We start from the raw sequence: 72,089 nt of genomic DNA, 5'->3' as shown, positions 1-72,089 counted from the left end.
TGTACCAATTCGGTTTCCCATTTTTTTACAGCTACATCCACTTCATTTTTAAATTTCGTTACCATTTCCCCAGTGAGGCACTTATTAATTTCATCCTGTATTTTTTTAAGTTCTAAATCCAGTTCCTTTAATTGACTATCATTGGATCTAGACAGGAGTTCCATGAATTTCTTGGAGCACGTGGAGGCCGCATCCTCCCATTGTCTGATAAACTCAGGATCATCCACCACAAACGAAGGGAACACTTGGACCCTTAGTCCTCTAGGGATTAGGCCACATCCCAAATACCGCTCCAAGAAGGCACGATTCCACCATAGGCGAGTACGCCTATTAAGCAGCTCCTTGTATTTAGATGTTAAATTACTAATGTCTCCAGATTTAAAATCAGCAGTGCTCCCAGATCCCTCACTGAATACTCTGTCCAGCTGTGTAAGCCACGCTTTTTCGCGTTCGAGGAAGTCCATTTGCCCCACAATGGTTGCTGTGAAAACACAGAAGCAGATACAATAGACACATCCCACAATGGACAGCAATACAATGGATCTCACACACATACTCAATGGTATAGTGTTAGGGATAATACCCATATTAGAAATCCTTCAAAATAATCAAAGACACTCCAAATCAGCATAGAGACATACTTAGAAAGAAACCATGGAGTACATGTCCCAAAATATAAAAGTACATTTTTATTTATACCAATCTTAAAAACATGAACATAAAGTAATAACATATACAGAGTCATACAGTGGGGGAAACTAAGGATAGCACTGAAAATATAAAAAGGACGGAAGACCCCCATACACCACTAATTCAGGTTTCTAGTATACATGCTCTAAAGTGCAATTCTTAGGGTCAAGACACCACTACATATAGTCCGCAAATGAACATCTCCATCTTCCCAAGTGGGATGCCGCTGACCACAGACCGGCCTATATTACATTCTAAGCGGTTATGATGGCTCTTACCGATATACTCAATCTCCGGTCATAGGGGAGGTCACCGCCGCAGCCCCAACGCGCGTTTCGCGTTGGCTTCGTCAGGGGGCAGTGCGGTGCATAGTCCTGGGCCTGATTTTATACTGCCTAAAAAACATACCGGATCAGGTGCGCCTCATTGCGGCGCATGTCCCTCATTAGTCCCGCCGGGAAGTGCATCGCGGGCCGCATCCGACATGGCGCCGCGGCTCACAGTCGCGTACTAGTGACGCCACTGAACCGCAGACGTCACTACAGGGCGCCGCCCACAATGCCCCAGACGCAGGACATGGAGGACATGCGCACTGGGCACGGAACACCAGGTACAAGTGAAATCAAAATGCAATTGCTCACAAATACAGAATTGCATAGAAACAAAGTGCAAAGTGCAAAATATGCATATAATCTGACAACAGACTATGCAATCATACTTATATATATACTCTTTAAGAAAGTGCAAGTAAAACATAGAATGAACGGGATCTGTACATCGACTGATACTGTAATTCAACTAGCGCATATAAACAATAATATCATAACAATATATCTCACATATGATTACTACAAATATTTCATTTTCGTGCTTAATAAACCATAGACCATATCCAAATTTGTTTCAATGTAATCTAACAATTCCGCCCAATACATAAAGACATAGGTGCAGGAATACAAATTCAATCCTGTTGATGTATATAGACCATACATAATAAATATCAAACATACAAAAAAGTGAAAAATACAACAAAATAAACATGCTAAACATGAAAAAATACATTCACATTCCATTGTCCGCAATTCCATTTCCCAAACTCCGTGAATGTGAAGGGATCGGTGAGAGAACCTGATGCCAGTGCTCCAAATAGGGTTGATGTCATAATGATCAACAAATCTGATCCGGAAAATTCAATACTACAGCACACATATGATGTCGGATGAAACCACTATATCTAAAGACAAAACACTATATTAGACACAGAGACAACAACACAGCACACTAAAAATAAAAACTAAAATAAACAATACTGGAGACAAAATCTATAAAAAAGAACTGAAACTAAGATGTTCATTAAGCCCTAATGGGGACATTGTGTTGAGAAGCGTAATCCACCTACATTCACATTGTGCTAATTTACGCTTCAGGTCCCCTCCCCTAATGCCAGCACGTACTTTATCAATCCCCCATATCCTCAGGTGCTTGGGATCACAACCATGATGTAAACGGAAGTGTCTTGGAATTGGTTTAAGGTTATCCACATCACTCGCGTCTCGGGCTCCCATAATATCGCGTATGTGTTCGCGAACCCGAACACGCAATTCACGTGAGGTTAATCCTACATAAATCAGGTTGCATGTGCACACCGCGTAGTACACCACGAAGGTAGAATTGCACGTAATATGCTCCCTAATCTTGAAAATTCTTCCATCCGATGACGCGAATGATGTGGACCTCACCAAGTTTTTACATGCAAGACAACTCCCGCATGGGAAAAAACCACTTCTCTGCTGTCCCACACCAAACAAACCTGGTGTTTTTGCGACATAGTGGCTATGGACCACCATGTCGCGTATATTCACACTCCTCCGTGCTGTCATGAGGGGGCGATCAGACAGATGTTTGCGCAGAGTACCGTCCGTCAATAAAACACCCCAATGTTTATTCATGATGGATCTCATAAGGTCCCATCTGTGATTGTAGGTGGATATGTATCGTGGTTGGCCATCCCAATTTTTCTTCTTCTTATTCTCCACTATCCTATCAACCAATAGGTCATTTCTTTTGGTTCTTCTAGCCCTAAGGTAACCCTTCTTAATTGAGCGGCCACTATACCCACGTGCCCTAAATCTCTCCCCAAGGTCCACCGCCTGTCCCTCAAACATCGCATCCGAGGTACAAATCCTTCGTGCCCGAAGAAATTGTCCAACGGGGATGGCCCTTATCGTGGAGGGGGGATGTGAGGATGTGGAGTGCAGGAGGGCATTAACAGAGGTCTCCTTGCGGTACATGTCCGTATATATTGACCCATCCTCCTGTACCTTTAGGGTGATGTCCAAAAAAGAAATTTCCCTTTGATGATATACATAAGTGAGTCGAATGTTGGAGCCGTTACGATTAAGGTCAATCATAAAGTCCTGTAATCCAGAGACAGAGCCCTGCCAGATAAACAGCACATCGTCGATATATCTATACCAGACGAGTATTTGGGGGGCGGCCTGTACGCCGTCACAAAAAACCTCTCTCTCCCAATAGCCCAAAAACAGATTTGCGTACGAAGGCGCACAGGCCGCCCCCATTGCAGTGCCCTGTCTCTGGAGAAAAAAACGATCCTTGAATACAAAAAAATTATGCGTCAACACGAAGTCCAAAAGTTCCAACACCAATTCACGCATGTCCGCCTCAAGATTACTTGACTCAAGAAAAAATCTCGTTGCCCTCATGCCATCCACATGCCGAATACTCGTGTACAGAGATTCAATATCTGCTGTTACCAAGAACATATCCCCCTCCACGACAAGGCCATCAACCCGTTTTAGGACGTCCGTAGTGTCCCTGACATAGGAGGGCAGCGTCTCCACCTGTGGTCTTAAATAGTGTTCAATAAATTTACATGTCATATCGCAGAGCCCCCCTATGCCAGAGACAATCGGACGTCCAGGAGGGGAAACAGGATCCTTGTGGACCTTGGGGAGCAGGTAAAAAGTAGGTATAACCGGGTTTTGTGGTAGTAATCCCCCCAAGACCTTTTTAGTTATGAGACCTCTCTCACATGCCAGCTCCAAAATAGCCTGGAGCTGGTTCTGAAATTTTGGGAGTGGATTTTGTGTTAGTTGAGTATACGTATCCCTATTTTTCAACTGCCTGAAGGCCTCCTTTTCGTACCTCTCCACTGGCCAGATGACCACGTTTCCCCCCTTGTCCGCGGGTTTAATCACAACATCATCCCACATTCTGATCTCCTCTAATGCCTGTCTCTGCTCTTTACTGAGATTATCTCTTTTTTTGTAGTTACTTATCCTTTTAAACTCCTCTGTTACCAACTTAGTAAAGATCTCCACCTGTGGGCACAAGGACAAGGAGGGAAAAGTGGTACATCTGGCTGAAATGTTAGGTGGAGAGGTACTCACCTCACTTTGGTTAGACTCTCGTTCCAGTTCTTCAAGGTCTCGTAAGGCCTCCCGTTCAACTGGGTCAATTATCTCGGAAGTCGGGGAGGATCGTAGATGTAATTTTTTCAAAATAATCTTCCGTGCAAACAAATGAAGGTCCTTTAAGGCTATGAAAAAGTCAAAATTATTAGAAGGAGAGAAAGATAACCCAAGCTCCAAAACCTCACGTTGTGGTTTGGAGAGATCATGTGAGGACAAATTTATTACCTCCAAATTGCTGGTTTTAGATTTTTTATCCATTTGGGGGGAAGTCGTCAGTTTTCTTTTATTATTACTAGATTTTCCATTCTTCCAATCATTGTTTCTCACATGATCTCTCTTATTCCAGAACGACCTAGATCCATCCATACTTGATGTTCTATCCTCAGCCGAGGATACTGATGACACTGATGTAGAGCGACTCCTAGAAAATTTCTTATTATATGTTGTACGTTTATGCCACCTATATACCCGGTCTTGTTGTCGATCTCCCAGGTCTCGTTGGTACTTTTTGGTTTTATTTTGTACCAATTCGGTTTCCCATTTTTTTACAGCTACATCCACTTCATTTTTAAATTTCGTTACCATTTCCCCAGTGAGGCACTTATTAATTTCATCCTGTATTTTTTTAAGTTCTAAATCCAGTTCCTTTAATTGACTATCATTGGATCTAGACAGGAGTTCCATGAATTTCTTGGAGCACGTGGAGGCCGCATCCTCCCATTGTCTGATAAACTCAGGATCATCCACCACAAACGAAGGGAACACTTGGACCCTTAGTCCTCTAGGGATTAGGCCACATCCCAAATACCGCTCCAAGAAGGCACGATTCCACCATAGGCGAGTACGCCTATTAAGCAGCTCCTTGTATTTAGATGTTAAATTACTAATGTCTCCAGATTTAAAATCAGCAGTGCTCCCAGATCCCTCACTGAATACTCTGTCCAGCTGTGTAAGCCACGCTTTTTCGCGTTCGAGGAAGTCCATTTGCCCCACAATGGTTGCTGTGAAAACACAGAAGCAGATACAATAGACACATCCCACAATGGACAGCAATACAATGGATCTCACACACATACTCAATGGTATAGTGTTAGGGATAATACCCATATTAGAAATCCTTCAAAATAATCAAAGACACTCCAAATCAGCATAGAGACATACTTAGAAAGAAACCATGGAGTACATGTCCCAAAATATAAAAGTACATTTTTATTTATACCAATCTTAAAAACATGAACATAAAGTAATAACATATACAGAGTCATACAGTGGGGGAAACTAAGGATAGCACTGAAAATATAAAAAGGACGGAAGACCCCCATACACCACTAATTCAGGTTTCTAGTATACATGCTCTAAAGTGCAATTCTTAGGGTCAAGACACCACTACATATAGTCCGCAAATGAACATCTCCATCTTCCCAAGTGGGATGCCGCTGACCACAGACCGGCCTATATTACATTCTAAGCGGTTATGATGGCTCTTACCGATATACTCAATCTCCGGTCATAGGGGAGGTCACCGCCGCAGCCCCAACGCGCGTTTCGCGTTGGCTTCGTCAGGGGGCAGTGCGGTGCATAGTCCTGGGCCTGATTTTATACTGCCTAAAAAACATACCGGATCAGGTGCGCCTCATTGCGGCGCATGTCCCTCATTAGTCCCGCCGGGAAGTGCATCGCGGGCCGCATCCGACATGGCGCCGCGGCTCACAGTCGCGTACTAGTGACGCCACTGAACCGCAGACGTCACTACAGGGCGCCGCCCACAATGCCCCAGACGCAGGACATGGAGGACATGCGCACTGGGCACGGAACACCAGGTACAAGTGAAATCAAAATGCAATTGCTCACAAATACAGAATTGCATAGAAACAAAGTGCAAAGTGCAAAATATGCATATAATCTGACAACAGACTATGCAATCATACTTATATATATACTCTTTAAGAAAGTGCAAGTAAAACATAGAATGAACGGGATCTGTACATCGACTGATACTGTAATTCAACTAGCGCATATAAACAATAATATCATAACAATATATCTCACATATGATTACTACAAATATTTCATTTTCGTGCTTAATAAACCATAGACCATATCCAAATTTGTTTCAATGTAATCTAACAATTCCGCCCAATACATAAAGACATAGGTGCAGGAATACAAATTCAATCCTGTTGATGTATATAGACCATACATAATAAATATCAAACATACAAAAAAGTGAAAAATACAACAAAATAAACATGCTAAACATGATCCGGTATGTTTTTTAGGCAGTATAAAATCAGGCCCAGGACTATGCACCGCACTGCCCCCTGACGAAGCCAACGCGAAACGCGCGTTGGGGCTGCGGCGGTGACCTCCCCTATGACCGGAGATTGAGTATATCGGTAAGAGCCATCATAACCGCTTAGAATGTAATATAGGCCGGTCTGTGGTCAGCGGCATCCCACTTGGGAAGATGGAGATGTTCATTTGCGGACTATATGTAGTGGTGTCTTGACCCTAAGAATTGCACTTTAGAGCATGTATACTAGAAACCTGAATTAGTGGTGTATGGGGGTCTTCCGTCCTTTTTATATTTTCAGTGCTATCCTTAGTTTCCCCCACTGTATGACTCTGTATATGTTATTACTTTATGTTCATGTTTTTAAGATTGGTATAAATAAAAATGTACTTTTATATTTTGGGACATGTACTCCATGGTTTCTTTCTAAGTATGTCTCTATGCTGATTTGGAGTGTCTTTGATTATTTTGAAGGATTTCTAATATGGGTATTATCCCTAACACTATACCATTGAGTATGTGTGTGAGATCCATTGTATTGCTGTCCATTGTGGGATGTGTCTATTATACTACCCCTCCATCATTGGCAGCACTCCCTCCATCATTTACAGCCCTCCTCCTTCATTTACAGCCCTCCTCCATCATTTGCAGCCCTCCTCCATCATTTGCAGCACTCCTTCATCATTTGCAGCACTCCACTCCATAATTTGCAGCACTCCTGCATCATTTGCAGCCCCCTCCATCATTGGCAGCACTCCTCCATCATTTGCAGCACCCCTCCATCATTGGCAGCACTCTCTCCATCATTTACAGCCCTCCTCCTTCATTTACAGCCCTCCTCCATCATTTGCAGCCCTCCTCCATCATTTGCAGCACTCCTTCATCATTTGCAGCACTCCACTCCATAATTTGCAGCACTCCTGCATCATTTGCAGCCCCCTCCATCATTGGCAGCACTCCTCCATCATTTGCAGCACCCCTCCATCATTGGCAGCACTCCCTCCATCATTTACAGCCCTCCTCCATCATTTGCGGCCCCCTCCATCATTTACAGCCCTCCTCCATCATTTACAGCCCTCCTCCATCATTTGCGGTCCCCTCCATCATTTGCAGCACCCCTCCATCATTTACAGCCCTCCTCCATCATTTACAGCCCTCCTCCATCATTTGCGGACCCCTCCATCATTTGCAGCACCCCTCCATCATTTACAACCATCCTCCATCAATTACAGCCCCCCCCCCCTCCATCATTTGCAACCCCCATCCATCTCTGGCAGCACTCCCTCCATCACCGCCCTCTTCCATCATTTGCAGCCCTCCTCCATCATTTACAGCCCTCCTCCATCATTTACAGCCCTCCTCCATCATTTGCAACCCCCATCCATCTCTGGCAGCACTCCCTCCATCACCGCCCTTTTCCATCATTTGCAGCCTCCTCCATCATTTGCAGCCTCCTCCATCATTTGCAGCCCTCCTCCATCATTTGCGGTCCCCTCCATCATTTGCAGCACCCCTCCATCATTTACAGCCCTCCTCCATCATTTACAGCCCTCCTCCATCATTTGCGGACCCCTCCATCATTTGCAGCACCCCTCCATCATTTACAACCATCCTCCATCAATTACAGCCCCCCCCCCCCCTCCATCATTTGCAACCCCCATCCATCTCTGGCAGCACTCCCTCCATCACCGCCCTCTTCCATCATTTGCAGCCCTCCTCCATCATTTACAGCCCTCCTCCATCATTTGCAACCCCCATCCATCTCTGGCAGCACTCCCTCCATCACCGCCCTTTTCCATCATTTGCAGCCTCCTCCATCATTTGCAGCCTCCTCCATCATTTGCAGCCTCCTCCATCATTTACAGCCCTCCTCCATCATTTGCAGCACCCCCCTCAATCATTTACAGCCCCCCTCAATCATTTGCAGCACCCCTCCATCATTTACTGCTCCCCTCCATAATTTGCAGGACCCCTCCATCATTTGCAGCCCCCTCCATCATTTGCAGCCCTCCTCACCCATTTAATTAATTTTATAAAGAAAAAAAAAATGCTCCTCTTCTTGTCACGTAGACGCTGTACCTGGAAGGAGCCCATACATTGCATCATTCTCAGCAGTGAATCAGCTAGACTGTATGGGCTGCTGAGAGGAACTGACATGAGCCCCTACATTCTAGCACATTCACTACTGAGACATCCAGAATGTATGGGCTGTAGTCAGGACCTGCAGGGAGCCCATACATTCTAGCTACAGCCATGTCACCTGACCAGAAGCCCAGGGAGGGTAGAGGGAGTCGAAGACTCAGAGCTGCGCAGCCGTCAAGGTAAGACGGCTGTGCACACAGCTGAGCTCAGAGAAAGCTCCTGGCACCGACGTGTGCGCCTGGGGGAGCGGCCCGGGTGGCATTTGCCTCCCTCCTACCCGGCCCAGCCCGCCCCTGCTCATTCCCTCATTCTTGGTGCACATGGCAGCATGCACTCGACATTGCTGACAGGGTCCGGTAGTTCATGCTCACATCTCGGCTTGTTGAAGACCCAATAAGAGAAGCTCTGTTGAATCATCTCAGCAATGAAGCGCTTATTGGAGATGTGACTATTTGGAAAACGAATCGTTACAGAATCAACATTCGCAATCTGGCTTTGGTACCAATTCTATGGGACTGGACCATCCGCTCTTTGATTCTTCAATTACCCCCAAATTCAGTATTAATTTTACCTCTCGACCTGCTTCTGGAATCTGACAGGACTTCATGTTGACGTGAACTTGAGGCTCTGTGAGAACTTCATGCTCAATGACCTGAGTGAGGTCTCTATTTTAGTGTAAGGCTATGTGCACAAGTTGTGGAATGAGGTGCAGAATGTTCTGCACAAAATTGGCATCTCCTGGCAGAAACCGCAGGTGCAGATTTGCCGCGGATTTTGTGCGGTTTTTATACGGAATTGATGCGGATTTTCTGCGGTTTTTACCACTGCGGATTTCTATAATGGAAGAGTGCAGAAACGCTGCAGATCCGCACAACACAAGTGACATGCACTTCTTTTAAATCCGCAGTGTTTCCGCGCGGATTTTTCCGCACCAACTGCACAGCTTTTTTTTTTTTCCTATTGATTTACATTGTACTGTAAATCACAGTGCGGATCTGCAGCGTTTCTGTGCGGAAAAATCCGCTGCGGATCCGCACTAAATCCGCATCGTGTGCATATAGAGTAAAAGCTCCAGGCATTGCTGCTTTTGGGAGCTCAACAAAGTTTCTGCCACTTTGACATCTTCAACATTGGCTTCGTACTTGGCCAACAAACTAGGAGCTTCGTGAGGCTCCCTATCCTGCCAAGATTTGATTCAGTTGAAATGAACACCTTTCTTTTTCCTAGTCGGTGAATTTTATAGTTGACCTCACCAACCTGCTCCACCACTTCATATGATCCTTGCCAATTGGCATGAAACTTGCTCTCCACTGTGGGCACCAGCAAAATTGCCCGATCCCCAGCGTTGAACTGTTTTACTTGAGCCAGCCTATTATGCACCCTGGATTGTGCCTCATGTGCTTAGAGGAGATGCTCTTTCACAATAGGCATCATGTTGGCAGTCCTCTCTTGCATCTAGGTTACATGCGCTTTCACACAATTGCTGTAGGGTGTGGTCTCAGCTTGCCACATACAGGAGTTCAAATGGACTTTGATGATGGGCCACAGATCTAGGGGACCGTGGAAGTGGGCCACTGGCGATGCTAACTGGTATGTGGGACAACAGTAGCTCAATATTTCTCTGCAGCACACAGGTCAGTAGAATCTCTGAGGGATTTACATGTGGGTCTTGTATGACCACCCAAGACAAGAATGAGCCATGTCTAACACTCTGCATCTGTAGGGCCCTGGCATCAGTCAGTAATAGCTCTATTGCATCACACGTTAGTTTGGTCACTCAATATGACAGATCTGCACTCATTACGAAATGCGGGCACCGGATGTCGGCCCCCGGTTCCTGAGGAACACCATTTAAGACAGTCACATTCTCAAGACCACCTTTCAGAGTTAAGTCCCTGAGTTGGGTGGTTCAAAAGTTTTATCTGGACACCTTCACCTCGGTGACATTGGCTTCCGGGGAAAGTCGGAAAGTCGTCGACCGCAGCATCCTTGCGCTCCCATATGAATGGTCTCAGACATAACAAAAAAATGGGTTTTAACAACAGAACTTTAAATAGGACAGAATCCTGTTGGATACATGCACTTCAAAGTTTATATCCCTACGGACTAAATGATGTGGTTAATCAGTAACATTACGAATGAAGATGAGTGACAAAGCCGAGAGTTAGAAAGATCATCAATAAACCGTCTGAGGTCAGTACAGGCAAAGCAGGAACAGAACAGCCGGGGTAAACTAGACCCAGTATGGTCTATAACTGGTAATTCCTAGCAGTAAGCTGGAGGCTCAGGGCGCTGTCCCATTGGCCAAAGCAGGGAGCTGATTACTGCCAGACTGGGCAGCTCTAAAGGTCCCAGCCACCCTAGTCTCTGTGAATGGATAGAGCTTGCACCTCTCAGAGCTTCGAGTCGTGACGTCTCCTCCATCCCCAGTGCAGCCCACAGCCTGGTGACGGCAGACGAGGCAGGAGCAGGAGGACACGTGATGTGGGACTTTACCACTGGCTGTTAATTAGCGATTTGTGGACATATGAACCGCGCACATCTTATAGAACTTGTATATCATTCAGGCAAAAGAATCTGTTCTTTAGAATTGAGATAATTATTATTCGTGTATCAGGATTGTCTATTTATTTGTAAAAAAAAAAATAATTTTTGTAGTTTTTGTATATTTTCATCTCTATGTAAGTCTGGTATTTGACTGGGCTTAAGCTGAGGCTTGAAAATGATCCAGGAACAATGGACAAGGCTAATGAGATGAATGAGTATTTCAACAGGTTCAGCAGTACATGTGTAATGCAAACTGATAGTGGATGGGAACTGGGTGCAAATTCTGCAACATCGATATTGGAGGATGAGCAGACCTATTTTAGAGTATCCGAAAATGATGTGAGGAGGCAGTTTAAGTCACTTAACATTGGTAAAGCTGCAGGACCTGATGGACTCAGCTCACGTGTCCTTAAAGTGTGTGCAGACCAGCTGTGTACTGTCTTTACGCGCCTATTTAATGGAAGTCTACAAACACAGAGGGTACCGGTGTTATGGAAAACTTCCTGTCTGGTGCCGGTACCCAAGACTTCTTCTCCTGCAACCCTAAATGACTATCGTCCTGTAGCCTTAACATCTCACGCTATGAAGGCCTTGGAAAGATTAGTGCTTGCTCACTTAAGACCGAGGGTCAATGCTTTTATTGATCCCCTTCAGTTTGCCTACCGACATAGATTGGGGGTGGATGATGCTATCCTTTCTCTGTTACATAGGGTACATTCATTTCTGGAGACTGACGGAACCACGGTGCGAGCGATGTTCTTCGATTTCTCGAGTGCATTTAACTCCCTGCAGCCACTTTTACTACACGAAAAGATGACTGATATGAAGGTGGAGGAGGGGATGAGAAATTGGATAACTGACTTCCTATCAGATCGGCCACAGTTTGTACAGATGGGAGCAGTGGTGTCAGGCAGATTACTGAGCAGTGTAGGTGCCCCCCAGGGAACGGTGCTTGCGCCCTTTCTATTCACACTGTATACTTCAGACTTTCAGTATAAATCTGAACTTTGCCATCTTCAAAAATTTTCGGATGACTCTGTGGTTGTGGGATGCATTAGGGGAGATCAGGGGGATGAGGAATATAGAAGGGTGGTGTCGAATTTCGTGGATTGGTGCAATGGTAACTATCTGCAGCTAAATGTTAAGAAAACCAAGGAGTTGGTGGCCAACTATAGCAGGATAAAGTTGGAATGCTTACCGATCACTATTGCTGGTCAGGAGGTAGAGCAGGTGGAGAGTTACAAATATTTGGGGGTCCATTTGGATAGCAAACTGGACTGGAGATGCCACTCAGAGTTTGTCTACAAGAAGGGGATGAGCAGATTGTATTTCCTAAGGAAACTGAGGTCTTTTAATGTGTGTAGCAAAATGTTAGAAATGTTCTACCAATCTGTAGTGGCAAGTGCCATCTTTTTTGCTATCATATGCTGGGGTAGTAGTGTGCGGGCCTCTGATGCTAATAAGCTGAATAAGATTATTAAGAAGGCAAGTTCTGCTGTGGGCTGTAATCTGGACTCTTTTGGGGAGGTAGTGGAGAAAAGAACTCTGAGAAAGTGTATGACAATTATGAACAATAATGCACATCCATTATATGAGCTATTCATGAGACAGAAGAGCACCTTCAGCAACCGGCTAATACTTCTGAGGTGTAAGAAGGAAAAATATAGGAAATCGTTTGTGCCAACTGCCATGGGGATGTACAACAATAACATTAGGGTTAAACCACCAAGGTGAATGTCTACTTATTTCTCTGCATTTCGGTTCACTCGTTGTGTATGACCTATTCTAGTGTGTGGTGTTCTTCTGTCAACAGGCTGTCATGTCAACTGTGGAATTCCTTTGTGATTTTTGTGATTTGAGTTGTGCTGCTGTGATACCATAATTTCCCAAGGGATCAATAAAGTGTATCGTATCGTATCGTATTTAAATGAAAAGTCATTTTATGCTTATGATCCGAGTTTTTCATATTTTAGCATTTCGTATAATCGTATTTCCGGTATCAGCCTCGGCTTTGTCATGTGAATTTATGGTCGAGTTAGACTGCAGTTCTACCTGACAAACTGTAAGAGAAGCCAAAGCGCGTCATCATATTATTATTATTATTAATATAATGTTAATCTGCAGATTTATAGCGTTCTAAAGTTGTGCGACCGCCGCGTTGAAAACTCAGCTATCGGGAGGAAATAAACATTATTTCTCCCAGCCACCTCCGGCTTTCAGTCACAGAGTAACGGCCGTCACGACTTCAGTCATCGCTCAGCATATAGTGTCCGCTGGACGCGCACGCAAGGGTAGGGGAAAGCGGACATGGCACTGGAAGAGAGTGAGTGGTGGAAAAAAGCAGGGAGGTGAAGGGATGAGGGGGCTTGGGTCGGTGAGGAGCTGGGGGGGGGCATGGCTAAAGTGCAGGAAGGAAATGACATGTATGTCGGGGTCACATGGTCGTGAGTTTTTTGGGGTGATACCTGGCGATGGAATGTCGGGTTCACGTTAACAAGAGTGAAGGCAACCTCTTCCCTCGGACTCACGGTGCTCCTGAGCTAAAATAGAACGTGGCTAGGAGTAAAGCGTGTGGGGGGGGGGGGGGGGGCAATGTTATGGGGAAAGACCACCAGGCTTTGGAATTTTATGGCTTCGGGGACCCTACCAAGAGTCTTTTTAATTATTAATAAATTGGCTGCTGTGGCCATTTAATATCCAAAGAAATGTGTCTGTCCTTTGTTCGTGGGAGTGAGGCCTAAGGGGGGGCGGGTCACGGATAATCGATCTGTCCAGGGTCAAGTGAGAGTCGGCTGTAACCACAGCACTGAGGGACAGCTGGATCTGTACTAATCCACTGCTGAGCCGGCTGTAAGCAAGTGCCGGAGCGTGGAGAGCGGGGACTGAAACACAACCGGCCGCCTCACCTCTATGACTGAAAGCCGGAGGAATAAAGTTCCCAGAGCTGATGTAAAAAGCCGGGGTCACACTTACAAGTACAATGCGAGAAACTCACACGAGTCTCTCGTATCAATACACGGCACTGCAGCCGGCACTCAGGACCGATGTGTTCAGCTGCATAGAAATACAGGCAACCGCATGCTCCGGTCTCGAGTGCCGGCGGCAGTGACGGGTATTGATATGAGAGACTTGTGTGGGTTTCTTGCATCACACTCGCAAGTGTGACCCCGGCCTAATACTTACATAACATACAGGTCTACTGCGTGCACATTACACACACGGCTCCGCTCCACACACATTACACACACAGCTCCACTTCGTGCACATTACACACACGGCTCCGCTCCGCACACATTATACACGGCTCCGCTCCGCACACATTACACACACGGCTCCGCTCCGCACACATTACACACACGGCTCCGCTCCGTGCACACTACACACATGGCTCCGCTCCGCACACATTACACACACGGCTCCGCTCCGCGCACATTACACACACGGCTCCGCTCCGCACACATTACACACACGGCTCCGCTCCGCACACATTACACACACGGCTCCGCTCCGCGCACATTACACACACGGCTCCACACAGATTACACACACGGCTCCGGTCTTCGCACATTACACACACGGCTCTACTCCACGCACATTACACACCCGGCTCCGCACACATTACACACACGGCTCCGGTCTTCGCACATTACACACACGGCTCTACTCCACGCACATTACACACCCGGCTCCGCACACATTACACACACGGCTCCGCTCCACACACATTACACACACGGCTCTACTCCACGCACTTACACACACGGCTCCGCTCGGTGCACACTACACACACGGCTCCGCTCCGCACACATTACACACACGGCTCCGCTCCGCGCACATTACACACACGGCTCCGGTCTTCGCACACATTACACACACGGCTCCGCACACATTACACACACGGCTCCGCTCCGCACACATTACACACACGGCTCCGCTCCGTGCACATTACACACACGGCTCCGCTCCGCACACATTACATACACGGCTCCGCACATATTATACACACGGCTCCGTGCACATTACACACACGGCTCTACGCACATTACACACATGGCTTCACACACGGCTCCGCTTTGCGCACATTACACACACGACTCCATTACACACACGGCTCCGCTCCGCACACATTACACACACGGCTCTGCTCCGTGCACATTACACACACGGCTCCGGTCTTCGCACATTACACACACGGCTCCGCTCCACACACATTACACACACGGCTCCGCTCCGCACACATTACGCACACGGCTCCGCACACATTACACACACTGCTCCGCTCCGCACACATTACACACACGGCTCCGCTCCGCACACATTACACACACGGCTCCGCTCCGTAAACATTACACACACGGCTCCGCTCCGCACACATTACACACACGGCTCCGCACACATTACACACACGGCTCTGCTCCGCACACATTACACACACGGCTCCGCTCCGCACACATTACACACACGGCTCCGCTCCGCACACATTACACACACGGCTCCGCTCCGCACACATTACACACACGGCTCCGCTCTGTGCACATTACACAAACGACTCCGCTCCGCACACATTACACACGGCTCCGGTCTTCGCACATTACACACACGGCTCCGCTCCACACACATTACACACACCGCTCCGCACACATTACACACACGGCTCCGCACACATTACACACACGGCTCCGCTCCGCACACATTACACACACGGCTCCGCTCCGTGCACATTACACACACGGCTCCGCTCCGCACACATTACATACACGGCTCCGCACATATTATACACACGGCTCCGTGCACATTACACACACGGCTCTACGCACATTACACACATGGCTTCACACACGGCTCCGCTTTGCGCACATTACACACACGACTCCATTACACACACGGCTCCGCTCCGCACACATTACACACACGGCTCTGCTCCGTGCACATTACACACACGGCTCCGGTCTTCGCACATTACACACACGGCTCCGCTCCACACACATTACACACACGGCTCCGCTCCGCACACATTACGCACACGGCTCCGCACACATTACACACACTGCTCCGCTCCGCACACATTACACACACGGCTCCGCTCCGCACACATTACACACACGGCTCCGCTCCGTAAACATTACACACACGGCTCCGCTCCGCACACATTACACACACGGCTCCGCACACATTACACACACGGCTCTGCTCCGCACACATTACACACACGGCTCCGCTCCGCACACATTACACACACGGCTCCGCTCTGTGCACATTACACAAACGACTCCGCTCCGCACACATTACACACGGCTCCGCTCTGTGCACATTACACAAACGACTCCGCTCCGCACACATTACACACACGGCTCCGCTCCGCACACATTACACACACGGCTCCGCTCCGCACACATTACACACACGGCTCCGCTCCGCACACATTACACACACGGCTCCGCTCTGTGCACATTACACAAACGACTCCGCTCCGCACACATTACACACGGCTCCGGTCTTCGCACATTACACACACGGCTCCGCTCCACACACATTACACACACGGCTCCGCACACATTACACACACGGCTCCGCACACATTACACACACGGCTCCGCTCCGCACACATTACACACACGGCTCCGCTCCGCACACATTACACACACGGCTCCGCACACATTACACACATGGCTCTGCTCCGCACACATTACACACACGGCTCCGCTCCGCACACATTACACACACGGCTCCGCACACATTACACACACGGCTCCGCTCCGCACACATTACACACAAGGCTCCGCTCCGCACACATTACACACACGGCTCCGCACACATTACACACATGGCTCTGCTCCGCACACATTACACACACGGCTCCGCTCCGCTCCGCACACATTACACACACGGCTCCGCACACATTACACACACGGCTCCGCTCCGCACACATTACACACACGGCTCCGCTCCGTGCACATTACACACACGGCTCCGCTCCGCACACATTACGCACATGGCTTCGCACACATTACACACACTGCTCCGCTCCGCACACATTACACACACGGCTCCGCTCCGCACACATTACACACACGGCTCCGCTCCGCACACATTACACACACAGCTCCGCTCCGCACACATTACACACACAGCTCCGCTCCGCACACATTACACACACGGCTCCGCTCCGCACACATTACACGCACGGCTCCGCTCCGCACACATTACACGCACGGCTCCGCTCCGCACACATTACACACACGGCTCCGCTCCGCACACATTACGCACACGGCTCCGCTCCGCACACATTACACACACGGCTCCGCACACATTACACACACGGCTCCGCTCCGCACACATTACACACCCGGCTCCGCACACATTACACACACGGCTCCGCTCCGCACACATTACACACGCGGCTCCGCTCCGCACACATTACACACACGGCTCCGCTCCGCACACATTACACACACGGCTCCGCTCCGCACACATTACACACACGGCTCCGCTCCGCACACATTACACACACGGCTCCGCTCCATCCTCCTCTATCACACTAGACATCATCCAGCACAGCAGAGTCCTGCAGACACTGAGAACCCTGGAGCTCCGCCCCTGATCATGTGACTCCTCCACATGTGACTGATCACATGACGGTGACGTCACACAGGTCCTGTCCGCACACGGGGCCGCTCTGCAGGTGGAGGTAGGTGCTGGGTCCTCACCCCGATCTACAGGGAGTCGCCCTATTTATTGCCGCCATCACCCTGCACTGTATATGGGGGAGAGAGTGACTGATGGGATTTCTCTGGACTTTATAAAGACATCTGAACCAGTAGCACATAACAGCCCGGGCAGCACGGTGGCGCGGTGGTTAGCACAGCAGCCTTGCAGCGCTGGAGTCCTGGGTTCTAATCCCACCCAGGACAACATCTGCAAAGAGTTTGTGTGTTCTCTCCGTGTTTGCGTGGGTTTCCTCCGGGTTCTCCGGTTTCCTCCCACATTCCAAAGACATACTGATAGGGAATGTAGATTGTGAGCCCCATCGGGGACAGCGATGATAATGTGTGCAAAACTGTAAAGCGCTGCGCTATATAAAAATAAAGATTATTATTATTAACAGCCTTATACTGAAGCTACATAGGGCGGGACTGGGGAAACTATACAGATAGGTGAGGAATTGGCTAAATGACCGGAAACAAAGAGTCGTCATAAATGATATGTTCTCTAAAAGGGATCTAGTCAGCAGTGGGGACCGCAGGGATCTGTGCCGGGAGCAGTGGGGACCACAGAATGACCAAAAACCAGCGTTGTTTTTCGCCTCTTTTTTTTAAAATTTTTTACGGTGTTCACTGAAGGGGTTAACTAATGGGACAGTTTTATAGGTCGGGTCGTTACGGACACAGCGATACTAAATATGTGTACGTTTATTGTTTTTATTTTATTTACGGTACATAAAGAAATGTTTTTTTTTTGGAAAAATATATTTTTTCTTTATTAGGAATTTTAAAAAAAATATTTTTACACATGTTAATTTTTTTTTTTTTTTCTTCTTTACATTGTCCCAGGGTGGGACATTACTGTATAAAGTCAGATCGCTGATCTGACACTTTGCACAGCAAATCTGAGATCTGTGAGCGATCTGAGAGGCAGTGCAAGATGCTTGCTGGCGCCTGCTCTGCTTGCAAGCCACCTCCCTGCAGGACCCGGAAGGACCCCACAGCCATCCTGGATCCATGGCCTGCAGGGAGGAGATCCTCGGAACAACGTGATTACATCGCGTTGTTCCGAGGGTCTCAGGGAAGCACGCAGGGAGCCCCCTCCCTGTGCGATGCTTCCCTGTGCCACTGGAACACTGCGATCTTGTTTGATCGCAGTATTCCGGGGGTTAAAGTGCTGTGAGCGGTCCGTGCCCGAATGGGCAAACACTTGTCAGACGAGGTGTAATGTAGATAAATGCAGAGTAATGCACTGAGGACAGAGTAATCCTATTGCCGTATATACATTAAATGGGAGTATTCTCTGGACTACAGAACAGGAGAAGGACTTGGGCATTATGGTTACAAGTAAACTGAGCAGCAGTACTCAGTGTCAGGCAGCAGCCAGAAAAGCAAGCAAGATTTTAAGATGTACAAAAAGAGATAAAATCCCGCGAACCCTTTTATAAATCACTGGTGAGGCCACATCTAGAATATGGGATCCAGTGTGGGGCTCCACATTTTAAAAAGGATATTCACAAGTTAGAATCAATTCCATGACAGACATCTAGATTATTACAAGGGATGGAAGGCCGCTCATATGAGGAGAGGTTGGAAAAGTTGGGCTTCTTTAGCTTAGAAAAAAGATGCCTCAGAGGAGATCTCATTTGTATGTATAAATATACACCGCTCAAAACATTGGAGGGAACACTTAATAGAATATAACTCCAAGTAAATCAAACTTCTCTGAAATCAAACTGTCCACTTAGGAATCAACACTGTTTGACAATCAATTTCACATGCTGTTGTGCAAATGGAATGGACAACAAATGGAAATTATTGGCAATTATCAAGACACCCTCAATAAAGAAGCGGTTCTGCAGGTGGGGACCACAGACCACATCTCAGTACCAATGCTTTCTGGCTGATGTTTTGGTCACTTTTGAATGTTGGTTGTGTTTTCACACTCGTGGTAGCATGAGACGGACTCTACAACCCACACAAATGGCTCAGGTAGTGCAGCTCATCCAGGATGGCACATGAATGCGAGCTGTGGCAAGAAGGTTTGCTGTGTCTCAGCGTAGTGTCCAGAGGCTGGAGGCGCTACCAGGAGACGTGGAGGGGCCATAGGAGGGCAACAACCCAGCAGCAGGACAGCTACCTCAGCCTTTGTTCCAGAGGAACAGGAGGAGCACTGCCAGAGCCCTGCAAAATGACCTCCAGAAGGCCACAAATGTGCATGTCTGCACAAACGGTTAGAAACCGACTCCATGAGGATGGTCTGAGTGCCCGACGTCCACAGGTGGGGGTTGTGCTCACAGCCCAGCCCTGTGCAGGACGATCGGCATTTGCCACAGAACACCAGGATTGGCAAATTCACCACTGGCTCCCTGTGCTCTTCACAGATGAAAGTAGGTTCACACTGAGCACATGTGACAGAGTCTGGAGACGCCGTGGAGAGTGATCTGCTGCCTGCAACATCCTTCAGCATGGCCAGTTTGGCAGTGGGTCACTAATGGTGTGGGATGGCATTTCTTGGCAGGGCCGCACAGCCCTCCATGTGCTCGTCAGAGGTAGCCTGACTGACATTAGGTACGAGATGAGATCCTCAGACCCCTTGTGAGACCATATGTTGGTGCGGTTGGCCCTTGTTTCCTCCTAATGCAGGACAATGCCAGACCTCATGTGGCTGGAGTGTGTCAGCAGTTCCTGCAAGATGAAGGCATTGAAGCTATGGACTGGCCGCCTGTTCCCCAGACCTGAATCCGATTGAACACATCTAGGACATCATGTCTCGCTCCATCCACCAACGTCACATTGCACCACCGACTGTCCAGGATTTGGCGGATGCTTTAGTCCTGGTCTGGGAGGAAATCCCTCAGGAGACCATCCGCCGCCTCATCTGGAGAATGCCTAGATGTTGTAGGCAGGTCATACAGGCACGTGGAGGCCACACACACTACTGAGCATCATTTCCTCGTCTTGAGGCATTTCCACTGAAGTTGGATCAGCCTTGTACTTAATTTTCCACTTTGATTTTGAGCATCATTCCAACTCCAGACCTCCGTGGGTATTAGTTCTGATTTACGTTGATCATTTTTAGGTTTTATTGTTCTCAACACATTCCACTGTGTAATGAATAAAGATTTACAACTGGAATATTTCATTCAGTGATATCTAGGATGTGGGATTTTAGTGATTCCTTTGTTTGTTTGAACGGTTTGTGTGGCCAGTAGAACACTGGTATGTCTTGTTCCTTCCAAGGACCATGCAACTATGACCCTGCACTGTATATGGGGGACAAGTAGAGAGTGACAGACCCTGCACTGAATTCCAGTAAATGAGCAGGCAGGACACCGTCTCGGTCTCTTGAACACTTTTGCTGTGAATCTACATCAGACATTTTACCAAGTATCACAGATCAGCAGATTGATATCATCCCTTTGATCGCAGCTTTCCTGCCTCCTCATTTCCTCTCTCTAATTGTTTTGTTTTAAATTATGTGTAAGATGAATGTTTGTTAAAATAAAGAAAATCCTCGGTGAATTGCAAGGACAGCATTGTTGGCGGTAATGTCAATGTGTTTATGTGACCATTGCAGCATCTGATTGGCTGTAATGATATGATCATTACCTATCATGGAGGAGCCGCCCTGACAAGTTATTATCCTCATCCATCCAAGCAGAGAACAAAACATCTTCACTTTACATCCTCTAAAATATGTCCATGTATTATCTCACTGTTTATCATGTTTTGATATTTATTTAACAACATTTAATAAATTATCTTTTGTTTATTCTTTTCTAAATAGGAGATTTTTCCTTATTCGCCCATCAAGAATGAGTAAAGACAGAGACGAGATGCTGCAGAGGATAATAAACCTCACCCTGGAGATAATCTTCCATCTTACTGGAGAGGTGAGAGGCTCTGATGTCATCACATGATGTCATTATCTATGGGAATAACAGGGGATATGACCGGAGAGGTGAGAGGCTCTGATGTCATCACATGACCTCATTATCTATGGGAATAACGGGATATGACCGGAGAGGTGAGAGGCTCTGATGTCATCACATGACCTCATTATCTATGGGAATAACAGGGGATATGACCGGAGAGGTGATGGACTCTGAAGATGTTTGTAGTGATATTATTAATGTATCCACACTCAGGATTACACAGTAGTGAAGACCTCTAGTGATCGCTTTCAGGCCCCTGTGTCTGAAGGACGGGGAGGAACCCTGAGCCCAATCCTGGAGCCTCCACCTCACCCCCGGATACATGAGGACATCAACGACCAGAAGATCCTAGAACTCGCCAACAAGATGATTGAGCTGCTGACTGGAGAGGTGACACTGCTGGGAATGCTGGGACATTATACAGGACAGCACTGGAGGATTCTGGGTGATGACGGTATCATTGTGTGTGTCAGGTTCCTATAAGGTGTCAGGACGTCGCCGTCTATTTCTCCATGGAGGAGTGGGAGTATCTAGAAGGACACAAGGATCGGTACCAGGAGGTGATGATGGAGGAGCACCGGCCCCGCACATCACCAGGTAATAGACAGGACTAAATACACACGGCCTATAATTCTCTATGTAATAATGGTGTCAGTCCTGTCTGTGTCTCCTCAGTTCTCTCCAGTAAGAGGACAACCCCAGAGAGATGTCCCGCTCCTCCTCCTCCTCCTCCACAGGACCATCAGGTAGATGGAGATCTCCCTATGATGTGTAGACGGCTGTGACGTCCTTGTGTTCAGTCTTGTTTTCTCCTCCAGTATTATATGTTTTATACTTGTGTAATGAGAGCGGTGGAGACGGCAGGATCACAGCTGAACACAGACATCACATGTCCGGATCTTCTCACCATTATTCCCGGGGACTTCTCCCATCATCGGGGACTTTTACAATATTTGTTTTGCAGGTTTTGGATCCGGATAAAGATCTGAACAATATTAATGGTCCAGAGAGAAATTTGAGGGGCGATCAGCGGTGTAAAGAGGAGACCCCTAATGTAAGGAGAGATCAGCGGTGTAAAGAGGAGACCCCTAATGTGAGGGGCGATCAGCGGTGTAAAGAGGAGACCCCTAATGTGAGGGGTAATCAGCGGTGTAAAGAGGAGACCCCTAATGTGAGGGGCGATCAGCGGTGTAAAGAGAAGACCCCTAATGTGAGGGGCAATAAGCGGTACAAAGACGAGACCCCTAATGTGAGGGGTGATCAGTGGTGTAAAGAGGAGATCCCTAATGTGAGGGGCAATAAGCAGTACAAAGACGAGACCCCTAATGTGAGGGGCAATCAGCGGTGCAAAGAGGAAACCCCTAATGTGAGGGGCGATCAGCGGTGCAAAGAGGAGACCCCTACAGATAACCGCCCAGGTGAGTGGTGACAGTGAAATGAAACAGACATAAAGCTGGCTTAAAAAGATTGTGCATCTTGATGCAATTGTGGTTTTTGATACAAGGTTAAGATTGGATCTTTTTTAGATTTGGGTTAATCTTGTTCTACGTTGCGCCCCCTTCTATCCGCAGGTGTTTTTGCACTCGTATTTGAATTCCTTAGGATCTTGTCTAATCAAGTTTGTTATTTCGGAGTTACTGGGTCTTAATAGGGTTGTCCAGTACTCAGATAACCACATCTTAATCACTCTGTTTCCCCTTCGATTAAAAGAAATAAAATATACTTTCCTCCGGTCCTCTTAAGTTTGGAAGTTATTCTGTAGCTTTGGGCTAAGATATATCTTACCGATCACTGGTACTTCCCCATGTTAATAGAGCAGTGGTCCATCATGCACACTGCCTGTACATTAATTCTTATGGAAGTAGCAAAGACAAGACAAACGGTGCCATCTCTCGTGGTCCCATTAAAAATTAATGAATCAGCAGTGTGCATGATCGACCTACACTCCATTCACACTGTCCACATCAGAACCCCAGTTCGTGGGATCAGTGGGGGTCTCAGCAGACAGACCTCAAGCAACCAGGAAATTATTCCCTATTCTGTGGATAGGGGATAACTTCCAAACTTGAGAATACCCCTTTCAATGATCTATTATTACTAATGTCCAAAGTTCTTCTTTTATAGTATTATCTTTGGTGGCATCCAGCGTGTCACTATGGTTTTATATTATGAGTTTCTAAATGAATCTTGATAACACGTGATCTATTAACAATTTTGTTTTTTTATTGTTATGCATAAACACCAAGAATAATACCTTTAAAATTTGTCTTTATTTTTTTATGTTTTTTTGGCAGATTACTGTTCTCAAAATTCAGAGGGACAACTATCTTCAGATTTTAAACCAGATGATCATGATACGATACATTATACAAATGAAGAACGTGGCATTATCACAGATGTACCTTCAGCCCTTCACATCCAAGAGCTGCCATCTAATCCCTTTAAACAGCTTCTATCTCCTGATTCACCCCAGCAAAACAAATGTCAGTTCAGAGGTGTTCAGCATAAAAGAACTCACACAGGAAAGAAGTCATATTCATGTTTAGAGTGTGGAAAATGTTTTACTTGTAAATCCCGACTTGTTATACATTCACGAACTCACACAGGGGAGAAGCCATTCTCATGTTCTCAATGCGAGAAATGTTTTACCCAGAAATCAGATCTTGTTAGACATCAAAAAATTCACCCAGGGGAGAGGATATTTTCATGTACCGTGTGTGAGGAGCATTTTAACGAAAGGTCACTTCTAATTGAACATCAAAAAACTCACAAACGAAAAACATTTTCATGTCCAGACTGTGGGAAATGTTTTATGCTTCAATCAAATCTTTTTAAACATCAAAAAACTCACACAGGGGAGAAACCGTTTCCTTGTTCAGAATGTGGGAAATGCTTTACGCAAAAATCGGTTCTTGTTAGACATCAAATAATTCACACAGGGGAGAAGCCATTCTCATGTACCGTATGTGGAAAGTGTTTTAACCAAAAGTCAGTTCTAAATACACATCAAAGAACTCACACAGAAAAAAAATTTCCATGTCCACAATGTGAAAAATGTTTTAACCACATATCATATCTTTATAAACATCAAAAAAATCACACAGGGGAGAAGCCATTTTCATGTTCAGAATGTGGAAAACGCTTTACCCAAAAATCAGTCCTTATCAGACATCTGGCAATTCATACAAGGTAGACACTATTTTCGTGGAACCTATGTGAGATATGTGTTAAGCAAAAGTTAATTCTAATTGCACATCAAGGAACTCGCACAGGAAAAACATCTCCAGAATGTGAAAAATGATTTATCCGCAAATCAAATGTTTTAAAGGTGCAAAGAACACCCACAGAGCAGTTTTTCAGTTGTTTCATTGACAAACAGTACAGTCCTGGCCAAATGTTTCGGAACAGACATAAATTTTGTTTTTCACATTTTTCCTCTTCAGTGTTTTTCGCTCTTTTAGTCGGATGTTTCTCTGGTTACTGAAGGACAATTCTAAACATTTCATAAGTTTTTACACTTTTATAGACAAATCCATTAAGTTTCAGTCATTCCTCAATGCTCCCAGCGCTGCCCCTTATTCTCCAGACTTCTGCCCCTTATTCTCCAAACTTCTGCATTTCCCGCGGAAGCTGGAAATCGGCTTGTGGGCAGATCCTGACTGATGTCCACCATTCCTGTCTCATTCCTGTCTCATCAAGAGCTTGGACGTTATCACAATTTCTGTGTTTTGTCGCTTCTCAAAGGAACTGAGATTTCGGGACTCAAAATTCAATGTTTTGTTCACAAAGTCACTTAGTTCTCACTTCTACCTTTTGAAATGGTCTTCATCATGCTGGATAAAGCATCACCACATTAATCCTGGATGACGGGTGAAGTTGCTCTTTGAGGAGGTTTAGATCCTGTTCTTTATTCATGGCCGTGTTTTCAGGCTTCTTGTGAGTGACCACCTCAAAGTATGAGAAGCCACCACACGAGTGGTCTAAAGATGCTTTACTGTTGGCAGACACAGGACTCATGGTAGCATCACCTTTTCTTCTCCGGACACTCAATCTTACAGATGTCCCATAAAAGTTTAAAGGAGGCTTTATGGAAGATCCAAATCTGTTGGAATGCGAGGGCATCTCCTGTGTACAGCACCCATTTCAGGTCACCCACAGATTGTCACTTGGGTTCAGGTCTGTTCTCTGGCTTGATTTGGAGGTCACTTAGGTTCATAGTGCTAGAAGCTGAAATTCATCTTAATTTTTAGCTGAGGGCTGAAGGTTTTGATGCAAAATTGACATACTTGGAACTGTCCAGCATTCCCCTCCACTTTGATTAACATCCCAGGTTTACTGCCGAAAAACAGCCAAAAACTATAATGCTGCCTCCACCATGCATCACTGTGTTAATGGTGTTCTTTTAGTGGTGCACAATGTCAGCTTTGCAGCAAACATACCTTTTTGAATTATGGCCAAAAAGTTAGATCTCGTCAGGCCATAGCACCTTTTCCCCCATGCTCCTGACAGGCATGATGGAGGTTTGGGCAAAACATAGCTGTGCCTGAAAGTTTTTATTTGTAAGAAATGGCTTCCATCTTGCCCCTCAACTCCACAGGCCTGACATATGAAGGAAACAGGAGATAATTGTCACATGCAGGACACAATCAGTATTTGCCAGGAAGTCCTGCAGCTCCTTTATTGTTACGGTCTGCCTCTCGGCAGCCTCCTGGAGCAATTTTATTTTGTATTTTATTCAATTTTTGAGGGATGTCCCATTCTAGTTAATGTCACTGTTATGACAAATTTAAGCCACATTATGACGTATACACAATGCTCCATGACTGATAAAAAAAAAAATGAGATCCCTTTGCTGTGTTGTCAGCTGTTTGACTTTTGCTGTAAAATTTAACTGAGAAAATATCAGTAAAATCCTTCTAAAAAAAGTGAAACTTCATATAGAGTTATTCAGAATCCCTGTAAATGACGGCAGCCGTGGGCTGATTACTGTGTAACATGAGGGTAAATGGATCAGCTGGTTCTGAACACAGACACATCCCCAATTATAACAGGTTGTTCTCACTTATGCAGCCACATTATTTTAGTTTTGTTATTTTTCTTTCCTCCCTCAAACTGCTTTCAGTTTCTTTCTCAATAGATTGTGGTTTACATTAAAAGTGGAAAAAAGCTTTGAAATTATTCTTTTTGATAAAAAATGTTTACGTTACTAAACCCTGGGATTTTATTATTGGTGACTTTTTATTTCCACTGTGGGCCAATACTGATGTATGATCTGAGTGCACGGAGTCGTTTGTGTACATGGGTCAAAAATGGTGGCTCTCAGGTTTTGCAAAAGTGACATGGCTCTCAAAACCAACTGTTGCTATGTAATGAGCTCACATGATGAGGTGGATCCTGTCAGCCATAGGTCTGAGTGAGCAGCCTGGACCAAAAGAGACAGTATAGCAGAGCGGTTCCTGACAGATGACATGTGGATGAGCAAGGGCCAGAAGCCCAGTGTATGCAGGACAGCAGACAAAGAATCGAAGCATGTAGCGCAGATAAATCGGAGCTGTGTGTGTGGATTCACAAAAAGGGTTTGGTACCGTGGTAGCCAGTTGACAAAAAAAGCTTGCTCTCAGTGGGAAAAAAAGATAATCTTGTAGTTATGATACCATTTTAACGGCTAACAATAATAAAATAAGTGATGTTACACAGCAGCTTTCGAGACTTCTTAGGTCTCTTCCTCAGGCATGGTATAACAAAGTTTCTGAAGAAACACAAAGATAAGCACACAAAAATGTGACATGGTATAATAAATGAACATTTAAATAAACAAACTGAGCTCAGAGAATGAATCCTTAATTAGATTTGTGGTGTTTTATAATCCCAATATCCAAGTAAGATCAGAGGATTGGTGCCCTCACTGTCTCTGGAGCAGATTCCTGGTGTCCTCACTGTGGCTGGAGCAGATTCCTTAGATTCTGTAGCGAGTCATAAATCCTTCTGACAGATTTAGTCCTGTGTGTAAAGACAAGTAGCCACACCCTGGGAACACAAGCATTTAGAAATGATTGTCATGGCAGCTGGAGGACTAGTGAAGAACCTGCGTATGCCATGTCGGTACACCTATGAAGCCCCGTGAGCGAGCCCCCATAAGAGATCTGTACCTGTACAACACACGGCAATATGACAGCATCATAGGACAAGTGATCACAGAGGAACCAATGAAAAAATGAATATATATGATTTTTTTTTATTGGCTCCCCTGTGATCACTTTTGTCCTGTGCTGCTGTCATGTTGCCGTGTGTTGTATAGGTACATAAACACTGCTCAAAAAAATAAAGGGAACACTTAAACAACAGAATCTAACTCCAAGTAAATCAACCTTCTGTGAAATCAAACTGTCCACTTAGGAAGCAACACTGATTGACAATCAATTTCACATGGTGTTGTGCAAATGGGATAGACAACAGATGGAAATTATTGGCAATTATCAAGACACCCTCAAGGAGTGGTTCTGCAGGTGGGGACCACAGACCACATCTCAGTACCAATGCTTTCTGGCTGATGTTTCGGTCACTTTTGAATGTTGGTTGTGCTTTCACACTCGTGGTAGCATGAGACGGACTCTACAACCCACACTAGTGGCTCAGGTAGTGCAGCTCATCCAGGATGGCACATCAATGCGAGCTGTGGCAAGAAGGTTTGCGGTGTCTGTCAGCGTAGTGTCCAGAGGCTGGAGGCGCTACCAGGAGACAGGCCAGTACACCAGGAGATGTGGAGGGGGCCGTAGGAGGGCAGCAACCCAGCAGCAGGACCGCTACCTCAGCCTTTGTGCAAGAAGAAACAGAGGAGCACTGCCAGAGCCACAAATGTGCTTTTGTCTGCACAAACGGTTAGAAACCGACTCCATGAGGATGGTCTGAGTGCCCGACATGCACAGATGGGGTTGTGCTCACAGCACAACACTGTGCAGGACGCTTGGCATTTGACAACACCAGGATTGGGAAATTCGCCACTGGCGCCCTGTGCTCTTCACAGATGAAAGCAGGTTCACACTGAGCACATGTGACACGTGACAGAGTCTGGAGATGCCATGGAGAGCGATCTGCAGCCTGCAACATCCTTCAGCATGACCGGTTTGGCAGTGGGTCAGTAATGGTGTGGGGTGGCATTTCTTTGGAGGGCCACACAGCCCTCCATGTGCTCGCCAGAGGTCGCCTGACTGCCATTAGGTACCGAGATGAGATCCTCAGACCTCTTGTGAGACAATATGCTGGTGCGGTTGGCCCTGGGTTCCTCCTAATGCAGGACAATACCAGACCTCATGTGGCTGGAGTGTGTCAGCAGTTCCTGCAAGATGAAGGCATTAAAGCTATGGACTGGCCGCCCGTTCCCGAGACCTGAATCCGATTGAGCACTTCTGGGACATCATGTCTCCTTCCATCCATGTCACGTTGCACCACAGACTGTCCAGGAGTTGGCGGATGCTTTAGTCCAGGTCTGGGAGGAAATCCCTCAGGAGACCATCCGCCGCCTCATTAGGAGCATGAGCAGGCGTTGTAGGGAGGTCATACAGGCACGTGGAGGCCACACACACTACTGAGCATCATTTCCTTGTCTTGAGGCATTTCCACTGAAGTTGGATCAGCCTGTAACTTCATTTTCCACTTTGATTTTGAGGTTCGTTCCAACTCCAGACCTCCGTGGGATATTAGTTGTGATTTACATTGATAATTTTTAGGTTTTATTGTTCTCAACACATTCCACTATGTAATGAATAAATATTTACAACTGGAATATTTCATTCAGTGAGGATGTGGGATTTTAGTGTTCCCTTTATTTTTTGAGCAGTGTTTATATGTTCAGATCAATAGTTAACAACAGCCGCCAGCTAATTGGAGGCTGGCAGCTGAAGTCGGCCGCAGGCGCAGAGCACACGTCGCCGGTGTCTGACTTCATTGTCAGTCGCTGGCAAGTGCGCGCTGCTGGAGGGAGCTCGCCGCTGGAGCGCAGGTCAGGTGAGGAGAACTCGGTGTTTTGTTTTTTTTTGCGAACGGCAATCCGGGCGGGCCGGAATGCTGGACACTGTGGGCAATATGCTGGACATACTGGGGAAGATTGCTGGAGTCGGACACACTGGGGGCAATGCTGGAGACAATGGGGCAGATTGCTGGACACACTGTCTGGGGGCAATGCCGGACACACTGGGGCAGATTGCTGGACACACTGTCTGGGGGCAATGCTGGACATACTGGGGCAGATTGCTGGACACACTGGTGCAGATTGCTGGACACACTGGGGGCAATGCTGGACACACTGGGGCAGATTGCTGGACACACTGGGGGCAATGCTGGACACACTGGGGCAGATTGCTGGACACACTGGGGGCAATGCTGGACACACTGGGGCAGATTGCTGAACACTGGGGGCAATGCTGGACACACTGGGGCAGATTGCTGGACACACTGAAGGCAATGCTGGACACACGGGGCAGATTGCTGGACACACTGGGGGGCAGAGATGCTGGACACTGGGGGCAGAGATGCTGGACACACTGAGGGCAGGACTGGAGACCTGAGAAGAATGTAGATACGGGGCATGATTGGAGACATGGGGCAGAATGAAAGAAATGGGGCAGGATTTGAGACAGATCGTGCAGGATCATGGGGCAGGATGGATATGATGGAGACTGATGGGGCAGGATGGGGAGATCAGATGGGGCAGGATGGATACTCATGAGGGCAGGATGGGAGAACATATGGCTGAAGCCAGGAATGAGATACACGGGGCCAGGATGGGGGATATTATTATTTCCATAGGGGCTAATTAAGGGATATTATTACTAAAGTGATGTATTTATTTTATTTTTTGAGGACACTGTTTTAAATGGGAGGGGGGGGGTGGTGGTCCGCAGCTGCATGTATCACGACTGTGTGACAGGCACAACAAATAGGCTGCGATGCTGAACAGCTGATTATCGGGAGCTCCAGGCATCTGGGTTCCCGATGCAGCTATTCGGTAAGTACTGCATTACACACACGGCTCCGCTCCGCACACATTACACACACAGCTCCGCTCCGCACACATTACACACACGGCTCCGCTCCGCACACATTACACGCACGGCTCCGCTCCGCACACATTACACGCACGGCTCCGCTCCGCACACATTACACGCACGGCTCCGCTCCGCACACATTACACACACGGCTCCGCTCCGCACACATTACACACACGGCTCCGCTCCGCACACATTACAGACACGGCTCCGCTCCGCACACATTACACACACGGCTCCGCTCCGCACACATTACACACACGACTCCGCTCCGCACACATTACACACACGGCTCCGCTCCGCACACATTACACACACGGCTCCGCACACATTACACACACGGCTCCGCTCCGCACACATTACACACAGGGCTCCGCACACATTACACGCACGGCTCCGCTCCGCACACATTACACACAGGGCTCCGCACACATTACACACACGGCTCCGCTCCGTACACATTACACACACGGCTCCGCTCCGCACACATTACACACACGGCTCCGCTCCGCACACATTACACACACGGCTCCGCTCCGCACACATTACACACAGGGCTCCGCACACATTACACACACGGCTCCGCTCCGCACACAATACACCCACGGCTCCGCACACATCACACACACGGCTCCGCTCCGCACACATTACACACACGGCTCCGCTCCGCACACATTACACACGGCTCCGCACACATTACACACACGGCTCCGCTCCGCACACATTACACACACGGCTCCGCTCCGCACACATTACAGACACGGCTCCGCTCCGCACACATTACAGACACGGCTCCGCTCCGCACACATTACACACAGGGCTCCGCATACATTACACACACGGCTCCGCACACATTACACACATGGCTCCGCTCCGCACACATTACACACACGGCTCCGCTCCGCACACATTACACACACGGCTCCGCACACATTACACACACGGCTCCGCTCCGCACACATTACACACAGGGCTCCGCACACATTACACACACGGCTCCGCTCCGCACACAATACACCCACGGCTCCGCACACATCACACACACGGCTCCGCTCCGCACACATTACACACACGGCTCCGCTCCGCACACATTACACACGGCTCCGCACACATTACACACACGGCTCCGCTCCGCACACATTACACACACGGCTCCGCTCCGCACACATTACAGACACGGCTCCGCTCCGCACACATTACAGACACGGCTCCGCTCCGCACACATTACACACAGGGCTCCGCATACATTACACACACGGCTCCGCACACATTACACACATGGCTCCGCTCCGCACACATTACACACACGGCTCCGCTCCGCACACATTACACACACGGCTCCGCACACATTACACACACGGCTCTGCTCCGCACACATTACACACACGGCTCCGCTCCGCACACATTACACACACGGCTCCGCTCCGCACACGTTACACACACGGCTCCGCTCCGCACACATTACACACACGGCTCCGCACACATTACACACACGGCTCCGCTCCGCACACATTACACACACGGCTCCGCTCCGCACACATTACACACACGGCTCCGCTCCGCACACGTTACACACACGGCTCCGCTCCGCACACATTACACACACGGCTCCGCTCCGCACACATTACACACACGGCTCCGCTCACATTACACACACGGCTCCGCTCCGCGCACATTACACACACGGCTCCGCTCCGCACACATTACACACACGGCTCCGCACACATTACACACACGGCTCCGCTCCGCACACATTACACACACGGCTCCGCACACATTACACACACGGCTCCGCTCCGCACACATTACACACACGGCTCCGCTCCGCACACATTACACACACGGCTCCGCTCCGCACACATTACACACACGGCTTCGCTCCGCACACATTACACACACGGCTCCGCTCCGCGCACATTACACACACGGCTCCGCTCCGCGCACATTACACACACGGCTCCGCTCCGCACACATTACACACACGGCTCCGCTCCGCACACATTACACACACGGCTCCGCTCCGCACACATTACACACACGGCTCCGCACACATTACACACACGGCTCCGCTCCGCACACATTATACACACGGCTCCGCTCCGCGCACATTACACACACGGCTCCGCTCCGCGCACATTACACACACGGCTTCGCTCCGCGCACATTACACACACGGCTCCGCTCCGCGCACATTACACACACGGCTCCTCTCTGCGCACATTACACACACGGCTCCTCTCCGCGCACATTACACACACGGCTCCGCTCCGCACACATTACACACACGGCTCCGCTCCGCACACATTACACACACGGCTCCGCTTCGAGCACATTACACACACGGCTCTGCACACATTACACACACGGCTCCGCTCCGCACACATTACACACACGGCTCCGCTCCGCACACATTACACACACGGCTCCGCTCCGCACACATTACACACACGGCCCCGCATACATTACACACACGGCTCCGCTCCGCACACATTACACACACGGCTCCGCTCCGCACACATTACACACACGGCTCCGCACACATTACACACACGGCTCCGCTCCGCACACATTACACACACGGCTCCGCTCCGCACACATTACACACACGGCTCCGCACACATTACACACACGGCTCCGCTCTGCACACATTACACACACGGCTCCGCTCCGCACACATTACACACACGGCTCCGCACACATTACACACACGGCTCCGCTCCGCACACATTACACACACGGCTCCGCACACATTACACACACGGCTCCGCTCCGCACACATTACACACACGGCTCCGCTCACATTACACACACGGCTCCGCTCCGCACACATTACACACACGGCTCCGCTCCGCACACATTACGCACACGGCTCCGCACACATTACGCACACGGCTCCGCTCCGCACACATTACGCACACGGCTCCGCTCCGCACACATTACGCACACGGCTCCGCACACATTACGCACACGGCTCCGCTCCGCACACATTACGCACACGGCTCCGCTCCGCACACATTACGCACACGGCTCCGCTCCGCACACATTACGCACACGGCTCCGCTCCGCACACATTACGCACACGGCTCCGCTCCGCACACAATACGCACACGGCTCCGCTCCGCACACATTACGCACACGGCTCCGCTCCGCACACATTACACACACGGCTCCGCTCCGCACACATTACACACACGGCTCCGCTCCGCACACATTACACACACGGCTCCGCTCCGCACACATTACACACACGGCTCCGCTCCGCACACATTACACACACGGCTCCGCACACATTACACACACGGCTTCGCACACATTACACACACGGCTCCGCTCCGCACACATTACACACACGGCTCCGCTCACATTACACACACGGCTCCGCTCCGCACACATTACACACACGGCTCCGCACACATTACACACACGGCTCCGCTCCGCACACATTACACACACGGCTCCGCTCCGCACACATTACACACACGGCTCCGCACACATTACACACACGGCTCCGCTCACATTACACACACGGCTCCGCTCCGCACACATTACACACACGGCTCCGCTCCGCACACATTACACACACGGCTCCGCTCCGCACACATTACACACACGGCTCCGCTCACATTACACACACGGCTCCGCTCCGCACACATTACACACACGGCTCCGCACACATTACACACACGGCTCCGCTCCGCACACATTACACACACGGCTCCGCTCCGCACACATTACACACACGGCTCCGCTCACATTACACACACGGCTCCGCTCACATTACACACACGGCTCCGCTCCGCACACATTACACACACGGCTCCGCTCCGCACACATTACACACACGGCTCCGCTCCGCACACATTACACACACGGCTCCGCACACATTACACACACGGCTCCGCTCCGCACACATTACACACACGGCTCCGCTCACATTACACACACGGCTCCGCTCCGCACACGTTACACACACGGCTCCGCTCCGCACACATTACACACACGGCTCCGCTCTGCACACATTACATACACGGCTCCGCACACATTACACACACGGCTCCGCTCCGCACACATTACACACACGGCTCCGCTCCGCACACATTACACACACGGCTCCGCACACATTACACACACGGCTCCGCTCCGCGCACATTACACACACGGCTCCGCTCCGCACACATTACACACACGGCTCCGCTCCGCACACATTACACACACGGCTCCGCTCCGCACACATTACACACACGGCTCCGCTCCGCACACATTACACACACGGCTCCGCTCCGCACACATTACACACACGGCTCCGCTCCGCACACATTACACACACGGCTCCGCTCCGCACACATTACACACACGGCTCCGCACACATTACACACACGGCTCCGCGCACATTACACACACGGCTCCGCTCCGCACACATTACACACACGGCTCCGCTCACATTACACACACGGCTCCGCTCCGCACACATTACACACACGGCTCCGCTCCGCACACATTACACACACGGCTCCGCTCCGCACACATTACACACACGGCTCCGCTCCGCACACATTACACACACGGCTCCGCACACATTACACACACGGCTCCGCACACATTACACACACGGCTCCGCTCCGCACACATTACACACACGGCTCCGCACACATTACACACACGGCTCCGCTCCGCACACATTACACACACGGCTCCGCTCCGCACACGTTACACACACGGCTCCGCTCCGCACACATTACACACACGGCTCCGCTCTGCACACATTACATACACGGCTCCGCACACATTACACACACGGCTCCGCTCCGCACACATTACACACACGGCTCCGCTCCGCACACATTACACACACGGCTCCGCACACATTACACACACGGCTCCGCTCCGCGCACATTACACACACGGCTCCGCTCCGCACACATTACACACACGGCTCCGCTCCGCACACATTACACACACGGCTCCGCTCCGCACACATTACACACACGGCTCCGCTCCGCACACATTACACACACGGCTCCGCTCCGCACACATTACACACACGGCTCCGCTCCGCACACATTACACACACGGCTCCGCTCCGCACACATTACACACACGGCTCCGCACACATTACACACACGGCTCCGCGCACATTACACACACGGCTCCGCTCCGCACACATTACACACACGGCTCCGCTCACATTACACACACGGCTCCGCTCCGCTCACATTACACACACGGCTCCGCTCCGCACACATTACACACACGGCTCCGCTCCGCACACATTACACACACGGCTCCGCTCCGCACACATTACACACACGGCTCCGCTCCGCACACATTACACACACGGCTCCGCACACATTACACACACGGCTCCGCTCCGCACACATTACACACACGGCTCCGCACACATTACACACACGGCTCCGCTCCGCACACATTACACACACGGCTCCGCTCCGCACACATTACACACACGGCTCCGCTCCGCACACATTACACACACGGCTTCGCTCCGCACACATTACACACACGGCTCCGCTCCGCACACATTACACACACGGCTCCGCTCACATTACACACACGGCTCCGCTCCGCGCACATTACACACACGGCTCCGCTCCGCACACATTACACACACGGCTCCGCTCCGCACACATTACACACACGGCTCCGCACACATTACACACACGGCTCTGCTCCGCACACATTACACACACGGCTCCGCACACATTACACACACGGCTCCGCTCCGCACACATTACACACACGGCTCCGCTCCGCACACATTACACACACGGCTCCGCTCCGCGCACATTACACACACGGCTTCGCTCCGCGCACATTACACACACGGCTCCGCTCCGCACACATTACATACACGGCTCCGCACACATTACACACACGGCTCCGCTCCGCACACATTACACACACGGCTTCGCTCCGCGCACATTACACACACGGCTCCGCTCCGCACACATTACACACACGGCTCCGCTCCGCACACATTACACACACGGCTCCGCTCCGCACACAATACACACACGGCTCCGCACACATTACACACACGGCTCCGCTCCGCACACATTACACACACGGCTCCGCTCCGCACACATTACACACACGGCTCCGCTCCGCACACATTACACACACGGCTCCGCTCCGCACACATTACACACACGGCTCCGCACACATTACGGACACGGCTCCGCACACATTACACACACGGCTCCGCTCCGCACACATTACACACACGGCTCCGCTCCGCACACATTACACACACGGCTCCGCTCCGCACACATTACACACACGGCTCCGCTCCGCACACATTACACACACGGCTCCGCTCCGCACACATTACACACACGGCTCCGCTCCGCACACATTACACATACGGCTCCGCACACATTACACACACGGCTCCGCTCCGCACACATTACACACACGGCTCCGCACACATTACACACACGGCTCCGCTCCGCGCACATTACACACACGGCTTCGCTCCGCGCACATTACACACACGGCTCCGCTCCGCACACATTACACACACGGCTCCGCTCCGCACACATTACATACACGGCTCCGCACACATTACACACACGGCTCCGCTCCGCACACATTACACACACGGCTTCGCTCCGCGCACATTACACACACGGCTCCGCTCCGCACACATTACACACACGGCTCCGCTCCGCACACATTACACACACGGCTCCGCTCCGCACACAATACACACACGGCTCCGCACACATTACACACACGGCTCCGCTCCGCACACATTACACACACGGCTCCGCTCCGCACACATTACACACACGGCTCCGCTCCGCACACATTACACACACGGCTCCGCACACATTACACACACGGCTCCGCACACATTACACACACGGCTCCGCTCCGCACACATTACACACACGGCTCCGCTCCGCACACATTACACACACGGCTCCGCTCCGCACACATTACACACACGGCTCCGCTCCGCACACATTACACACACGGCTCCGCTCCGCACACATTACACACACGGCTCCGCTCCGCACACATTACACACACGGCTCCGCTCCACACACATTACACACACGGCTCCATGCACATTACACACACGGCTCCGCTCCGCACACATTACACACACGGCTCCGCTCCGCACACATTACACACACGGCTCGGCTCCGCTCACATTACACACACGGCTCCGCTCCGCACACATTACATACACGGCTCCGCTCCGCACACATTACACACACGGCTCCGCTCCGCACACATTACACACGGCTCCGCTCCGCACACATTACACACGGCTCCGCTCCGCACACATTACACACACGGCTCCGCTCCGCACACATTACACACACAGCTCCGCACACATTACACACACGGCTCCGCTCCGCACACACGGCTCCGCTCCGCACACATTACACACGCAGCTCCGCACACATTACACACACGGCTCCGCTCCGCACACATTACACACACGGCTCCGCTCCGCACACATTACACACACGGCTCCATGCACATTACACACACGGCTCCGCTCCGCACACATTACACACACGGCTCCGCACACATTACACACACGGCTCCGCTCCGCACACATTACACACACGGCTCCGCTCCGCACACATTACACACACGGCTCCGCTCCGCACACATTACACACACGGCTCCGCTCCGCACACATTACACACACGGCTCCGCTCCGCACACATTACACACACGGCTCCGCTCCGCACACATTACACACACGGCTCCGCTCCGCACACATTACACACACGGCTCCGCTCCGCACACATTACACACACGGCTCCGCACACATTACACACACGGCTCCGCACACATTACACACACGGCTCCGCTCCGCACACATTACACACACGGCTCCGCTCCGCACACATTGCACACACGGCTCCGCACACATTACACACACGGCTCCGCTCCGCACACATTACACACACGGCTCCGCTCCGCACACATTACACACACGGCTCCGCTCCGCACACATTACACACACGGCTCCGCTCCGCTCCGCACACATTACACACACGGCTCCGCTCCGCACACATTACACACACGGCTCCGCTCCGCACACATTACACACACGGCTCCGCTCCGCACACATTACACACACGGCTCCGCTCCGCTCCGCACACATTACACACACGGCTCCGCTCCGCACACATTACACACACGGCTCCGCTCCGCACACATTACACACACGGCTCCGCTCCGCACACATTACACACACGGCTCCGCACACATTACACACACGGCTCCGCTCCGCACACATTACACACACGGCTCCGCTCCGCACACATTACACACACGGCTCCGCTCCGCACACATTACACACACGGCTCCGCACACATTACACACACGGCTCCGCTCCGCACACATTACACACACGGCTCCGCACACATTACACACACGGCTCCGTTCCGCACACATTACACACACGGCTCCGCACACATTACACACACGGCTCCGCACACATTACACACACGGCTCCGCTCCGCACACATTACACACACGGCTCCGCTCCGCACACATTACACACACGGCTCCGCTCCGCACACATTACACACACGGCTCCGCTCCGCACACATTACACACACGGCTCCGCTCCGCACACATTACACACACGGCTCCGCACACATTACACACACGGCTCCGCTCCGCACACATTACACACACGGCTCCGCTCCGCACACATTACACACACGGCTCCGCTCCGCACACATTACACACACGGCTCCGCACACATTACACACACGGCTCCGCTCCGCACACATTACACACACGGCTCCGCACACATTACACACACAGCTCCGCTCCGCACACATTACACACACGGCTCCGCTCCGCACACATTACACACACGGCTCCGCACACATTACACACACGGCTCCGCTCCGCACACATTACACACACGGCTCCGCACACATTACACACACGGCTCCGCACACATTACACACACGGCTCCGCTCCGCACACATTACACACACGGCTCCGCTCCGCACACATTACACACACGGCTCCGCTCCGCACACATTACACACACGGCTCCGCACACATTACACACACGGCTCCGCTCCGCACACATTACACACACGGCTCCGCACACATTACACACACAGCTCCGCTCCGCACACATTACACACACGGCTCCGCTCCGCACACATTACACACACGGCTCCGCACACATTACACACACGGCTCCGCTCCGCACACATTACACACACGGCTCCGCACACATTACACACACGGCTCCGCACACATTACACACACGGCTCCGCTCCGCACACATTACACACACGGCTCCGCTCCGCACACATTACACACACGGCTCCGCTCCGCACACATTACACACACGGCTCCGCTCCGCACACATTACACACACGGCTCCGCACACATTACACACACGGCTCCGCTCCGCACACATTACACACACGGCTCCGCTCCGCACACATTACACACACGGCTCCGCTCCGCACACATTACACACACGGCTCCGCTCCGCACACATTACACACACGGCTCCGCACACATTACACACACGGCTCCGCTCCGCACACATTACACACACGGCTCCGCACACATTACACACACAGCTCCGCTCCGCACACATTACACACACGGCTCCGCTCCGCACACATTACACACACGGCTCCGCACACATTACACACACGGCTCCGCTCCGCACACATTACACACACGGCTCCGCACACATTACACACACGGCTCCGCACACATTACACACACGGCTCCGCTCCGCACACATTACACACACGGCTCCGCTCCGCACACATTACACACACGGCTCCGCTCCGCACACATTACACACACGGCTCCGCACACATTACACACACGGCTCCGCTCCGCACACATTACACACACGGCTCCGCACACATTACACACACAGCTCCGCTCCGCACACATTACACACACGGCTCCGCTCCGCACACATTACACACACGGCTCCGCACACATTACACACACGGCTCCGCACACATTACACACACGGCTCCGCTCCGCACACATTACACACACGGCTCCGCTCCGCACACATTACACACACGGCTCCGCTCCGCACACATTACACACACGGCTCCGCTCCGCACACATTACACACACGGCTCCGCTCCGCACACATTACACACACGGCTCCGCACACATTACACACACGGCTCCGCACACATTACACACACGGCTCCGCTCCGCACACATTACACACACGGCTCCGCTCCGCACACATTACACACACGGCTCCGCACACATTACACACACGGCTCCGCTCCGCACACATTACACACACGGCTCCGCTCCGCACACATTACACACACGGCTCGGCTCCGCACACATTACACACACGGCTCCGCTCCGCACACATTACACACGCGGCTCCGCTCCGCACACATTACACACACGGCTCCGCACACATTACACACACGGCTCCGCACACATTACACACACGGCTCCGCTCCGCACACATTACACACACGGCTCCGCTCCGCACACATTACACACACGGCTCGGCTCCGCACACATTACACACACGGCTCCGCTCCGCACACATTACACACACGGCTCCGCACACATTACACACACGGCTCCGCTCCGCACACATTACACACACGGCTCCGCTCCGCACACATTACACACACGGCTCCGCTCCGCACACATTACACACACGGCTCCGCTCCGCACACATTACACACACGGCTCCGCTCCGCACACATTACACACACGGCTCCGCTCCGCACACATTACACACACGGCTCCGCTCCGCACACATTACACACACGGCTCCGCTCCGCACACATTACACACGCGGCTCCGCTCCGCACACATTACACACACGGCTCCGCACACATTACACACACGGCTCCGCACACATTACACACACGGCTCCGCTCCGCACACATTACACACACGGCTCCGCTCCGCACACATTACACACACGGCTCGGCTCCGCACACATTACACACACGGCTCCGCTCCGCACACATTACACACACGGCTCCGCACACATTACACACACGGCTCCGCTCCGCACACATTACACACACGGCTCTGCTCCGCACACATTACACACACGGCTCCGCTCCGCACACATTACACACACGGCTCCGCTCCGCACACATTACACACACGGCTCCGCTCCGCACACATTACACACACGGCTCTGCTCCATCCTGCTCTATGATACTAGACATCATCCAGCACAGCAGAGTCCTGCAGACACTGAGAACCCTGGAGCTCCGCCCCCTGATCATGTGACTCCTCCCCATGTGACTGATCACATGGGCATGACGTCACACAGGTCCTGTCTCTACAGTGCAGGTATGTGTGTGTTGTGCGCTGTGAGTTCTCGGCTCCGGTCGCTGCTGGTTCCTCTCTCTCACTGGCTTGATGTTCCGGTGTGCGGAGCGGAGGTCGCGGTGCGGAGCTGATGGCGGCTCCTCTGCTCAGTACCCGGCCATGTACAGCAGCTCCTGCTCCCTGTGTGTTCTGTGCAGGACGGCACCTGCTGCTGGGCCTCAGACATTTTCTGACAGGAAAATTATCGACAGCGACCAATTAGAGCTCAGCTTCCATGTTACCGCAGCAACCAATCAGAGCTCAGCTTCCATGTTACCACAGCAACCAGAGCTCAGTTGTTGTTTATCCAGAGTAACCAATCAGACCTCAGATTCCATTTCAGCCAGTCAGAGCTCAGCTTTCATTTTACCTCAGCACTGCAGTATAAGTACCGGAGGCCTTGTGGTCTTTTTCCTGTTCCTGTAGTTGGTCGTTGTGTGTGGAGCGCGCTCGTGTTGGCTCTTTTTTCTATTCCCGACTTTACACGTTGTTTTACCATTTTCAAATCTTATACTAAGAAAAAATCTAATAACGTGCTCTCCAGTGTGAGGAGAGCTCCTGGGCAGGTTGGGGCTGTGTTCACACCTCTAATATGCCCGAAAGCGCTCGCATCTCATAAAGGTGTCCGAGTACAGAAAAGTACGTGCTCCCTCCAGGGCCGCCGCTTTCCTACCGCCCATACTGCACCCATAGCCTTAATATGGAGGATTTCTACAAGACGTCGGAGTGTGAGACCCCCCAGAATCTGTCTATAAATCCATAATGTAATTGTGTCAGAGCAACCTAAAATGAGGACGAAAACCTCAAGTCTTCCATGAAATAAACCGTCCCTAAATATCCGCTTAGGTGAAATACATCCACATCCAGCAGAGAAACCCGTCACTGCGCTGCGGGCTGCGATATAAACCAATATAAGGACAAATGGGGATTGGAAATCGGATAATAATAACATTGAAATGGCGGCTGGACCGTAAATGTCCCGTACACAAGACAAGAGTGTGACGGGCCAGAAAGAACGAGGTTCCTTCTATAAAGTATCCCAGAATCCAGTTCATCAGACTCGCCCATCCAGTACGGATCACGTGGTTATCAGCCCTGATGTGGGTTTCGCCTCTGCTTCATCAGGAGTTGTATATGGGATGGGAAAGTAAGGGCCAGATATAACACCAGAGGAACCTGGACATGTTACTAGTATGTACGGATACACTAACAGATAATTACCACAACATGATGACCATAAGGACCTTTCATAACATGGTTCACCATAGGATATCCGTCTCTGTGCACTGACTTGTGCCCGGTCTACTTACCCCCAGCCTTACAGACACTAACACATAGTCGTGTACATACCTGGTACTCGTCATCCTCATCACCTCATCCTCAATCCTCGTTTAGAAATATTTTTTTTTTCTTAAATTCCACGGCGTTTACATGTCTGCAATACTGGAGCCTCTCTCTCTCTCTGATTCTTGTTACCTGTGGTTTGGGGAAACATGAAGTATCTGACAGGTTATGTTCCACTCCGTACACATTAGAGAATACGTCTTCTACAGTTTTATATTTCTATAAATGTTCCCCTTCAGTATTTTTTTTTAATGAACTTGTTTGTCTTGTTGTTTCCTTTTCCTTTCAGGCTCTAACTTTCAATATAAGAGAATTTTCCTGATTCACCCATGAAGAATGAATAAAGACCGAGACAATAAGGTGGAGAGGATATTAAACCTCACCCTGGAGATAATCTTCCATCTTACCAGAGAGGTGAGAGGCTCTGATGTCATCATATGACCTCATTATCTATGGGAATAACAGGGGATATGACCAGAGAGGTGAGAGGCTCTGATGTCATCACATAACTCATTATCTATGGGAATAACAGGGGATATGACCGGAGAGGTGAGAGGCTCAGATATCATCACATGACATCATTATCTATGCGAATAACAGGTGATATGACCGGAGAGGTGAGAGGCTCTGATATCATCACCTGGCCTCATTATCTATGGGAATAACAGGGGATGTGACCGGAGAGGTGAGAGGCTCTGATGTCATCACATGACCTCATTATCTATGGGAATAACAGGGGATATGACCGGAGAGGTGATGGACTCTGGAGATGTCTGTAGTGATATTATTAATGTCTCCACACTCAGGATTACACAGTAGTGAAGACCTCTAGTGATCGCTGTCAGGCCCCTGTGTCTGAAGGACAGGGAGGAACCTTGAGCCCAATCCCGGGGTCTCCACCTCACCCCCGAATACATGAGGACATCAATGACCAGAAGCTCCTAGAACTCACCAACAAGATGATTGAGCTGCTGACTGGAGAGGTGACACTGCTGGGAATGCTGGGATATTATACAGGACAGCACTGGAGGATTCTGGGTGATGATGGTATCATTGTGTGTGTCAGGTTCCTATAAGGTGTCAGGACGTCACCGTCTATTTCTCCATGGAGGAGTGGGAGTATCTAGAAGGACACAAGGATCGGTACCAGGAGGTGATGATGGAGGAGCACCGGCCCCGCACATCACCAGGTAATAGACAGGACTAAATACACATGGCCTATAATTCTCTGTATGTAATAATGATGTCAGTCCTGTCTGTGTCTCCTCAGTTCTCTCCAGTAAGAGGACAACCCCAGAGAGATGTCCCGCTCCTCCTCCTCCTCCACAGGACCATCAGGTAGATGGAGATCTCCCTATGATGTGTAGACGGCTGTGATGTCTTTGTGTTCAGTCTTGTTTTCTCCTCCAGTATTATATGTTTTATACTTGTGTAATGAGAGTGAAAACACAAAAATTGATTTGGTTTGAGTTGGTATACCTGCAGCACATAAGCTCTTGTTCACATTGGCCATAAAGCATACAGAACCTACAAGAGATAAAATGAGCAAAAACAATGCTGTAAGTAAACAAGTAAAAAGCAAAAGTGCGTTTAATTAATACAGGGTTCTAAGTTATACTGTTTTTGATCAAAAATAGCATAAAAGCCATCCCACTGTCGACAAGATGCCCTGATCCGGACGATCCTACTCTGTCTAATATTAAAAACCTTACTATGTGTCAGAGTCAACCTCAGTTTGTGAATAAGGTCAATGTAATGAGAGCGGTGGAGACGGCAGGATCACAGCTGAACACAGACATCACATGTCCGGATCTTCTCACTATTATTCCCAGGGACTTCTCCGATCTTTTACAATATTTGTTTTTCAGATTTTGGATCTGGATAAAGATGTGAACAATATTAATCGTCCAGAGAGAAATGTGAGGGGCGATCAGCGGTGTAAAGAGGAGACCCCTAATGTGAGGAGAGATCAGCGGTGTAAAGAGGAGACCCCTAATGTGAGGAGAGATCAGCGGTGTAAAGAGGAGACCCCTAATGTGAGGGGCGATCAGTGGTGTAAAGAGGAAACCATTAATGTGAGGAGAGATCAGCGATGTAAAGAGGAGACCCCTAATGTGATGGGCAATCAGCGGTGTAAAGAGGAGACCCCTAATGTGAGGGGCAATCAGCGGTGTAAAGAGGAGACTCCTAATGTGAGGGGAGATCAGTGGTGTAAAGTGGAGACCCCTAATGTGATGGGTGATCAGCGGTGTAAAGAGGAGACCCCTAATGTGAGGGGCAATCAGCGGTGTAAAGAGGAGACCCCTAATGTGAGGGGCAATCAGCAGTGTAAAGTGGAGACCCCTAATGTGAGGAGCGATCAGCGGTGTATAGAGGAGACCCCTACAGATAACCGCCCAGGTGAGTAGTGACTGCAGAATGAGGTAGAGAAGTCAACAGCTGAATTGAAATGTGATATAATAATAATAATTTTTATTTATATAGCGCCAACATATTCCGCAGCGCTTTACAAATTATAGACGGGAATTGTACAGACAATAGACATTACAGCATAACAGAAATATAGTTCAATACCGATACCAGGAGGAATGAGGGCCCTGCTGCTCGCAAGCTACAAACTATGAGGAAAAGGGGAGACACGAGAGGTGGATGGTAACAATTGCTTTAGTTATTCGGACCGGCCATAGTGTAAGGCTCGGGTGTTCATGTAAAGCTGCATGAACCAGTTACCTGCCTAAGTATGTAGCAGTACAGACACAGAGGGCTAATACTGCATAAAGTGTATGAGAACATGATGCGAGGAACCTTTTTTTTTTTTTTTTTTTATAAATAGGCCACACAGGGATCGTTAGGTTAATGCATTGAGGCGGTAGGCCAGTCTGAACAAATTAGTTTTTAAGGTACGCTTAAAACTGTGGGGATTGGGGATTAATCGTATTAACCTAGGTAGTGCATTCCAAAGAATCGGCGCAGCACGTGTAAAGTCTTGGAGACGGGAGTGGGAGGTTCTGATTATTGAGGATGCTAACCTGAGGTCATTAGCGGAGCGGAGGGCACGGGTAGGGTGGTAGACTGATACCAGGGAGGAGATGTAGGGTGGTGCTGAGCCATGGAGTGCTTTGTGGATAAGGGTAGTAGTTTTGTACTGGATTCTGGAGTGGATGGGTAGCCAGTGTAATGACTGGCACAGGGTAGAGGCATCGGTGTAACGGTTGGTGAGGAATATGATCCTGGCTGCAGCATTCAGGACAGATTGGAGCGGGGAGAGTTTGGTAAGAGGGAGGCCGATTAGTAGAGAGTTACAATAGTCCAGACGAGAATGAATAAGTGAAACAGTAAGAGTTTTTGCAGAGTTGAAAGTAAGAAAAGGGCGAATTCTATTGATATTGATTCATATTGTTATAGATGACAACACAAGTTGTGCGTTTATAATACTTGAGACCGTCATTATCACAGTTGACAAACCTCACCGTCCTTATGAAAGTTAAGTATCACTTCTTAGATATAATCCATTTTGTCCTGATAGTATGCCTGGTCCTAGAAAAGTAATGAATTATACTTGTAGGTTTCTACAGGATTGTTTTGCTAAAGCCATTACATCAGTTGATTGTGCAGGACACGAGATTTGATATAAATAAGAAGTACCGTATTTTCCGGCGTATAAGACGACTTTTTAACCCCTAAAAATTGTCCCAAAAGTCGGGGGTCGTCTTATACGCCGGGTACTGGTGCACGGAGCGATCCTGGATGGTTCCCAGGGTCTGAAGGAGAGGAGATTCTCCTTCAGGCCCTGGGATCCATATTCATGTAAAAAATAAAGAATAAAAATAAAAAATATGGATATACTCACCCCTCCGACGGACCCTGGCTCTCAGCGCTGCAAGCGTCTGCCTCCATTCCTAAGAATGCAGTGAGTGAAGGACCTTCGATGACGTAGCGGTCAGGTGACCGGTCACCTGACCGCTCACGTGACTGCGACGTCATCAAAGGTCCTTCACTCACTGCATTCTTATGAATGGAGGCAGACGCTTGCAGCGCTGAGAGCCAGGGTCCGTCGGAGGGGTGAGTATATCCATATTTTTTATTTTTATTCTTTATTTTTTACATGAATATGGATCCCAGGGCCTGAAGGAGAGTCTCCTCTCCTTCAGACCCTGGGAACCACACGCCGTATAAGATGACTGGGCGTATAAGATGACCCCCGTCTTATACGGCGGGTATATCCCAAATTCCATATTTTTTATGGAAAAGTTGGGGGTCGTCTTATATGCCCAGTCGTCTTATACACCAGAAAATACGGTAGTATTTGTTTGCAGCATGCTCACTTTCTTTTGGGACAGAAAATTTAGGGATTTTTTTTTCATCGCAATGTTCTCTAATGTGGGAAATATGTTCTTGGTTGTACATTTCTGTTGCTGACTCCTCACCCTTATAAAGTCTTTATATGCCATAAAAAACTGACCGCCGGCCATGACCAATCATCGATATTGGCATGGGATTTAAACACCGCTCCGCTGATTGGTCGCACCCGGCGTGACCAATCAGCGACAGGCGCAGTCCGGCCGCGAAGTATTCATTGCATTATTCTTAAATCTTCATAAATAAACAACATGCATGTTCTAAAATACCTTTTGCGTTAGAATCGTGCCACCATCTAGTTACATATAAAAATGTATTGAACATTCATTCTGTAACTTTATTGGAAATTAGTTGTTTCCTTTCCCTTCAAAGTTTCTTTTGATACCTTTTCTCTTATAGAAGGCTGCGGATCTTCTCTGTGAAGCATCCAGCAGTAGTCCCCCATCATGTTCGCGCTCCAGCTACAGTGGGGGAAAAAAGTATTTAGTCAGCCACCAATTGTGCAAGTTCTCCTACTTATAAAGATGAGAGAGGCCTGTAATTGACATCATAGTTAGACCACAACTATGATAGTCAAAAGGAGAAAACGTATCCAGAAAATCACCTTCCCTGATTTGGTAAGATTTATTTTTCAAATTATGGTGGAAAATAAGTATTTGGTCATTAACAAAAGTTCATCTCAATATTTTGTTATATTTCCTTTGTTGGCAATGACAGAGGTCAAACGTTTTCTGTAAGCCTTTACAAGGTCGGCACACACTGTTGGTGGTATGTTGGCCCATTCCTACATGCAGATCTCCTCTAGAACGGTGATGTTTTGGGCCTGTCGCTTGGCAACACGGACTTTCAACTCCCTCCAAAGGTTTTCTTTGGGGTTGAGATCTGGAGACTGGCTAGGCCACTCTAGGACCTTCATATACTTCTTACGAAGCCATTCCTTCATTGCCCTGGCGGTGTGCTTGGGACCCATCCACGTTTCATCTTCAATGCCCTTGCTGATGGAAGGAGGTTTGCTCTCACGATACATGGCCTCATTCATTCTTTCATGTACACGGATCAGTTGTTCTGGTCCCTTTGCAGAGAATCAGCCCCAAAGCATGATGCTGCAACCCCCATGCTTCACAGTAGGTATGGTGTTCTTTGGATGCAACTCAGCATTCTGTCTCCTCCAAACACAACGAGTTTTGTTTCTACCGAACAGTTCTACTTTAGTTTCATCAGACCATATGACATTCTCCCAGTAATTTTCTGCATAATCCAAATGCTCTCTAGCAAACTTCAGATGGGCTCAAACATGTACTGGCTTAAGCAGGGGGACACGTCTGGCACTACAGGATCTGAGTCCCTGGCGGTGTAGTGTGTTACTGATGGTAGCCTTTGTTACGGTGGTCCCAGCTTTATACAGGTCATTCACTAGGTCCCACCGTGTGGTTCTGGGATTTTTGCTCACCGTTCTTTTGATCATTTTGACCCCTCGGGGTGAGATATTGTGTGGAGCCCTAAATCGAGGGAGATTATCAGTGGTCTTGTATGTTTTCCATTTTCTTATTGCTCCCACAGTTGATTTCATCACACCAAGCTGCTTGCCTATTGCAGATTCAGTCTTCCCAGCCTGGTGCAGGGCTATAATTTTGTTTCTGGTGTCCTTCGACAGCTCTTTGGTCTTCATCACAAGGGAGTTTGAAGTGTGACTGTTTGAGGTTGTGGACAGGTGTCTTTTATACTGATAACAAGTTCGAACAGGAGCCATTACTTGAGGTAATGAGTGGAGGACAGAGGAGCCTCTCAAAGAAGAAGTTACAGATCTGTGAGAGCCAGAAATCTTGCATTTTTTTTAGGTGACCAAATATTTACTTTCCACCATAATTTGCTAAATAAATCTTGCCAAATCAGACAAGGTGATTTTCTAGATTTGTTTTCTCATTTTGACTCTCATAGTTGTGGTCTACCTATGATATCAATTACAAGCCTCTCTCATCTTTTTATGTAGGAGAACTTGCACAATTGGTGGCTGACTAAATCCTTTTTTCCCCCACTATACCTTGGTATTGACGTTCCATCTCCTTTATGTCCTGATGAAATTTTTCTTGTTGCTCTTCGCTAACAGCACCAAGGTTTTCAGGAAAGTAGTCCAAATAGGAATGTGAAAAATGTAACTTTAAATTCGTCAGACGACCCGAGTGTCACGAATTTACTGCAACAGAGAGGTGATAGAAGACCGCAGCGTCTGATTTCCCAAACTCCTGCACTGATTAGAAGCACCCCGCCAACATATTAAACGGTGCAGGTTGCTTCTAGCAGTGCAGGGGTTCAACTGTTCAGTTGAGAGCTTCTAGATTTAATCTCATTCGCATAAAGGAGGGAGATGAGTGGAAGACAGCCTTCAATACAACTGAGGGACACTATGAAAATCTTGTGATGCCATTTGGGTTGCCTAATGCTACGGTCGTCTTTCAACACTTTGTTAATGACATTTTTAGTCACCTGGCAGGTAGTTTTGTTGTGACCTTGATGACATATTGATTTATTCTCCTGACTGCTAATCACGTCCGGTACATGTCAGGCAGGTCTAACAAATACTCAGAGACAATAAATTATTCGACAAACCAGACAAATGCATGTCTTCTGTTCAGGAGATCCCGTTTCTGGATTATTTTTTTTATCGTCCACCGGTTTTCGCATGGATCCGGCCAAAGTCTAGGTAGTACTGGATTGTGATCACCCTGAGGACCTAAAGGCGTTACAAAGGTTTTCGGTTTCGCCAACTGCTATCGTAAATTCATCAAAATCATTTCGATAGTGGCTAAACCTCTGACAGATATGACCAGGAAAGGGACAGATTTTTCCAAATGGTCCAGCCAGGGAATCTTTTCAATCAGATCATTTGAATTTCAAGATATATTCAAATTTTGATTTTGTTTTTAGAAACAATCAAAACTAAATAGAACAAACACACATATTAAAAAAAACATATACGCTATTACAAAATAAATAAAAAATGCTTCATATTAACGTTCATCTTAGGTATTATCATTCGCTTACTACTGTTTACATATGAGATTACAGATATAAATAAATACAATCTGACTGTTCGTGCATTGCACCAAAATACAGAGAATCCATTTATGTATAGTTATCTAGGACCCTTTTGTTTCCCAGAACCAAAATCTAACACTTTCGGTGTGTGAGTCAGGGATCTGAGATGAGTTAGGATATTTTACAGGTTTATGACAGGGAAAGGTACAGACGGTCTATCATAGTGTTTCTGAGAAGGCTTTCCGATGCAATCCCCACAGTAACATAGTAACATAGTTAGTAAGGCCGAAAAAAGACATTTGTCCATCCAGTTCAGCCTATATTCCATCATAATAAATCCCCAGATCTACGTCCTTCTACAGAACCTAATAATTGTATGATACAATATTGTTCTGCTCCAGGAAGACATCCAGGCCTCTCTTGAACCCCTCGACTGAGTTCGCAATCACCAACTCCTCAGGCAAGCAATTCCAGATTCTCACTGCCCTAACAGTAAAGAATCCTCTTCTATGTTGGTGGAAAAACCTTCTCTCCTCCAGACGCAAAGAATGCCCCCTTGTGCCCGTCACCTTCCTTGGTATAAACAGATCCTCAGCGAGATATTTGTATTGTCCCCTTATATACTTATACATGGTTATTAGATCGCCCCTCAGTCGTCTTTTTTCTAGACTAAATAATCCTAATTTCGCTAATCTATCTGGGTATTGTAGTTCTCCCATCCCCTTTATTAATTTTGTTGCCCTCCTTTGTACTCTCTCTGGTTCTATTATATCCTTCCTGAGCACCGGTGCCCAAAACTGGACACAGTACTCCATGTGCGGTCTAACTAGGGATTTGTACAGAGGCAGTATAATGCTCTCATCATGTGTATCCAGACCTCTTTTAATGCACCCCATGATCCTGTTTGCCTTGGCAGCTGCTGCCTGGCACTGGCTGCTCCAAGTAAGTTTATCATTAACTAGGATCCCCAAGTCCTTCTCCCTGTCAGATTTACCCAGTGGTTTCCCATTCAGTGTGTAATGGTGACATTGATTCCTTCTTCCCATGTGTATAACCTTACATTTATCATTGTTAAACCTCATCTGCCACCTTTCAGCCCAAGTTTCCAACTTATCCAGATCCATCTGTAGCAGAATACTATCTTCTCTTGTATTAACTGCTTTACATAATTTTGTATCATCTGCAAATATCGATATTTTACTGTGTAAACCTTCTACCAGATCATTAATGAATATGTTGAAGAGAACAGGTCCCAATACCGACCCCTGCGGTACCCACTGGTCACAGCGACCCAGTTAGAGACTATAACATTTATAACCACCCTCTGCTTTCTATCACTAAGCCAGTTACTAACCCATTTACACACATTTTCCCCCAGACCAAGCATTCTCATTTTGTGTACCAACCTCTTGTGCGGCACGGTATCAAACGCTTTGGAAAAATCGAGATATACCACGTCCAATGACTCACCGTGGTCCAGCCTATAGCTTACCTCTTCATAAAAACTGATTAGATTGGTTTGACAGGAGCGATTTCTCATAAACCCATGCTGATATGGAGTTAAACAGTTATTCTCATTGAGATAATCCAGAATAACATCCCTCAGAAACCCTTGAAATATTTTACCAACAATAGAGGTTAGACTTACTGGCCTATAATTTCCAGGTTCACTTTTAGAGCCCTTTTTGAATATTGGCACCACATTTGCTATGCGCCAGTCCTGCGGAACAGACCCTGTCGCTATAGAGTCCCTAAAAATAAGAAATAATGGTTTATCTATTACATTACTTAGTTCTCTTAGTACTCGTGGGTGTATGCCATCCGGACCCGGAGATTTATCTATTTTAATCTTATTTAGCCGGTTTCGCACCTCTTCTTGGGTTAGATTGGTGACCCTTAATATAGGGTTTTCATTGTTTCTTGGGATTTCACCTAGCATTTCATTTTCCACCGTGAATACCATGGAGAAGAAGGTGTTTAATATGTTAGCTTTTTCCTCGTCATCTACAACCATTCTTTCCTCACTATTTTTTAAGGGGCCTACATTTTCAGTTTTTATTCTTTTACTATTGATATAGTTGAAGAACATTTTGGGATTAGTTTTACTCTCCTTAGCAATGTGCTTCTCTGTTTCCTTTTTGGCAGCTTTAATTAGTTTTTTAGATAAAGTATTTTTCTCCCTATAGTTTTTTAGAGCTTCAATGGTGCCATCCTGCTTTAGTAGTGCAAATGCTTTCTTTTTACTGTTAATTGCCTGTCTTACTTCTTTGTTTAGCCACATTGGGTTTTTCCTATTTCTAGTCCTTTTATTCCCACAAGGTATAAACCGCTTACACTGCCTATTTAGGATGTTCTTAAACATTTTCCATTTATTATCTGTATTCTTATTTCTGAGGATATTGTCCCAGTCTACCAGATTAAGGGCATCTCTAAGCTGGTCAAACTTTGCCTTCCTAAAGTTCAGTGTTTTTGTGACTCCCTGACAAGTCCCCCTAGTGAAAGACAGGTGAAACTGTACAATATTGTGGTCGCTATTTCCTAGATGCCCGACCACCTGCAGTTTTGTTATTCTGTCAGGTCTATTAGATAGTATTAGGTCTAAAAGTGCTGCTCCTCTGGTTGGATTCTGCACCAATTGTGAAAGATAATTTTTCTTGGTTATTAGCAGAAACCTGTTGCCTTTATGGGTTTCACAGGTTTCTGTTTCCCAGTTAATATCCGGGTAGTTAAAGTCCCCCATAACCAGGACCTCATTATGGGTTGCAGCTTCATCTATCTGCTTTAGAAGTAGACTTTCCATGGTTTCTGTTATATTTGGGGGTTTGTAACAGACCCCAATGAGAATTTTGTTACCATTTTTCCCTCCATGAATTTCAACCCATATGGACTCGACATCCTCATTCCCTTCGCTAATATCCTCCCTTAAAGTTAGCCATTGTTCCCATATCTTTATGAATTTTTTTAGAGTGTTTCTTTTAATATATGTTCCACTTTCCACACATAAGACATTATTTAGTTTGGATTTCAATTCTTCTATCTTTGGGCAGGATTTCTCTATCCAGTGTATTTCTAATAGTTTTCTAGTTTGAAATAGCACTCGGGAGATAGCTATAGATATAGGTGAATCTGAATCCAGCCCCCCACACACACAGACCAAGTACGGTAAGCAGATTCTGGGTTCCAACGATATATGGATTCCGAACACAGATTTTATCAAGTCAACTAGCCCTTTCCAATAATTCCCAATGTTTACACACTCCCACATCATGTGCATTAGGTGAGCGTTGTTTTTCCCGCATCTTGGACACATGCTGTCCACTCTTATACCAAGCCAGGGAAGCTTTTGATATCTTAAAGAGATATTTTGCTTCTGCACCAATCCTTATACAGCCTGACGTCACTCAGCCATTTATTGTAGAAGTTGACGCTTCTGAAGTGGAGTTGAGGCCTGTATTGTCACAGGGAGCAACTCCTAGTAAATGGTGTCCATGCACTTATTTTACTAAGAAACTGTAATCTGCGGATGAAAACTATGTCATTGGTAACAGCGAACTCTTGGTAATTAAGTGGGTTTTTGAAGAATGGCGTTATTTTATGAAAGGGCAGTTCATCCGGTCATGGTAATTGCTGATCATAAGGCAAGGTGATCCTTATTCTTCACCAGATTCAGTTTTTTGTGACATATAGTTTTAGGAATAAGAATATTAAGGTGGATTCCTTGTCCCAATGTTTTTCTGGGGGGTCGAGATAATTGTCAACCGGTTTTTCAACCATATAAAGGGGTAGTTATAGCTTCTATAAGGTCTGATCTTGAGAAAGAGGTGGTAGAGGCAGGGACACCCCTGCTGCCTGTCCATTTAGGTAAACTGTTTGTATCTGTGAATCTCCATCTCAAAGTTATAAGTGGACATTATGATTCGGTCTTTGCCGTACACCCGAGTAGTAAAGCTACCACAGATCTCCTTACTCGGCGTTTATGGTGGTCTGGGGTGCATCAGTATGTTGTTTTGTTTCTGCGCATTCTAAGAAATGTCATGCTCGTCTGTCTGGCTCTCTCAAGCCATTGGCAGTTTCCAGTAGACTTTGGACTCACCTATCAGTGGATTTCATAACCAGTCTACCCGTACCTGCAGGTAATACAGTTATTTTGGTGGTGGTGGACAGGTTCATCAAGATGTCTCATGTAATTGCAGTATCCACTTTACCTAACGCGAAGACCTTGGCGCAAATTTTCATCAATGAAGTCATAAAATTACATGGAATGCCTACCGATATTATTTCTGACCGATGGGTGCAATTTATTTCCAAATTTTGGAAAGCGTTCACCGCTCCTTTGGGGATCCATCTGTCGTATTCCTCAGCCTTTTATCCACAGTCTAATGGACAAACTAAACATGTTAACCATAATCTCAAGATTTAGGTGTTTTGTGTCTGAGAATCAGGAGAATTGGGTTACTTACCTCTAGCTGAATTCGTGGTGAATAACCATTGTCATGAGTCTACTGGTAAGTTCCGGCTCTTCAGGGCATACAGGGTTTCATCCTCAGTTCAGCTAATAGGAATCATTCTTCAGGAATTTCTGAAGAGGAACGGTTTTTATCATCTATTAAGTCTGTATGGCACGAGGTTGTTAATAATTTGAAAAATATGTTGTCTAAATATAAGAGTGTGGCCGATTGGAGATGTTGGGTGGGTCCAGAGTTGTGCGTTGGTGATTTGGTATGGTTGCCCTCGAGGAACATTAAGTTGAAGGTCTCTTCTTGGAAACTCGGTCCCAGGTTCATAAGTCCTTATAAAATTGTGGCCATCATCAATCCTGTATCATTCCGCCTTTAATTGCCACCTACTTTTAAAATTCATGTGTTTCACTGGACTCTACCAAAAAACTATGTTGCGTCCTTTGACTACTCTGAACTATCACCACCACCTCCATGTCTGGTCATTGTTGATGGAAATTTGGAATTTCAGATTGCTAATATCATTGATTCTTGCTTGATTTGTCAGTCTCGTCAGTATCTAGTACACTAGAAGGGTTACGGTCTTGAAGAGAGAATGTAGGTACCAGCATTTGATGTCAGTGCTGTCAGGTTGATCCGTTCCTTTCACGCTGCACACCCATATAGAATCGGCCCTGAGGTTCCGGAGGTCCCTCTTAGAAGGAGGGGTGTTGTCTTAGGTTTACCGACCGAGAGGTGCTAGAAGACTGCATCGTCTGATTTACCGCACTCCTGCACTGATTAAAATTACCTTACCATCATATTAAACGGAGCAGGTTTCTGCTAGCAATACAGGGGCTAAAATGTTCAGCTGTGAGCTTTTAGAGCTTGATGGTCTCAGCTGTTCAGTATTGGCAACTCTCCTTTCCTTTTATATACTTGCCTTTGGCTATCAGCGATGCCAGTGTTAGTTTCTTGCTTTCTGGCTCTGTAGCTGGAGTAGTTGTTTGAGGAGGTGTTTGTAGTGTTCATCTAAAGATTGTTGCTTGGTTATTCGATTGTGTGCATATCTTTTTCTTCTCCTATTTGTTTTTTTCCTTCCTTCACTCCCTGGTGTTGTTTGTGAGTGCATATTTGTGTTATTGGTATTTTCCTTTAAGACTATACGTATCCACTTGTTAGTCTGGTTTATGTATTTACATACACTACTACTTCCCTGGGAGGGGGAGGGAACAGATTAAGGGCATATTCAGGAGCTCAACAAGGTACGTGGCCACGGCGTCTTCACCATTAGAAGTAATTCGGGGATTAGGGATAACTAGGGCGCCCCTAGCACTAGGGAGAGGGAAGGAGCCCCTGGGCCCGGTATATCCGACAACAGAATTGTGACACCAAGGCTTTGAAACCTTTCAGCATATTCTCCTCGATGGATTTAAATTGTGGATCTTTCTTGTTACCTAGAACTTTTTTCACGACTTCTGTAAAAGGAACCTTTCACCAGGTTTGGCCGATATAAGATGCGGCCATCACCTTTCAGTACTGATATACAGCATTCTATAATGCTGTATATCTGCCCCCAACCCGACCTGCAAGAGAAGAAAAATAACTTTTATTATACTCACCTGCGGGGCGGTCCAGTTCGATCGGTGTCACTCTTCTTGGTCCAGTGCCTCCCATCTTTTTACAATCGCCGGTCTCCGGCTTGCTTCATGTGGATGACGTGACCCTAATCATTCACACAGGCTCCCCGACATCGTGCTCCTGCGCAGGCATACTTCTCTGACCTGTTGACGACAGAGCAAAGTATTGCAGTGTGCAGGTGCTGGAATAGGTCAAAGATCCCCGGAACCTGTGCACTGCAGTACTTTGCTTCTCTCTCAGCAGGACAAAGAAGTATGCCTGTGTAGGAGCTCGATGCGGGGGGAACCTGTGTGGATGATGCAGGGTTGCGTTATCCACACAAAGCAAGCAGGAGAGCGTCGATCGTAAGAAGATGGGAGGCGCTAAACCTCCCCGCGTGTCGGGCATTGTTATAATAGGTTTATGTATCTGCTTTTTTCTCTAACTCCTCCTATGCTTTTACCTCACATCCTGTTCCCCCTGGGCAGTGCTATCTTGGCAGAAACTTGCTTCAGAGCTGGAAATAGGATGTCCTGCTACCTCTATCCACTGTCCCTCCTTCTTCTATAGACATCTTCACCTCCTCATTTCTCAAGGTACAGTCAATAAATTGCCCAAATGTTCTTCCATTGCATCTTCCTCCCTGAATTGTCTATGTGCAGCTGGTCAGGCTACAGAAGGGAGGATAGCTAGAAAAAATTATCTTAAAGGGAATATGTCACCTACGTTTTCGTATATAAGCTTCGGCCAACATCAGGGGCTTATCTACAGCATTCTGGAATGCTGTAGATAAGCCCCTGATGTAACCTGAAAGATGAGAAAAAGAGGTTAGATTATAGTCACCCAGGGGCGGTCCGGGTCTGGCACCTCCCATCTTCATGTGATGACGTCCACTTCCTTGCTTCCTGTCATGGCTCCTGCACAGGCGACGTCCATCGGACCGTATCACCCCCACCAGGGGAGTATAATCTAACTTGTTTTTCTTATCTTTCAGGTTACATCAGGGGCTTATGTACAGCATTACAGAATACTGTAGATAAGCCCCTGAAGGTGGCCGCAGCTTGAAATATATACTTGAGTATAAGCCGAGATTTTCAGCCCATTTTTGTCGGCTGAAAGTGTTTCTCTCGGCTTATACTCGAGTCATTGTCCCAGGGGGTTGGCGGGGGAAGGGGAGTGGCAGCTGTCAAATCATACTTACCTGCTCCCGGCGCGTCTCTGCACTTTCCTGCTTCTCCGGCGCCCGCAGCTTCTTCCTGTGTTCAGCGGTCACGTGGTACCGCTCATTAAAGTAATGAATATGGACGCATATTCATTACTTTAATGAGCGGTACGATGTGACCGCTGAACACAGGAAGAAGTTGCGGGCGTCGAAGATCACCTGTCAGTGAGAAGCTGCCAGGAACCGCGTCGGGAGCAGGTGAGTATAATGGGGACTGGAGGATGAGTACTGCGCGATATTCACCTGTCCGTGTTCCACGCGGAAGACACAGCGGCGCCCAGTGGTGGAATGCGGGCAGGTGAATATTGCAAGTGCCGGGGGCCTGCTCAGGACAAGAGGTGAGTATGTGATTTTATTTTTATCACAGCAGCCGGCTATGGGGCAAATGTTTCTATGGAGCATCTTATGGGGCCATAATCAACCTATGCAGCATTGTATGGGGCACATTATCTATGGAGCATCTTATGGGGCCATAATCAATATATGCAGCATTGTATGGGGCACATTATCTATGGAGCATCTTATGGGGCCATAATCAACCTATGCAGCATTGTATGGGGCATATTTTCTATGAAGCATCTTATAGGGCCCATCATAAACTTTATGGAGCATTTAATGGGGCATATTTTATTATGGAGCATCATATGGGGCCATCATGAACTGTATGAAGCATTATATGGGGCTCCTGATTCAATATGGATATTCAAAAACACTTAAGCTACTGATGTCTCAATTTTATTTTTATTGGTATCTATTTTTATTTTTGAAACTTACCTGTAGCTGCTGCATTTCCCACCCAAGGCTTATACTCGAGTCATTAAGTTTTCCCAGTTTTTTGTGGCAAAAGTAGGGGTCTCAGTTTATACTCGGGTCGGCTTATACTCGAGTATATATGGTATAAATGAAAAAGTAGGTGACAGATTCCGTTTTAATCGCTCGAAAAGAGCTCATGCTCAAATTGGCTCCAGGATTCCCGGCATAAGCCGTGTGCGAAGCAGTCCTGGCCATACACCTCCTGGTGACCTGTGATAAAAATGTGCATCACAAGTTATTAATGGTTTAAACTGTAAAGCCACCATTTTCATTTACACTTATATTACTTATAGTCATGTTTTTTGCAAACCCCAGAAATAATCTATTGAATTATGGAAAAGTATTAAAAAGCCTCTCTTCTCTTTGTGTCGCCTCCCCCTTTAGATAAGCACATGAGGTTTTTATTTAAAAATCATGAGGATTTTGCTATGAGAGCTGACACCGGAATGATGTAGGAGCAGAAACCCTGATTCCAGCAATGTATCAGTTTACTGGGTGCAACAGTTCTGATGGAATCTCAGTTTTCTCTGCTGCAGATCTAACAGAGCCCTGAATGCTGAGCTGTGTATAACCCTGCCCATACCACAGCTTGGCAGCTTTCTGTGTACATTGTATTGTGAAAAAAAGAGCTAATGCTTCATTTCAGTCTCTGATCAGCTAATCCCTGTATCCTGCTGTGAACAGGTGATTAGGGTGGGTTATCTGCTGGAGAGCAAACATGGAGTCTGGTATATACCAGATGCTGTGCGACAACAAATTTATCACCTCCAGAGATAACTCTTCTGGTCTTTAAAATAATTATATATGACACTCTGGCATCGATGGCCAGTTATGAATATTGGGGTTTTTGTGACAGGCGTAGGTCTATTAGTTATGGGAGTCATATTTTCAACGTAGTGACATATGTAACACTGTATGGTCTGCACATCAGCCCCAAATTAACCCCTTAAGCCCCGAGGGTGGTTTGCACGTTAATGACCGGGCCAATTTTTACAATTCTGACCACTGTCCCTTTATGAGGTTATAACTCTGGAACGCTTTAACGGATCCCGGTGATTCTGACATTGTTTTCTCGTGACATATTGTACTTCATGGTAGTGGTAAAATTTATTCGATATAACTTGCGTTTATTTGTGAAAAAAACAGAAATTTGGCAAAAATTTAGAAAATTTCGCAATTTTCCAACTTTGAATTTTTATGCAATTAAATCACAAAGATATGTCACGCAAAATACTTAATAAGTAACATTTCCCACATGTCTACTTTACATCAGCACAATTTTGGAACCAAAATTTTTTTTTGTTAGGGAGTTATAAGGGTTAAAAGTTGACCAGCAATTTCTCATTTTTACAACACCATTTTTTTTTAAGGACCACATCTCATTTGAAGTCATTTTGAGGGGTCTATATGATAGAAAATACCCAAGTGTGACACCATTCTAAAAACTGCACCCCTCAAGGTGCTCAAAACCACATTGAAGAAGTTTATTAACCCTTCAGGGGTTTCACAGGAATTTTTGGAATGTTTAAATAAAAATGAATATTTAACTTTTTTTCACACAAAATTTATTTCAGCTCCAATTTGTTTTATTTTACCAAGGGTAACAGGATAAAATGGATGCCAAACGTTGTTGTACAATCTGTCCTGAGTACGCTGATACCCCAAATGTGGGGGTAAACCACTGTTTGGGCGCATGGCAGAGCTCGGAAGGAAAGGAGCGCCATTTGACTTTTCAATGCAAAATTGACAGGAATTGAGATGGGACACCATGTTGCGTTTGGAGAGCCCCTCATGTGCTTAAACATTGAAACCCCCCACAAGTGACACCATTTTGGAAAGTAGACACCCTAAGGAACTTATCTAGATGTGTGGTGACCACTTTGACTCACCAATTGCTTCACAGAAGTTTATAATGCAGAGCCGTAAAAATAAAAAATCATATTTTTTCACAAAAATAATCTTTTCGCCCCCAATTTTTTATTTTCTCAAGAGTAAGAGAAGAAATTGGACGTCAAAAATTGTTGTCCAATTTGCCCTGAGTACGCTGATACCCCATATATGGGTGTAAACCATTGTTTGGGCGTATGGCAGAGCTCGGAAGGGAAGGAGCGCCATTTTACTTTTCAATGCAAAATTGACTGGAATTGAGATGGGATGCCATGTTGCGTTTGGAGAGCCCCTCATGTGCCTAAACATTGAAATCCCCACAAGTGACACCATTTTGGAAAGTAGACCCCTTAAGGAACTTATCTAGATGTGTGGTGAGCACTTTGACCCAACAAGTGCTTCACAGAAGTTTATAATGCAGAGCCGTAAAAATAAAAAATCATATTTTTTTCACAAAAATGATCTTTTCGCCCCCAATTTTTTATTTTCCCAAGGGTAAGAGAAGAAATTAGACCACAAAAGTTGTTGTGCAATTTGTCCTGAGTGCGACGATACCCCATATGTGGGGGTAAACCACTGTTTGGGCGCATGGCAGAGCTCGGAAGGAAAGGAGCGCCATTTGACTTTTCAATGCAAAATTGACTGGAATTGAGATGGGACGCCATGTTGCGCTTGGAGAGCCCTTGATGTGCCTAAACATTGGAACCCCTCACAAGTGACACCATTTTGGAAAGTAGACCCCTTAAGGAACTTATCTAGATGTGTGGTGAGCACTTTGACCCAACAAGTGCTTCACAAAAGTTTATAATGCAGAGCCGTAAAAATAAAAAATCTTATTTTTACACAAAAATGATCTTTTCGCCCCCAATTTTTTATTTTCCCAAGGGTAAGAGAATAAATTAGACCACAAAAGTTGTTGTGCAATTTGTTCTGAGTGTGACGATACCCCATATGTGGGGGTAAACCACTTTTTGGGCGCATAGCAGAGCTCGGAAGGGAAGGAGCGCCATTTGACTTTTCAATGCAAAATTGACTGGAATTAAGATGGGACGCCATGTTGGTTTGGAGAGCCCCTGATGTGCCTAAACATTAAAACCCCCCACAAGTGACACCATTTTGGAAACTAGACCCCCTAAGGAACTTATCTAGATGTGTTTTGAGAGCTTTGAACCCCCAAGTGTTTCACTACAGTTTATAACGCAGAGCCGTGAAAATAATTTTATTTTTTTTCGCAAAAATTATTTTTTAACCCCCAGTTTTGTATTTTCACAAGGGTAACAGAATAAATTGGACCCCAAAAGTTGTTGTCCAATTTGTCCTGAGTACGCTGATACCCAATATGTGGGGGGGAACCACTGTTTGGGCGCATGGCAGAGCTCGGAAGGGAAGGAGCGCCATTTGGAATGCAGACTTAGATGGATTGGTCTGCAGGAGTCACGTTGCATTTGCAGAGCCCCTGATGTACCCAAACAGTACAAACCCCCCACAAGTGACCCCATATTAGAAACTAGACCTCCCAAGGAACTTATCTAGATGTGTTGTGAGAACTTTGAACCCCTAAGTGTTTCACTACAGTTTATAACGCAGAGCCGTGAAAATAAAAATTCTTTTTTTTTCACAAAAATGATTTTTTAGCCCCCAGCTTTGTATTTTTACAAGGGTAACAGAATAAATTGGACCCCAAAAGTTGTTGTCCAATTTGTCTCGAGTACGCTGATACCCCATATGTTGGGGTAAACCCCTGTTTGGGCGCACGGGGGAGCTCGGAAGTGAAGGAGCACTGTTTTACTTTTTTAATGCAGAATTGGCTGGAATTGAGATCGGACGCCATGTCGCGTTTGGAGAACCCCTGATGTGCCTAAACAGTGGAAACCCCCCAATTATAACTGAAACCCTAATCCAAACGCACCCCTAACCCTAATCCCAACTGTAACCCTAACCACACACCTAACCCTGACACACCCCTAATTCTAATCCCAACCCTAATCCCAACTAGAAAATGTAATCCAAACCCTAGCCCTAACCCTAATGGGAAAATGGAAATAAATACATTTTTTTAAATTTTATTATTTTTCCCTAAGGCTAGGTTCACATTGCGTTAGGGAAATCCGTTTAGCGCTAGCGGATTGCGCTAACGCAATGTCTTTTTAGGTGTCGCGTTTAGTGGTCGCGTTAACGTCCCCGCTCTGGAAGATCGGGGATCGGACCTCGGGCGCGCCGCGGACGCTGCAAGCAGCGTCCGAGGCGCGCCACAAAAGAACGGCACCTTGCTAGCGCGAGCCGAAAATGGCACGCTCTAGCGATGCGCTACACCCGAAAATCACATTGCTGTCAATGGGTGTGGTAACGGACCCGTTGCACGGCGTTAATTGTGACATTTTCGCCGTGCAACGCTGTCCGTTAGCGTTAACCCATTAACGCAATGTGAACCTAGCCTAACTAAGGGGGTGATGAAGGGGGGTTTGATTTACTTTTATAGCGTTTTTTATATCGGATTTTTATGATTGGCAGCCGTCACACACTAAAAGACGCTTTTTATAGCAAAATAGTTTTTGCGTCTCCACATTTTGAGACCTATAATTTTTCCATATTTTGGTCCACAGAGTCATGTGAGTCATGTGAGGTCTTGTTTTTTGCGGGACGAGTTGACGTTTTTATTGGTAACATTTTCGGACACGTGACAGTTTTTGATCGCTTTTTATTCCGATTTTTTGTGAGGCAGAATGACCAAAAACCAGCTATTCATGAATTTCTTTTGTGGGAGGCGTTTATACCGTTCCGCGTTTGGTAAAATTGATGAAGCAGTTTTATTCTTCGGGTCAGTATGATTACAGTGATACCTCATTTATATCATTTTTTTATGTTTTGGCGCTTTTATACGATAAAAGCTATTTTATAGAAAAAATAATTATTTTGGCATCGCTTTATTCTGAGGACTATAACTTTTTTATTTTTTTGGTTATGATGCTATATGGCGGCTCGTTTTTTGCGGGACAAGATGACGTTTTCAGAGGTACCATGGTTATTTATATCCGTCTTTTTGATAGCGTGTTATTCCACTTTTTGTTCAGCGCTATGATAATAAAGCGTTGTTTTTTGGCTCTTTTTTTTTTTTTTTTCTTACAGTGTTCACTGAAGGGGTTAACTAGTGGGCCAGTTTTATAGGTTGGGTCGTTACGGACGCGGCGATACTAAATATGTGTACTTTTATTGTTTTTTTTTTTTTTTAAGATAAAGAAATGTATTTATGGGAATAATATTTTTTTTTTCTTCTTTATTTAGGATTTTTTTTTTTTTTTTTTTTTTTTTTACACGTGTGGAAATTTTTTTTTTTACTTTTTCACTTTGTCCCAGGGGGGGACATCACAGATCACCGATTTGACAGTGTGCACAGCACTCTGTCAGATCGGTGATCTGACATACAGCCGGGCAGGATTAGAGCTGCAGCTGCAGCCGCAGCCTGATCCTGACCCGGATGTGCTCCCTGCAGGACCCGGATGCAGCCCCGCGGCCATTTTGGATCCGGGGCCTGCAGGGAGAAGACGCTCGGTACACGGTGAGTACATCACCGTGTACCGATCGTCTCAGGGAAGCCCGCAGGGAGCCCCCTCCCTGCGCGATGCTTCCCTGCACCGCCGGCACACCGCGATCATCTTTGATCGCGGTGTGCCGGGGGTTAATGTGCCGGGAGTGGTCCGTGACCGCTCCTGGCACATAGTGCCGGATGTCAGCTGCGATAGGCAGCTGACACCCGGCCGCGCTCCCCCCGAGAGCGCGGCCGATCGCATATGACGTACTATCCCGTCACTGGGAATTAAGTCCCAGGTCACCTTGACGGGATAGTACGTCATATGGGATTAAGGGGTTAATATTGGCCAGATGAATAAAGATAGATATGCCATGTTTCCTAAATATAGAAAGATAAAGTCATGATGGGAAATATGGCATTAATATCTCCCGCCTGGGACATCTGGGGGTGAGGGTCGCAGATGTTCTGAAGGTTGTGGATTCCATAATTTTTTTGTATCAGAGCCGCATCCTATGGAGCAGCCCCATCTGAAGTCACCAAGGGAAGGTAGGTGGGTGTGACTTTATCTAATAAAATCAGATTCAGAATTATAATCATTGTTCAGTGCTGGGAGATACAGCTCACTGTAGAATTGTTCCATATTTCAACCAGAACACTCCCCTCTGCTAAGATTTGCGCCATTTCTGTGAAATCGGGTCTAATAATTTTCTTTAGTAATCCGCATTTTATTTTGTTATTGTATATACTGTATTGTCTTGTCCCCTTTTGTAATATATTTTGTTCATTTTTTATAAACACTGCTTACTTTTCAGATAAATATATAAAATGTATTAGCTTTGTTCCTCTTGCTCTATAAACCACATCCCTGAAGCCTCGCGAGGCCATACGTTAACAGGAAGGGGGTGTCAATTGGCCAATAAAAAATATTGGTGATGACAGCTAGTTTTCCTTGGGTTATTGAGAAGCTTGGCGGTGACCGTACTGGATGTGTATATACTATACGTTTACTAGGAAGTTCACAATAACCTGCCTGGTAGTAGCGAAAGCAGCTCGTCCATCAGTCATCAGTTAATTGGGTGATTGTCCTGATGATTGGAGGCAGCTTATTCATGACAAATTAATGGAAGCAGTGGGATATCTGTGTGATTTCCCGGCTGTCTCCTGACACTGCTAATCAGTGGGGGGGTATGGGGTGGCTGGACCAGGAGGCACAAGACACATAGTCCTGTAGTGATAATCTGCTGATAAAACATTAACTTTATTGAAAAAGCAGCACACAGTCTAGTAAGTGACACATCCCTGGAATCATGTCTGTGCTTCTCCATTGTGCTACACTCAGGTAACATAACAAAACGTACTGACAAATTCTGTTGAAGATGCTCAAGTGAAAAATTGGAAGACAAGAGCCTTGTGGCCTAATGTCTACCGATCCTTGTTTTAAGATCTGCTTTAGTTAAATAATGGGATTTTAAGTGAATGGAGCAAAACTGCAGTACCCTGCCCAGCTATTAAATATAGTAGGTGCTGGTGTGTGGAGCATCGTAACCTGTAAGACTAATTAATTAATTAATGTAAACTCTTGTGAAATCTAAATGTTAAGAGTTTAAAATAATTTTTATTTTTAGCAGATGACTGTACTAGAAGCTTGGATGGGCAACTTTCTTCAGATTTTAAAGTAGAAAATCATGGCATCATACAACATAAATATGAAGAGCACGCCATTATCCCAGATATATCCTCAACCCTCCACATTCAAGATCTGTCCTGTAATTCCTTTAAAACAGTCTCATCTCCTGATTCAACACAGAATGTTGGGCAAAAGAAAAGTCACAGAAGGGCTGATCGACAGCAAAGAGCTCACACAGGAGAGATGCCATATTCCTGTTCAGAATGTGGCAAGTGTTTTAAATGGAAATCACGACTTGGTGCACATCTGAAAACTCATATTGGGTTGAAACCATTTTCATGTTCAGAATGTGGAAGATGTTTTATCTGGAAATCAAAGCTTGTTGCACATCAACGTAATCACACAGGGGAGAAGCCGTATTCATGTTCAGAATGTGGAAAATGGTTTAGTTGGAAATCACAGCTTGTTATACATCTAAAATCTCACACAGGGGAGAAGCCATTTTCATGTTCAGAATGTGAGAAATCTTTCACACAGAAATCAGATCTTTTTAGACATCAAATAATTCACAGAGGGGAGAAGCAATTTTCATGTTCACAATGTGAAAAATGTTTTACTAGGAAATCAAATCTTTTTACCCATCTAAAAGCTCACAAAGGTGAGAAACCATTTTCATGTTCAGAATGTGGAAAATGTTTTTGTTGGAAGTCTCAACTTGTTACACATCTAAACACTCACAAAGGGGAGAAGCCATATTCATGTCCAGAATGTGGAAAATGTTTTTCTTCGAAATCACAGCTTGTTACACATGTAAAAACTCAAAAAGGGGAGAAACCATTTTCATGTTCTGAATGTGGAAAATGTTTTATTTGGGAATCACAGCTTGTTAGACATCAAAGAATTCATACAGGGGAGAAGCCATTCTCATGTACTGTGTGTGGAAAGTGTTTTAGTCAAAGGTCAATTCTAATCGAACATCAGAGAACTCACACAGGAGAAACCTTTACGTGTCCAGAATGTAAGAAATGTTTTATACACAAATCAAATCTTTTTAAACATCAAAAAACACACACAGGGGAGAAGCCATATTCATGTTCAGAATGTGGGAAACGCTTTGTTCATAAATTTTCTTTTGTTAGACATCTGAGACTTCACACAGAGGAGAAGCTATTTTAACATAGTCTTAATGGAAAGTCTTTAACCAAATATTATTTCTAATTGGAGTTGATCTAACTAACACAGGAAAAACATTTTCATCTCCAGAATACGGGAAATGTGTCCACAAATCAAATCTTTTTGAGGAACAAAGAACTCAAACGGGGAGAAGCCAGTTTCTTGTTTCTTTCAGAAACAGTACCAGAAAAAATCCAACAGTGGCTTAAAAGGTACATTCTCAGGTTATGCAAGAGAATTTGCCACCAAACGATAATGAGCTTTTGCTTTAAAACTTACACTTATATTTGGGCTTGTCATTTTAATGGTACAATATTGCCTGGGCACTTGAGCCATCCAGTCAGCAAGTTGTGCATAACAATACCACATTGTGGAATTTTATTTATTTTATTTTTTTTTCCAATAGTTTTTATTTTGCACCATTTTGTTTCTATAGTTTTTGCATGCTATAAAAAGTCAGAGGTTAAAGTATGCTGTTTCCACTCTGTTTGAACAAAAATAACAACCTACAATAACCAAGGAATAGCTGGTACAAGAGATCTGATCATCACAGAAATAAGTAGTTCAAAAGGCACGAATACTGCGATAAGACAATATCTGATGCCTGGAATCATTGTACATTTGGCCACTGTCGTAAAGAAAAATTAAAATCCATGAAGACATTTCCAGAGAGGGGACATACCACCCTCACATTGATCATATGGAATTAATTATAACAAAGGAACAAATTATAACTGTGGAAATGAGAGAGGGCTGACACTTCAACCTGAATTGAAATAGGACCTCCTGCAGTGATCAGGTAATTACAACAAGAGATCTGTTCTGATAACGAGACACTAAGAGTAGAAATCGTATATTCAGAGGCGGAGATGTACACTTCCAAGGCAAGAGCTTCTTCTGTTTAAAGAACTGATCCTAGACTTTCTGGAGTCATTGGTGAATATTGGGGTTTGTATCGATCCGATATTTAGGGGGATATATTTTTGGCGTTGTAGCTATGGGACATGCATAACATATTCACGTCACCATAAGGCCATTTTAACATCTCCAGCTTAATATTGGCTGAATGGATGATGCTATCCATGCTAGATGCTATCCATGCTAGAAAAAAGAAGACTGAGGGGCGATCTAATAACCATGTATAAGTATATAAGGGGACAATACAAATATCTCGCTGAGGATCTGTTTATACCAAAGAAGATGACGGGCACAAGGGGGCATTCTTTGCGTCTGGAGGAGAGAAGGTTTTTCCACCAACATAGAAGAGGATTCTTTACAGTTAGGGCAGTGAGAATCTGGAATTGCTTGCCTGAGGAGGTGGTGATGGCAAACTCAGTCGAGGGGTTCAAGAGAGGCCTGGATGTCTTCCTGGAGCAGAACAATATTGTATCATACAATTATTAGGTTCTGTAGAAGTATGTAGATCTGGGGATTTATTATGATGGAATATAGGCTGACCTGGATGGACAAATGTCTTTTTTCGACCTTACTAACTATGTTACTATGTTACTATAGAAAGGTAAAATCACTATTGGAAACATGACAATATCTACAACCCAGGACCTCCAGGAATGAAGATATCCTGAAGGTTGGAGATATCATAATCTGCTAAAAGACCTAGCACATCCCCCGTCCTGCCCCTTCATGAGCTCACCAAAGGAAGGTATGTGGACGTAACCTGGATCTAATAAAAATCAAAATTTAGGTTTCTGTTATTGTTCATTTTCTGGAAGACACATTTTGCTGAGAGTGTTTCATTTTCCTCATCGAATTGCTTCCCTCCTTAAAGATAAGAAACATTCGTGCAACATCAAGTTTAGTAATTCTCTTTTGTTATTCCTTTTTATTTCATGCAATTGTATATACCATATTGTTTGTTCCCATTTTGTATCATCTTTGCATATTTTTATAAACACTGCCTACCTTTCTGGCTTAAATATATAAACTTTAGTAGCTCCATTCTTGCTCTGTAAACTGCACCTCTGAAGCCATATGCTACCTGTAACGGGTATCCTATCGGACTATATAAACAATTGGTAGTAGCAAGTAGTTCCATTTTGTTGTGGAGTTTACAGTGATCATATCAGGGTATACAGTGGGGGAAATAAGTATTTGATCCCTTGCTGATTTTGTAAGTTTGCCAACTGACAAAGACATGAACAGTATATAATTTAAAGGGTAGGTTAATTTTAACATTGAGAGATAGAATTTCAAAAATAAAATCCAGATTATCACATTGTATACATGAATTTGCATTTTGCAGTGAGAAATAAGTATTTGATCCCTCTGGCAAACAAGACTTAATACTTGGTGGCAAAACCCTTGTTGGCAAGCACAGCAGTCAGACAATTTTTGTAGTTGATGATGAGGTTTGTGCACATGTCAGGAGGAATTTTGGTCCACTCCTTTTTGCAGATTATCTCTAAATCATTAAACTTTTGAGGCTGTCGCTTGGCAACTCGGAGCTTCAACTCCCTCCATAACCATGACCTTAATGTGTTTCTATTTGAGCCACTCCTTTGTTGCCTTAGCTGTATGTTTTGGGTCATTGTCTTGCTGGAAGACCCAGCCACGACCCATTTTTAATGTCCTGGCGGAGGGAAGGAGGTTGTCACTCAGGATTTTACGGTATATGGCTTCATCCATTCTCCCATTGATGCGGTGAAGTAGTCCTTTGCCCTTATCAGAGAAACACCCCCAAAACATAATATTTCCACCTCCATGCTTGACAGTGGGAACGGTGTTCTTTGGTTCTTAGGCAGCATTTCTCTTCCTCCAAACACGGCGAGTTGAGTTAATGCCAGAAGACCTCAATTTGTGTCTCGTCTGACCACAGCATCTTCTCCCAATCACTCACAGAATCATCCAGGTGTTCACTGGCAAACTCCAGACCGGCCTGCACATGTGCCTTCTTGAGCAGGGGGACGTTGCTGGCACTTCATGATTTTAAACCCGTTACCAATGTTTTTTTGGGTGACTTTGGTCCCAACTGCCTTGAGATCATTAACAAGTTCCTCCCGTGTAGTTTTAGGCTGATGTCTCACCTTCCTCATGATCAAGGATACCCCATGAGGTGAGATTTTGCATGATGCCCCAGCTCAATGTCGATTGACAGTCATTTTGCATTTCTTCCATTTTCTTACTATTGCACCAACAGTTGTCCCCTTCTCACCCAGCATCTTACTTATGGTTTTGTAGCCTATTCCAGTTTTGTGCAGGTCTATGATCTTGTCCCTGGCATCCTTATAAAGCTCTTTGGTCTTGCCCATGTTGTAGAGGTTAGAGTCTGACTGATTAACTGAGTCTGTGGACAGGAGTCTTTTATAAAAGTGACTATGTAAGAGAGCTGTCTTTAAAGCAGGTAGCGAGTTGACAAGGAGCGTCTAACTGGTCTGTCGGAGCCTAAATTCTTAATGGTTGGTAGGGGATCAAATACTCATTTCTCACGGCGAAATGCAAATAAATTTATATAATTCATACCATGTGATTTTCTGGATTTTATTTTTGATATTCTATCTCAATGTTAAAATGATCCTACCATTAAAATTATAAACTGTTCTTGTCTTTGTCAGTGGGCAAAGGAAAAACACTGTATGCACAACCTCAGAAGGTGCTCAAGTAGGGCCCCATACCATACATGTATAATAAAGAGAACTTGGCACTCAGCTTCTAGAATATTTTTGGAATTTTTTGGGGGATTTTATTGATTTTCTTTGGATTTTTTTTTTATATTTTTGGAAAAACATTTTGGATTTTTTTTGGGGGGAGGGGGATTTTTTTTATTGCAGCCAGAAAATAATATAAATTTTCTGGCTGCAATAAAAAAAAAATCCAAAAATATTCTAGAAGTTGAGTGCCAAGTTCTCTTTGTCAGTGGGCAAACTTACAAAATCAGCCAGAGATCAAACACTTATTTCCTCCACTGTATGTGTGTGTGTGTATATATACACTGCTCAAAAAATAAAGGGAACACTTAAACAACAGAATTTAACTCTAGAAAAGATGAAAATCGATTAGGACACCGCGCTAGCTAGATGAAGTGACAATCAATGGAGATATGTAGTCAAAGAAGTGTGCAGTATAAAAGTGGCCGCAACCATCAGCAGTGGTACCATATAGCACAATAAGGTGTCAGGAATGCCAAATGGGCAAATGAGTAAATGTTCATAGAGCCAGCAAAAAATACCTCCTGTGGCCGCAGTGAGAGATATCTAACAGGGTAAATATAGGAGATATAAGTGTGTGGCAGGTGTAGAATAGAATGAAATGACCGCACACTTACTAATATGGATGTTACTTCAGCGGAGGTGCTGGCGCTGTCCTGTGGTGAGTGGGAGCAGGAGCGGGATCACCAGAGCCCTGACGAAGAAGGTCCGGAGACCTTCGAAACGCATAGGCATTTGGTTCTGTGCGGCACCCGTCCCCTGCTCCTTTCCCTCTCTTCTAGGTGACGTCACCCAGACCATGCCCCCTTTTTTCACCGCTCTCTGTAGCGGCTTCCTTCCGGCCCACGTGTGCCGGTGACCAGCGCTCCTGGCGCGCGGCGGCTGAGCACCCATCAGGGAGGACGCTCCCTATACCAGCAGGTGTCTCTGCCGCCCTGCGCTGTTCCCTTTGCTGGACTCCACAATTTCGGATCCCCGGGCCGCTGGTGATCTCTCCCACTCACCACAGGACAGCGCCAGCACACCACCACCTTATTGTGCTATATGGTACCACTGCTGATGGTTGCGGCCACTTTTATACTGCACACTTCTTTGACTACATATCTCCATTGATTGTCACTTCATCTAGCTAGCGCGGTGTCCTAATCGATTTTCATCTTTTCTTGTTACCACTTGACAGACTTAGCACAGTAGCTGTCTAGGCACCTGCAGCTTCCTAGTAAAACCCCTCCCC

The 72,089-nt window shown here is 46.9% G+C and overlaps 1 protein-coding gene across 1 annotated transcript; it reads left to right on the top strand.

Moving 5' to 3' along the window:
- The first annotated feature begins 17,752 nt into the window (after window positions 1-17,752).
- Window positions 17,753-69,613, top strand: LOC138659048 (oocyte zinc finger protein XlCOF7.1-like). The gene is made up of 7 exons (XM_069745878.1): window positions 17,753-17,794; window positions 21,598-21,703; window positions 21,959-22,135; window positions 44,555-44,678; window positions 44,759-44,826; window positions 45,357-45,888; window positions 66,016-69,613. The coding sequence occupies exons 2-7, from the start codon at window positions 21,626-21,628 to the stop codon at window positions 67,191-67,193; spliced, it is 2,157 nt and encodes a 718-aa protein (XP_069601979.1). The 5' UTR covers window positions 17,753-17,794; window positions 21,598-21,625; the 3' UTR covers window positions 67,194-69,613.
- The last annotated feature ends 2,476 nt before the right edge of the window (window positions 69,614-72,089 follow it).

The sequence above is a fragment of the Ranitomeya imitator genome, chromosome 1 (assembly GCF_032444005.1).
Source record: "Ranitomeya imitator isolate aRanImi1 chromosome 1, aRanImi1.pri, whole genome shotgun sequence".
Taxonomy (NCBI): domain Eukaryota; kingdom Metazoa; phylum Chordata; class Amphibia; order Anura; family Dendrobatidae; genus Ranitomeya; species Ranitomeya imitator.
Note: the sequence above shows the minus strand (reverse complement) of the source record. Positions and strands in the feature narration are given on the sequence as shown.

Coding starts and splice junctions, on each gene's coding strand:
- LOC138659048 (XM_069745878.1), top strand. CDS start 21,626: ATGAGTAAAGACAGAGACGAGATGCTGCAGAGGATAATAAACCTCACC. Junction 22,136..44,554: donor TTGAGCTGCTGACTGGAGAG/GTGACACTGCTG, acceptor TGTGTGTGTCAG/GTTCCTATAAGGTGTCAGGA. Junction 44,827..45,356: donor CTCCTCCACAGGACCATCAG/GTAGATGGAGAT, acceptor TTTGTTTTTCAG/ATTTTGGATCTGGATAAAGA.